Source organism: Balaenoptera ricei, chromosome 12 (assembly GCF_028023285.1).
Source record: "Balaenoptera ricei isolate mBalRic1 chromosome 12, mBalRic1.hap2, whole genome shotgun sequence".
Lineage (NCBI taxonomy): Eukaryota > Metazoa > Chordata > Mammalia > Artiodactyla > Balaenopteridae > Balaenoptera > Balaenoptera ricei.
Genome location: NC_082650.1, coordinates 41,944,853 through 42,016,941, shown reverse-complemented (window position 1 = coordinate 42,016,941; position 72,089 = coordinate 41,944,853).

Here is a 72,089-nt window from a genome sequence, read left to right as displayed (position 1 = left end):
GGATTTGGGATGAGTTTGAATATGCTAAAAATTAATCTAAAATTTCACATTTGATTAAATTATGATCCACATATGAAGACATGGATAAGAATTCATTTTTTAAAAATGAACCAATTACTAAAAAGAGATATGTATTAGAAAGCTGATAAGCAAGCCAGATTATATTCAATAGCTTTATAGTTACATCTTTAAGGCCAGTATCTCTTTAAGAGATAACTTCACCAGTATTTAGTTAACTTACATTTATATATTACATTTCTCTCAAGTAGCATTTCTGAATTTAATTCAGGTAACATAAGTTTTTCTTTTACTCTTTGACTTTTTATAAATCTTTGCAAATAATCTTTTAATTTGGGGAGGGAATGGGGATAAATATCAAGAACGTGAATTTTGCCTGTTCAGCTGCCTTTTTCTGTCTTTAGGCTTTGAGTAATTTTTGAATGTTTGAAGGAAGACAAGAGCTTGAAGTTTACAAGTTTGCTTCATCTATACCCTAAACTCTGTCAACTGCTTAATATCCATTGAGAAGGAGTGCTGTATATCTAGAGATTTTTCTAAGTTGATCTCTTTGAAACATAATAATAGCCTGATAGATGAGCAAATACATGTCAGGAAATGGTAGGCCCTCTTACAGGTGTAATAAATTGTTTCTTCTTCTGGTTTAATAATCCCTCATAATCAATTAATACAGAATGGCAAATTGGAAAGTATTCTGGTCATGGCATAGAAATTCCTGGGTTTTATTTCTGGTAATTCAATTTATTTAACACTGAAGTCTTGTGCAAGTCACTTAAATTTTTTGAATCTCAGTTTCCTCATCTGTGAAATGGAAGTTCCAACAAGCTCCCTGTGGTGGTATGGCTGATTGGTCTGTTCTCAGCATCCATTTCTTTTTTTTAAATTTTTATTTATTTTTTGGCTGTGTCAGGTCTTTGTTGCTACACACGGGCTTTCTCTAGTTCTGGTGAGTGAGGGCTACTCTTTGTTGCAGTGCGTGGGCTTCTCATTGTGGTGGCTTCTTTTGTTGCGGAGCACAGGCTCCAGGCACGTGGGCTTCAGTAGTTGCAGCACACATGCTCAGTAGTTGTGGCTCGCGGGCTCTAGAATGCAAGCTCAGTAGTTGTGGCTCACGGGCTTAGTTGCTCCGCAACATGTGGGATCTTCCCGGACCAGGGCACAAACCCGTGTCCCCTGCATTGGCAGGCGGATTCGTAACCACTGCGCTACCAGGGAAGTCCCAGCATCCATTTCTAACTCCTTCTGCTTAGCCTTCTTGGCCTGTAGAAGCTGGAAAGCTAAAAATCCATATTTCCCAGGCTCCCTCGCTGCTAAGATTTGGAAGCAAATTTGATTCTATCATTTAGAAGTATTGATTCAAGATTTATAAGGTGGGAGTAATAAGGGAGCCATCTTCCTGCAGCTTTGTTTGATTTTTTCTTTCAGAAAACAGGTTGCAAATATGTGGGGCTTTTCTTCAGCAGTGTTCCAGTGTACAGCTTTACGTAGTAGCTAAGGTGACAACAGCAGTTGCTTTCTCATTTCCAGGTCACAGCCATAGCATAATGTCTTTTTTTATGTTTTGTTTTATTTTACTTAAAAATTAAAAAAATAAATTTGTATACAATTTTTTAAGGTTACTTTCCATTTACAGTTATTATAAAATGTTGGTTATATTCCCCGTGTGGTACAGTACATCCTTGAGCCTACTTTATACCCAGTAGTTTGTACCTCTCACTCCCCAACTCCTACATTGCCCGAACCCTGCTACCCCCGCCACTGGTAACCACTAGTTTGGCCTCTATTATCTGAGTCCATAACAGAATGTTCTTGACTTAATAGTTCCAGTAGTGGCCTCTTGAGTTTTACCTCTGACTGTGGCAGAATCAGTAGCCCTCCTGGTGTTTTGGTTATGCAGTGTTTGGGGGTTATTCCTGGAGGCCCAGTCTAGAGCCCATTCCTTCCAAACTTCTAGTTATTTTGTAAGCATCTTATTTCTTGAATTAAACCCATTTCTCTTAAAACATCTAAAGTGTTTCTATTTATTATATTGAGCTCTGATACTTGGCCTAAAGTCTTGTGAATATCATGTGGAATTAATCATGTATTTTAAGGTGCTTAGACGTAGAAATTATTACAATTAACACACACAGAAGATTTGCCATGTTATTTGACTAGTGGAATTTAACTAAAACATACCCTATGATATGCTCCCTGAGGCTTTAAGGAATTAGATCAAAGTGGGTAACTCTTCACATAGGGAAAGGAATAACTGTGTAATCAAGTTACATTAAGTTTTCTGATTACGCCTTGGTAATGGGGTCAGGGCTGAGTGAGTTGAGGGTGCAGGAGGATGGCCTAATATTTCTTGAGTAACTTGGGGTCTGGCAGTGCAGGAGCACTTGGTCCTGAGTGATTAACTTGCTTCCATGCTCTATTCCTGATCTCCACTGCCTTTGACTAGAATTTTCTGCAGCACTTGTGAATTTGAAGTTTCTGAAAGTCTGAGTACTGGACTATTTCTTGTTTTCCTCTTTTTTCTTGTAAGTAATGTTCCTTGGGACACTTAAGGGTAAAAGGTTTAAAATTGTAAAGGATTGAGCCAATTCCTAACATCACTGGTTATTCCAAGATGCAATCCTAGTATATTTCCTGCAAGAAATCAAATTATTCAGTTAGAAAATATGATGATTCTTGAAACATAACAGGAAAGGTACACCTGCTAAATCAGCACTCTGGGTCTCAAGATTTCTGAGTTATGATTAGCTGTCTCAGTGTTACTATTCACTTAATGTAGTTACCTTTAGCATTTGTGGCTTTGGATTTGTGGTTAGTATGATGAGTCAATCATAATCTTTTTCCTCATCCTTGGGGAAAATAAGATTTATAATCAGTGGACTGCTCTGATCAAACACAATCAATTTTAAAGGAAAGATATTCCTAATACTATTCTGAATCGATAAGGACTTATTAAAAAATGTTAGTTTAACACTGAATAATGTATAAATACTTTATGTTACCATATATCAAAATGATGCTGAAGAGGTTTTTGATTGCAGCACGTGGTAGGAATTAGAAAGATAATACCTGGTAACCCTGCTTAACTGCCCAGTGGCTTTAATATCTGAAAAGTAAAGCAGGATTTTACTTTATGGATTCTTCCTACTTTGCCTAATGAAATACATAATTGTACAAATTCTGATGTAGTCTGTTTTTCGTCTAGAAAGAGATTTTCAAGTCAAGGCTTAAGCCACACCCGTAAATGAGGCTGCATGATTCAGTGGCTTTCTCGACACTTTTGAAACATAATTGTTACCCAGGTAAATTAGAATATTGCCTGAACAGCTGTGAATTTAGAAAATCACATTTTTAAAATGTTTTTAGTATTTATCTATAAATATAATAAATGTTGGGCAAGTGTGAAACACTTCTAAACCTCTATGAATATTTAGATATGTATCATCTGCAGGCTAATTTCTATCAATCTCTTTCTCTCTGTATATCTATATCTACATCTATATCTCCACATCTACATCTATATCAACAATATTTATAAATACGTGTATATATACAGATATATATGTAAAAAATGGAACATGAAATAATAATAATGCCTTATAATTACTTGCAATATCAAAGAACATTTACTTCTCTCTTCTGATCCTCATGACCATCTCCAATTTAGATCACGAGTTCTTATAGAACAGGGAGGGCTGCGGAGACCAAACACATCTGCTGAGGTAAAGAGCTGAGGGACCTCAGCTCTTTTTACTCCCCTTTACATAATAAAGTACTTTGAACCACGTTGAGCGTAGAGAGGAATCGAGTTTTAGATGAAGAAGAGAGAGGAAAAACTGGCCTGGTGTTGTTTTATTCCTTAACTCCTTGTGCTGAATATCAAACGGAAAAGCAGGACACAAATATTAGAAGCCCCCAGGGAGTATGCAGAAACTTGAGAAAAGGAGATGCACACACTGTCTTCTGGCTGCAGATTAAATGTGGCAGCCAGGCAGATGTGCACCGCACCATCCTGCACTGGTAAAGCAAGGGAGATGGCCACATGGTTCATTTATATATGAGAGGGGCCTCCAACCACCCCCTGCCCTCCACTGAGTCTCCAGGGTATTACATGGTCCAAGAGTGACGTGTCAGGGAGTTGCTCATAACAGTGAGTTGAACATGGATGGACCTCACAACTTACCCGGGAGGGGCAGCTCATGTGCCGGCTGAGGAGAGAAGAGCAGAGCTGCTGCATCTCTGAGATGTCACCCTTCCAGTTTGCTGCCAGCAACCAAATGTGACCCCTTCCAGCACCCCTCCTGATGTGGTTCAGAGACAAGAGACTACACTGACAGAAGCAGTGGAATACCGCACAGGAGGTAGATTTTGTCACTCTTCTTCACGACCTCTCCCCACTACAGAGAGGCAGCCAGCTGCTGCCCGTGGAAGGCAGGTGCTTTATACCCTGGAACACTGACAGCTCGATGAGGTGAGAAAGAAATGTCTAGGAGGCACTAGAGAACCACCCTGTAACCGGTTTACACAGTCTAAGTGGACTATTAAATCACTGGATGGGGCAGAACTAGAATGCAAGAACTAAATTAAATTGCCTGATATAAGGCTGGTGAGTTGGCGATCCAGATTTAGAAAATAAATTCACTTCAAGACAAAAAAGCATTATGTTTTTAAACATCCAACTTTGTGAGTGTATTACATAGTCATGTTATTCAAACATATAATTACTGATTTTTTTCCAAAATGAGATCATGCTATAAATGCACATCATCCTTGCTTGCGTATATATTAACACTAATTTTCAATAGGTCTCTAAAACAAACGTTTTAAATTTATGTGAGGTCAAATATATTTATTTTTTATGATTATTAAATTTTATGTCATGTTTATATTGTTGCATTTATAATGTAATATAATATAAAATTATATAATGCATTATACCAGACATATAAATATCATCTCTATATGCTTATAGCACTTTATGATTTGCTTTTAAATTTAATCTTTATTTCCAGCCAATTTTAGGGTAAGGATGAAGCAGGAATCTACCTGATTTTTTTTTCCCATATTACTCAACCATTGTCCCAATTCCATTTATTAAATTATTTATCTTTCCTGTGTCAACTTGAAAAGCCATCTTTATCTACCAATTTTTATATATTTGTGTTATTGTTTATTTCAAAAATACCACACTCAATTATGACAAATTTAGGCTACATTTTAGGTTCTGAAAGGGCAAGTCCTCTCTCATTCTTCTTTTTCATAATGTTCCTGGCTATCCAGCGAACTTTAGGATAATTTTTATCAATTCACTGAAAGAATGTTCAGTATTCTGACTGAAACTGAAATAAATCTATAGCTTAATTTGGAGAAGAATTTCTATTTTTCTTTAGAAGTTCCTTTCTATCTCATAATCTGTATGTTTTCCACATATTCATTTTGCTCCTATGCTTCTGACTAAAATTTTATAATTTTATTCAAGTAAGTGATCTAACGTCTTGTGAAGTTAACTTCTTCTGTAGTTCTTTTTCATTTCTTGTTACTATTTTATGTGAAATGTTTTTTCTTTGCATTTTTAAATTTTGGAAACATTAATTTTTTAGCTTAGTTGTCCATTTTACTGAATTTACTTTCTATTTCTAATGGCTTCTTAGTTGATTCATTTATTTTTTTTTCTAGGTAGACAAATATATTTAAGTGTTTTCCTCTATTTCAGTACTTTTCACTTATATTTCATTTTCTTATTTAATTGCATTGACTGGCTGATTCAGAGTAATCATATGTGCATTATTTGTAGAGAGAATGATTATTATTTGGGGCATACTAATACTATTATCTGGCATTAATGGGCAAGCATGCAATGCTCAAGTATGAGGCTGGCTGGAAAAACTGTGATTGATTTTAATATACATCTTTCTATTCATGTTTTTAAGAGATCTTTCCTTTAAGAGTGGATGGTAAATTTTATCAAATGCCTTCTTTCAATGTACTATAAATTGAGTTGTTTTTTTCTTAGTTGATCTGTTTATGTTATGAACTTTATTAATACATACCTATATGTAACCTATATATTCCTGGAATAAACACAAAGAATATTAATTTTAAATATACAGCTGGATTTGATGGGTTAATACTATATTTTATTTAAGATTTTGATGCATTATATTCACCATTCACATTAAGGTAGGACCCAGTTTTTCATGGTTTCAGAGTTGGATATGGTTTCAAAGATATTGGGAGAACTTGACTGTGTACGCTGGAGGTTTTGGAGGCACAGAGGCAGGTACCAGACTTTAGCCTGAAAGAGTCTATAGAGTAGAAGCTGGTTAGAATTGCCTGCTGTGGTAGAGTCAAGGGCACGTGACTTTTGTGGGGCAAAAACAGAGCTGTTGCTAGCCCATTGTGTGAATAAGGAAAAAACACTCCTTGCTACAGGCACGCACAACCCCATTCCAGGATGCACCGTTTGAGGTCAAGAATGAGGGTTCCTCCTTTGTGTACATCACTGTGTGTGGAGCACAGTGCACAGTGTTCCGTGGCCACGTTGGGCAGACATGCCAAGGGTTTATCAGGGCTAAAGAGACATTGTAGAAGAGAACCAAGTTAGAGACATTTTGAAATCCATTAAATAGGACTATCTATAAAGGGTGAGACAATCCCAGCGGAAGAGGAATGCTGGTTTGATAGGGAAAGACTAAAAAAAAAAAAAAGGGATTCTTTGATTCTTACTGATTCTTACTGATTCAAAATATTGTTTGATTCTTACTGATACAAACAGTATTTCTCCATGGCCTACAGAGATGATTATGCAAGTTACATATGGAACGGCCAGTCAGTAGTTATAGAAAAGAAAACGAACTCTCCACTTGGAATAAAATGAAAGCAAATACATGGCGCAATTTGGGACGGGAGTCTTGTGGGAACAGATACGACATAGAATTGGCAGATCTTGCTAAATGGCCAGGGATTGAATGTGCTTCTGCTTGTCCTCTAAGGGTGCCCCACTTCCTGCCAATAGTAGTATTTTCTTGAATCAGCCATTAACTTAGTTTTTATTCCTGGGAGAAAAAAAAAATAGTCTCCTAGTTTTTAGGTTAGTGTATGATTTACAGCTGGCCTCCATGTGTTCAAATGAAAAAATAGCGCAGAATATTACGTGGAAACTTGGGAAGTCAACGCTCCGAATTTGTTCCAGAGTGTCTGATTTATGATAAAAGCCCGTGGCACACTGATGTTGCCTGACCCTATGTGAAGCTGCATTTGATATTTGGACTGTGAGTAGAATTTCCTTCATTTATAATAACATGAAACTCAGCAGTAAATCTTCACAAGATTATTGTAACTCAGACCAACTGGAAGCTATCCTTAGGGTTTACTGAGTGGCGTAATGGCAAAAATTTCAAATTTTAGTTGATAAATAACAAAAGAAAACTCCCCCTATTTCCCTTCCTCAAAAATTCTATACAAATGGAATGATGCTTCTTGCCCTAGTGTCTAGTCTTTGGATCTTTATAAAACCATCAAGAAATAACTCTTTATTACTTGTCTAGAGCCTTGAATTTAAGCAGCTAGAATATTAGTAAAAACAGATTAGTGCACATTCCTTAGGTGCAATACTTTACATCAGAGATAAAAGGGAAGCAGAAATCCCTAAACTGTTGTAACTTGAAAAATGAAACAAATTTAACCTACTGCAAATGGGCCATGTGGATGTAAGAAAGGACATATTAATCAAACCTTACCAATTAAGGAGCAGATACTTCACTATTAAACTCTAAGATGAATTTCAAGAACCTGGCTTGATGGAATGGATATTTATGTTATTAAGATATCATGGCAACCAATCTTTATCTATTCTGAGTGCTACATAGAGGTCAAGTTGAAAGTTCTCAGCTGATTACTATCGTGACAATGAATAAAGATGATGTAGCTTGTCTGTTCTAACTTCTTTGAAAACATGAGAATCTAGAGGTAGGAGAGTCTTTTATGCTAAACAGTAATGTCTTCTGCTAAATAAGTGAGAGATAAATGAATTGAATCATTGTTAATCATTCAACAAATAACTTTAAACCAATTTTAATTAATGTTAGAGCTCTTAGAATTTGTGAAATTTGAAGCTAAAGTCCTGCAGTAGTCTGAAATGATTTTCAATTATGCGTTCTAAAGATGATTTTTCTTGGGATGTTATTTTCTCCTTGTTCCTGCTCTGATTACTACTGCTACTTTTAAAAATGCTACAGATTTGGAATTTGAAGTTATGTACTTATTATCACTTACATAAACAGCTTGCAATGGTATTAATTTGTACTTTTTTGTTTTTTAATTACCGAATTAGCATTTGTGGAGCATCTGTTCTTGGGAGCCCTATTCTAGGCTTCTCCCCTAGTCTTCCACATCTCATAACTGCATCACTATTCACCTCTTTTCAGACTAATAACCTAGAAGGCATCCTCAATTCTTATTTCCTCACAATTAACATGAAAACCATTAGAAAGTCTTGTCTTCCATCTCTACTTTCAAAGTATGTTCAAAATGTGATCACTTCTTATTACCTCCAGGTAGTGCCAATCCAGGGCACTACCACGTCTTGCCTGGCCAATTGCAATACCTCCCAACTGGTCTAGCTCCCATTTTTGCAACCCTATAGCCTATTTGTCACAGAGCAGCTAGAGTAATATTAAAAGACAAATCAGATTATGTCACTCCTTTGCTCAAAACCTACCATAAGCCTCTCATTGCATAAATATAAAATCTAAACTGCTTACCATAGCCTATGCTGGCCTTGCATGATCTGGCTCATTCTACCCCCGTCTTATACCCCTCTGCCCCTCTCTCACTCAACTCCAGCCACACCATCTTTCTGATGTTCTTGGAACACACAGGGCTCATTACCACCTCAGAGCTTTTGTACTTTTTGTTCTCTCTGCCTAAAACATTCTTCTACCCAGATCTTTCAGTGCTTTCCTCAATACATTAAGGTTTTTGCTTAATTGTTCCTTGGCCATTTCATCTTAAATAACCCTCATACTTACCAGTTCCTAACCCTTTATCCTGTTATATAAGTTTTTATGGCACTTTTTCTAGCTAACGTATTTCATATTTGTTTGTTTACTTGTTTAATCTTTGCTCCACCCCACCTCCCACATACACATTCAATATAGCTTCACGGGAGTGGGGACTTTATCTTGTTCTCTATATCATGGGTCTAGCAGAGTAACTGACACATAGCAGACATTCAATAAATATTTGATGAGTGAATGTATGAGCTGATACAGTAAGAAAGAAGGACAAATGATGACAAAAAGGAGTTAACCAAAAGTCAAGGTGTTTGTAGCCAAGGAAATTCAGGTCTAATCAGAGGAAAAAACCCACACCTATGCAAAAGAATATAAAGCATTACAGATTGAATGCATAATATCTAAGTAAGGCAGAGCAAAGGAGGACATTTTATTATGTATATTACATGGAGCCATCTGTCTCCCTCCTGTTACTTTTGCATTTCTACATATTGCCTAATATGGTCTCTGCACATAAAGGTTGACTATGACTAATTGATTATTTTTTTAAATATGCAAATATGAATAGAAAGTAATACTGAAGGCAAAACTAAAGTGAAGGTTTGAATTACTCTGAATTACCCGTGATTTAATTTTTCCATGCTTGATAATAAACATAGATAAATATGTATTGACTTTTGTTTAGCTGCTGGACATACATCAAAGCAATTTTTTATGGCATGGTACAATATTTTCAAGGTACCACTAGTCAAAAATAAATTGTATTTAAAAATCTAAATTCTCAATGTTTTCTTCTACTCTTCCATGTCTCTGATCCTTATAAATTTTGGGAAATTAGGTTATACACTTTCCTTGAGAATCAAGTTTGTTATAACTTGACTATATTTGTAGAGTTATAAATGAATAACACACAATTTACTGAGTTCATCATTGAGTCAAAAAATTGCTGCTCACTGACTTGGATAGACTGGGCATAGTAATTTGAATAAGATATGGTTCCAACTTTCAAGAAGCTACTATGCATTTATTTATTCACGTGATGTTTTCAGACAGTTGAGAACTAACAGATTTCAGGCACTGTCCCAGGCATTAGGGATGCAATTGTGAACAGGATTGTTTAGGTCCCTACACTCACAGAATTTAAGGTTCCAGGAAATAGAAACAGTACAATGCTGACATGTGATTTTATATAAAGGAAGAGAACACAACAGAATGGGAGCGTATAACAGAGAAAACCAACTTTTAGCCTTCAGGGAAGGTCAGCCTGAGGAGTCACATTAATAGACCCCAAGAAGAAATCTAAGGGCGAAGGCAGGGCCAGACGTGCATATAGATTACCGTAGGGCAGTGTAATCAGTCAGGGCTTTAGCAGAAGTAAGGAAGTGAGTACAGAATCTGCTGGTTGCATTGAAAAAGGGAAGATAAACAGAGCCTTGTGGCATCAACAAAGGCTTGCCCTGGAGGATATGCTTGGGCTTCAGGAGTATGGATTTTCCAGATGGATAAGGGGGTAGGATTCAGCTTGTACAACATTTGAAGATTGTAACATCGTATGAGAAAGTAAGCAAGTGATGTAAGCCTCAAGCAAAGTGCACCAGTAGTGTGAACTGGTCTAGGGAGCTTGGCTGGTGGGGTCCTGCCTTTCTGTCCACATGTCAGGCACCGTGACCTTTAGAAAGGTGATTAATACTTGAGAAAGGGTACAAGGCAATGTTCTGGGCTGATCTGGCTCCAGAGCTGCCTGTGGCTAACTCCTGGCGTGACAAAGTGCCGTCGTTGCAGACCAGCCATTAGCACTTGCCTGTTTGCCTTGCTGGCTGAAAAATGGGCACAGTTACAGGAGAGAGAATGGACTTTGTTAGTCTAGACAGCACAGCACTTGGTCCTGGACATGAAAACAGAGAAGTAGAGCTAAAAACTTTTCACAATATTTGGGAAGTACCTAAATGAACAAATTGTGTTACATAAATGTAGATTATGCTGGTATTTTATAAGTGTAGATTAGGGTTTCTTTTATTTTAAACATGAGAAATAAACAGGGACCATTAATTTTCCCTTTAAGGAAGGTAGTTAAGAAAATGGTTAATAATCTGTCTACTAAAAATAGTAGACAATCCTCAAGAGATATTTTTTCACAAACAACAAAATATACATCTAGTATTGACATCCATTTTTATGAACAAATACAGAGTATATTAGGAGGAGAGAGATTCATGAAAACAACTTGAATTTTCTAAGGCAGATGTTTAAAAAGGATTTTATCTGCTTTAGAGAGAGTTGTTATTTCATAAGACTGATTTTCTCCATGGTGCCCCGTTTTGAGAACATGGATTTACTTGGCTGCTATATGCAATTGCTTGCCTTCTGTGGTTCTCTAGTACCGGCATTTTTCATATACGCAAAAAACGAGGCAAGTGGGTTTGTGAAATGGTGTCTTGTTTAGCTGTATGAGAGCTGCCTTGTCGCGAGAATTACTGTAATAATTATTTCACAGAACTTAGTGATATCTTTTAGGCAATGCTACTATTTAAGGCTTTGCTTGTGTCCTAGCCAAACAGATGTGTTTATTTACATGTCTGATCTAAACAGGAAGACAATGGGGACTCTGCCCGCAGCCTTGAACTTCCTCTAATACAGATAGAAGCGGAGGAGAGATGCAAGCAGTTGGGGCTCATGGAAATGAGAGCGGGAATGAAGAAAAGCCTGTAGGTGTGGGTCAAACGGAGGCAGCTGTGCTTTCCCTCTCAGCACTGTAACAGCTGTGTGCGGTCTGAAAAGAAGCAGAGGGAGGGCTAGCTGCTGGCTCTGGTTTGGGGCGGGTGGTCTCCTCGCTTTGTGTGCCTGAGAGGGAATAGACGTATAATCGTCGTCTCTGTGCAACGATGCTACTGCCAGGGCACTTCTGAATCCATGTCAGTTCAGGTGCCGTCAGGCACATGGACATATGCTGTTGCAAACTGTAACTGCACACGGACTGAGGGACGTGAAGAGGCTGCTTCTCTCCAAACGTGGATTAAATGCTATCAACAGTGGGAAAAGCTTTGCAAGTAGAGGACCTGCAAATCTAGAGTAGGCAGAATAAAGAAGTCAGATTGCATAATGAAGTGGTCTCTTAGGGAATGAACTGAGGGTTGGGGGACAGGGATCAGGGGAAGGTCCTTGTCCTGGGGAGCAGCAGGCTGGGGACAGGGGGCTTGAGCCGTATGTGCCAGTGGAGAAATGAAGAGAGTGCTACTCTCATTTGAGGGATTGAGATTTTCATCTTCTGTCACTTCTTAATTCTTTTCTTCATACTTAATAACATTATACAATAATGGAAACCTTAACAGAAAGCAAAATCGAACAATTACAGTACCAACAATGGCTTTGGAATCGTGTCCCGTTTCTACTCAGTGAAGGAAATGGAGTTACCATTTGTAATTATTCCTTGAAAAGCATATTTAGTTACTGTTCTTTTAGTCATAGGTTAGAAAAACAGGTACAGAACTGCATGTATACACACACACACACACACATACAACCACAGAAAGATGTACCTGTAACTTTGTAGGTGAAACTTATCATTTGACTCTGACTAGTTTTGGGCTCTTTATCAAATTTTGTTCCCTAAAACTTTTCTCATAAGAAATAAGGAAATAGCTTTACTAAAGAGAATTAACAGCACTCATTTTAGTGTGATATTGCTCCCCTATGGGTTGAAAATGGCACCAGAAGTCATCTCTGAACTGTAGGATTAGAGTCAGCTGAGGTTTCTTGATTTTTGTTTTTAATTGGTTTGTTTGCTTGCTCACTTAGGGCTGGGGATTCTCTAGTTTCATTCTAAATATTTAGTACTCACTGTGGGCAGTAAGGAAGGGGGGAGTCCTCTGTGCCTCATCTGTCACGTTTGTGATGACACAGGGTCAAAAGCTCAAATGTAAATATAATCTTTGCTTATCATAACTGTTTCCAAATGTGAACATACCTTGACAGGCCAAATACATGGTTGTACGTGGATTTGAATTGATCCAAGTATGTGCTGTGGATATCTAAGGTTCCCTGAAAATTGTGTATACATTTTCGGTGTGTGTGTATGAGTGTGCGCGTGTGTGTTTAATTGTGGCCATGTTGAAAACTGAAATGGAGACTTGTTTTATTTATAAGAGGATCCCAAATACAGATTTGGGGAGCGTGGTGTGAAACGGTGTATTCATAAAACTCGATTTCCATCAGTAAAGAAAAATATTACTCTTATTTTGACTTTTCCTTACTTGGTCTTTAGAAAAGAAAGGAGCCAAAGAAGGACTAGGAGGAGGCAACAGGGTTGGGCTGTGTTAGCCTTTATATTTTTCTGATGGTGAGGCCACCAGTGCCTACCATTACAGTTCTGCCAAGTGCTTGCTTGCAGCAATATGAATCTGTTTGGATGCTTAGTGGAAATAGTGTTCTTCTTCAGAGGAACTGTAGTTAAAATATGCACTGCCTTCGGTTGCACTGTGTTTGTTTTTGTGTAAAGGTTCTTGCAAATATAGTAGGTGCCTTCTTGGTAAGCAAAGCATTCTAACACGTGAACTGCCTGATCTTTGGCTAGCTGTCCTGTTTACTAGCTGTGCAGGTGGTTAGTGTGCCAGGAGCTGCAAATAAATCAAAGCTGTGACTGGTCTCCAGTGATGGGAGCACCAGCGCTCTGCCTAAGTGTTCATTTTTACAGCACAACTCTTATCCCTTAGTTTAGTTATATCTACTGATTCTTAGGCATAAGGATAAGTCACCAGTCAATGCTCCAAACTGAAAACGGGAAGGGATGAAGCAGCAGAGGAAAGAAAGTAATTTTCCTGTTTTGAGAACCTCCTGCATACTGCCCCGTGGTCGTTTCAAATGTTTGCTTTTGTGCAGAGAGTAAAGTAGTCTTTCTCTCCTGAAATATAAAAACATGTTCAGGTAGAAGAATAAACAGTGGGTTGCACTAGGGTCTATTTTAATTTCCAAATTAAAACTAAATTGGTTTTATGACATATAAGAGCGCTTTGCATTTTACATTTTAAATCAAGTATTTTGACTGATCTAAGTACAAACCAGATAGCTTGTCAAGAGAGTAATAAGCTGATAAACATGGTTTAAACAAAATAGACTCCTGGGAATAGTCAGATATGAAGATAACATTGCCTCCGTATTTCTTACCTCACCTTAGATGATGTATTCAGTGTGTGTTCAGTAGAAAGGTTTAGAGTGTAGAATTTCCTGGGCTGTCTATGAACTCGTTGATGTGATGTACTGGAAATGATAATTTAGCTCTTCATCTCAGTTCTGAACTTTTTCTATTTAGCTCAGCAAGCTGGTTCCATTTCGTTTTCTTCCCCTACTCAGCTGAGAAAATAGATTTAGAAATTAACTAGGGGCTCTGGGCTATTTCAAAGACCAAGAAAGACAATTTTTGTTTTCATTTCTCATAAGTGATACATAAAGTCTGGAAAGTAAGAGAATGATACCTGAATATGGTCAGAACTAATTAAAATATTATATTCAGGACTGAGATTGAAAGGCAGCTAAGGAGAAAAATCCTACAGATGCTCAAAATCTGTGAGACTTCTGAATTAGCTGAATCCCCAGTGAATCTTCATTATTGACTAGAGGAAATTGTAGAGTATTTTCCTTCTTTGCAAGGCTTGACAATTTATTGAATTGCTACCAAAAGCTTGCAGAAGGTAAGGGGAACTTCCCAGAGGCAATTATGCTGCATTTTGCCAGTGAAATTTTCTAAGTTTCTCCCTTGTGTGACAGGGTTTTAAATGAAACTAAGGAAAACAAAAATGTTAAAATAGACCAGCATGGTCTTGCCTAGAATTAGTGTGTATTCACAGAGTTTGAGAATGGTGGTTCAATATAGATGTCTCAGAATATGGCTTATCTGCCAAATGACAGATGGTCCAAAGCCAGAAGAGAAAGGCTCAAGAAGATGTAGTCAAGGGTAAGGCTGATTCTGGGAAGGGCTGAGCAGCTGTTTAGTGGTTGTGTTAACACTGATCATTAGTACAGACTCTTTTTCATTCTGTCACATTAATTTGTTATTGTTTTCACTTTTGTGATGACTCAACTAGGCTCTTTATTAGATGGAGTGATATCTGCAAAAAGGTTCACTGAAAATATTCTGAAATAATTAGACTGAACTAAATATTTTTTTAGATAGGGCACTAATGCTCTGTATTACACATTAGTGAAAAAAATTTGAAAATTGATTTTTAGTCCTTCGTAATGCTGTTGAGACATGCCAATGTGTTTTGCTATTAGAATTCAATTAAAAGGGGCTCCAGAGAGGTAAATAAGCCAAAGAAACTTCATCATGTGTATGTAGCTCGTGCATTGTCGATTATGACATTTTAAAACACTAAGTACTTATCTACATATTTGTTTGCTTGTTTTAAGTCAATTTTATTGACTTAATAAAATGCACCCCTTTTAAGTGTACATTAATGGAATTTTGACACATTTAAACCCCTGCGTAAACACCATCACAGTCAGGATATAGAACATATCTATCACCTTCCAAAGGTCTCTTATGTTCCTTCCCACTCGATTCATTCCACCTTGGACCACGTAACCACTGATATGTTTTCCTACATATTAGATTTGCCATTTTTAGGATTTCATATTAAATGGACTCATACAGCATGTACGCTTTTGTTTGTAGCTCCCTTGGCTTAGCTAAGTGCTTTTCACATGCATTTAACTTATCTGTTTCAATAGTTCACTCCTTTCTATTGATGACTAGTCTTTCATTGCATGCATATGCCACAAATTACCTATTGTAGGACACTGAGTTGGTTTGGCAAGTTCTGAATAAAGCTGTTTGAACATTTGTTTACAGATCTTTGTGTGGGCATATGTTTTCATTTCTCTTGGGTTAACACCTAGAAGTGGAATATGATAACTGCATATTTAGCTTTATTAGAAAGTGCCAAACTATTTCCCAAAGAAACTGTACCATTTCTTATAGCAATATGTGAGATTTCCAGTTGTTCTTTACCCTCTCCAAGACTTGGCATTGTCAGTTTCTTTTAAAAATTTACCCTTGTAATGGGCATGTAGTGTTATCTTATTGTGGCACCATTCTTCTTGGAGGCCTTACTTCATTCCCAGGCTGAATTATGTTACTCTGACTGTGTTGTCCATTCAATGGGGACCATAAATGGACAGGTAATGATATTTCAAGAGTAGGATTAGTGCTATGGGAAGGACCTCATAAAAGGAGCACTTTCAGTTGAGGAGTATATTTTATACTTCAAATACATCCTTTACAATGTGAAACTTTATAATCATACTTGTGTACACTCCATACAATGCACTCCATGTACTAAAATCAGAACAGGTATTCTTAATGGTTTTGAATGGCTGTGAATCAAGGCCAGGGGGTAAAGTGAGCAGAGGCCCTTAGGGGGCAGCAGAGGACCACATACCAAGAGAGTCATGGGCTGGGGAATAGGGTGTCTGTCTAAGTAAAGGGGCCTCTGTCTGTCACTAGCTAATAGGTTAAACTGTTTGCCCTTCTATTCCTCAATAGTAAATAAGGATAAAAGATAAAGGAGTTGGGGCGTAAAAACTCACAAACTCAAAAGCATGCAGGGGTATGACAAGAAATATACTTCTGAGAATGTGACCAGTGTTAAGACAAGGGGTGTTTAAAGGTTTGTGGTCAAATTGAGCGTACAGTGCCTCACCAGGAGGCATGAAAATTCATCAAATAAACGAAGTGAGCTTTGCTAGCTAATCATCTTGCAGCACTTTTGCACACGTGCTGCAAATCTGTGACCCTAGGATGTCACCTGAAGAGGATTAAGAACGGTGGACCACACCGAGACACATAGGGAACTCCACTGAAGATGGGAAAGGAGGCAGGAAGTATCAGCAAGGGAGAGCTAGAACCAGGGCCAGAACAAAGATGGAAATGAGGACTGAGCCGAGGTGTGTTATAAGGGAGGGTGTGAGGATTGTGGCTGATGGTGACATGAACGAATTCATACTTACTGGGCACCTACTATGTGTATAAAGAAATGTATACACACTTTATGTTAGTTTTCAAAATAACCCTTGAAAGTAAGAGTTACTATCCTCATTTATACATGGACAAACTGAGTCACCTTGTGCAAGTTTATAGAGAACTCAGGCTTATGTAACTCTAACTTCAAATCTCTAAAGTAGATGAGAGAATTGGTAAACTGAGACTTGAGAATCGAAACAGATTGAAGATGAGGTGCTATCAGGGTTGCAGGCCAATGACTCTTAAGAATTAATATGCCTCTGAATCCCCTGAGTATCATGTTAAGACACAAATTCCGATGCAGAGGGCCTGGGTTGAAGCCCGAGACTCTGCATTTCTAACAAGCTCCCAGGTAACGTCCGTGTTGCTGCTCTGCAGACTATGTGTTCAGAAGTTTGCAGCCACGCTCACCTGAACCTTACATTGCAACAATAAGTTTTATTCTGCTCTCTCTAACTTGAAAAGCCAGCATGTATTGAGGAATACCACTTCTGTGGGGGTGGGGGAGGCTTAATTGCACACAGGCTAGTTTCTAAACTGTGAGATCTGCTTGTTTTCTGTCATAAGACTTGGATTTTAATCCGTACTCCACTAATTCCTGCCTGAGTGACCTCGCACAGTCCTCTTGAAGAATTAGTTTCCTCATCTACAAAATGGGAATAATAATAATCTACTACTGCATAAATCATAATGCCCTTTTTCATTGTTAATATTTCACACTGTAAAATAACTTGACAGATGAGGACCTTGACACGATGTCTGGCACATGGAAGATGATCATTAAATGTTTGCTGAAGACTGAATGAATATGTATATGTTGTATATGTTGATGAAAACTGACATAGCACCTAATATAAATATTAAATTAACACTTAATTTGGTCCATATTTTAAACTATGGAGTTATAGGTTGTAACCAGAGTGCAAAATACTGTAAAGTAAAAATTTTGTTTCATCTTTCTCTTTAAGCAAAGAAAATACATATAAAACTAATCTGTTCAGTGCATCTGAATTACAGTATTAGAATATTCACAACATTTTTAACTGGTTACTTACACTGGATCAGGCACTGCAATGGGTGCCTTATATATTTTTTTCAATTTAATTCTCAGAAAAAGCATAGTGATGATGTTCCCCATTTAGCCAACAGGGAAATGGAGGTTTAGAAAGGTGAAGTGATTTGCTCAAAGTCAGGGCTACCCTCACAGAGTGTATATGTGTGTGTGTTTGGGGGGGCAAACATTGTTTGCTGGGCCCCTGTCTATGCAAACAATTTGAGGTATCTCAAATTACTCGGAATCAACCCACTAGTCTTCTACAACCAGGCCGGCCATGCAGCCCCAGGAGGAAACAATAGGCATGAGTACTGGAGCTTCTTAGGGCATCTGGTTCACCCAGCATGTGGGAGATGGGATGGGGGTGTAGGTAGAGGATTGGAAAGCTCCTTGAAGGAGAAAAACAGGTTAGAGGTGCATGAGTGGGTGGGGAACTTTGAGGTAGGAGCTCCCAGTGAATAGGACCCATGTAGGCACCCTTTCTGGAAGGCTCTAGTTCCAGGCACTCTGCAGGGGTCTTAGACAATTTTAAGGGCAGTGCTGCAAAATGTAGGGCCTCCTATGCATGGGCCCAGGGCAGGTTCCCTGCTTCCTGGGTTCAAGGGCGACATTGCCCAAAGTTACCCAGTAAGGATTAGCATAATCCAAGTCTTTCTGCCTCCTGCACCCATGATCTTTACACAGAAGAACGTCATTCACAAGCTGGAGTTAGATCAAACTTCAGAGAAAGTACAAATCACATTTACTGTGCTTTTATTTTGTCTTCTACCCTGGTCAGGACATTAGTAGGATCTGTGTAGTCTAACCAAATTTTCATCATCATCATTATCATTATTACTTTAAAGTTACAATATGTTGAGGATGGACACTTTTGTGAAATACAATAAAAATGTCCCAGCAATATCAAATTTCTATAAAAAGTTATAGGCATTAACGCTCACTTTCTAAACTTTCTTTACATGGACCACACAGGTCCACAGCTCCCACTTTAAGTAGTTCTGGTCTAACCTAATGTCTGGAGCTCTCCCATTTACTCAGGACTCCTGACTGCCATGTTTCCATAATTTGCTATTGAAATAAATCAATATATAATGTGACTTGCAAAGAATTCACAATGACAACTCATTAATCCATATTCAAATAGGTAAAAACTAGAGAAGCCATGTCTTTGGCTGGAAATGTCTTCACTTTTTTCATCTCTTGTACCATTTAACTGAGACATTTTAGAGACAATGGCTCAATATTTATGGTCGAAGCTATTTCCATCTGAGGAGTAAAGTGTTGGAGATTGATGGGTCCCTGTGGTTGATATCTTTAAAGTCTGACTTCTTAACCTCCCACAAATCTCCAAATGCGGGTGGTTAACTTCATCACATACATATTAGGATATTTTTGTAATTTGCGTTTGAATGACTTCTCCTGGATGAACCTGGTTGGAGGGGTATGAAATACTGTTTATGGAAAAAGAAAATTAATGTTGTGGTGGCTATGTCTGCCAGACTTTTACATCTCCCCATCCATGTAATCATTTATATGAAACTTCCTTTAGTGGGCAACAACTCACAGTTGAGGGAATTTGTCTATAATAAACCACTTGGCTTATGTTGCATCAGATTAGATCAGATCAATTTCCTTCATTCTTAATTCCTTCCACATCATATCAGAATGCTTCTTAAACGAGATGCCTGTAACCAGATCTGGGTCCTTAAGGGAGATGAAAAGATATGAACATAAATGTCAAACTGCTTTTTGGGAAAGGAGACTTTTCCTTTTGTGAATGATCAGTTGAAGAGTGGTAGAATGAAGAGCTAGGTTTAAGGAGATATTTGAGGTGGAAAATAAAGATCCAAGATATAATATTTGTATTTTTTGCTAAGTAAATGTATATATATATATATATAGAGAGAGACAGAGAGAGAGAGAGTCAAAACCTAAGTCCTTAACTTTTAAGGAAAGGGTGTTGCTGCTTCATAGAAAGTATAGAAAAATCATGTTTTACTTACAAAAGAAATGAGCCTACATGAAGCATTACAATGTTGGAAGGCCTCCTGTGGGTATACCACTTTATAACACTGATTTCCTGTAAGCATACATCAGTTCACATTAATGCTCATATAGTTAGGTGTGCCATCTGTTGTAGCTTTAGATGCCAGATAACATTTCTATGGGTTTTCTTAAATCATACTAACTCATAGAGTGTCTATGATACTTGATTAAACTTGCTGACCAAACAAGCTAAGAAGAGATTGAGTTTGCCTCCTAGCAAACATAAGATTTTTTTCCTTTTCAAACATTACTTGAGATCTTGCTGTCCTTGAAATCTCTATAGGATTTATTGCCTTACTTCTCATTTGGAATTTCATTATATTTCCATTCATCCTAATGATCTTTCTTGTATATTTGTGTTCTTTCTCCATATGACTATCAGACAATAAAAACCAAGTGATGACTCTGGGGGTTGAACTGCTGGACCTATTTTTCTCTGGTCAGAGAAATGAATGTTATAATCTAGGTAATAAAGTCTGAGAGAGACCAGTTTATTTCAACTAATTTCCACCAACGTAAAATTGTATGATGAAACTTTATATTGTGGTTGGATGCGTAGAGTACCAAGTGACTGAGTAGTAATGATAACTTAAAATTATCAGATGTTGCCATATATTTGATATGGTAAAAGGAGAAAGACAATGAAACACTTGTAGCTCAGTAACCCATGAAATCCTTAGACTAGCGGACTTGTTAAGACATGTTAAATACTAAATATCTTCTAAATAATTTTTTCAGATAACTCAATGATCAACTCAGCAAGAGGAGCAAACATCAAAATTCTATGGCTGGGCTTCCCTAGTGGTGCAGTGGTTGAGAATCTGCCTGCCAATGCAGGGGACACGGGTTCGAGCCCTGGTCTGGGAAGATCCCACATGCCGCGGAGCAGCTGGGCCCGTGAGCCACCATTACTGAGCCTGTGCGTCTGGTGCCTGTGTTCCGCAGCAGGAGAGGCCGCGATAGTGAGAGGCCCGCGCCCCGTGATGAGGAGTGGCCCCCGCTTGCCACAACTGGAGAAAGCCCTTGCACAGAAACGAAGACCCAACACAGCCATAAAAAAAAAAAAAAAAAAAATTCTATGGCTTTGTATATGTACAACTGAATCACTTTGCTGTACACCTGAAACTAACACAACACTGTTAATCAACTGTACTCCAATATAAAATAAAAATTAAAAAAAAATTCTATGGCTTAGGACATATCTCACATCCTGGGAGCACTGTGTACAAGCTTTCAGTCACCAGAAAATCAGCAAGAAGGGAAATGAAGTCTTGTGGTATGTTTGAATCAACTGATGTCTTATTTTAAGCACAGTTTTCTTTTTCCTTTTTTAAAAAAACCAGGTGAATATATTAATGTTGATATTCATGCACAGAAATGGGTCAGCTGATATTTTTGGAACTCTGTTTTGTTCTGCTTTGTTTCTAAGGTCATTGAGGAGACACTGGACAGGTAGTGTACTAGACTCTAAATATCTCCAAGGGCAGTTTTTTATTTGTTCCATGTGGAAATGCATGAGAAGACCCTGAGCCTGATAGAGTGCTTAGCATATGATAGAAGTTGAGTTAATATTTGGTAATGATGATGGATTTTAGGCCAAGTATATTTTGAGAGCTGGAGTCTTTTTGTGAACAAGAGTAATAAAAACGATGAACCTTTATTAAGCACTTATTTCAGGCAAGATGCTAAGCATTCCACATAGATTTTTAAAAATTCATTGTTAGACCAACCTTAAGAGACAGATATTATTATCCCTCTTCCAGAGATTAAAGCAAAAAATAAAAATTAAAAAACAAAGAAGCGGGGGCTTCCCTGGTGGCGCAGTGGTTGAGAATCTGCCTGCCAATGCAGGGGACACGGGTTCGAGCCCTGGTCTGGGAAGATCCCACATGCCACGGAGCAACTGGGCCCATGAGCCACAATTACTGAGCCTGCGCGTCTGGAGCCTGTGCCCCGCAACAAGAGAGGCCGCGATGGTGAGAGGCCCGCGCACCGCGATGAAGAGTGGTCCCCACTTGCCGCAACTAGAGAAAGCCCTCGCACAGAAACGAAGACTCAACACAGTCATAAATAAATAAAAGAACGTGAATTTCTTTAAAAAAAAAAAAAAAGAAGCTGAGAGTTAGAGGTATTGAACAGTATTGCAGCTCTAAATTGGAATGCTTGAGCCCTGATTTGAACCGAGGCATTCTTAACTCCGGAGCTCACTCTTAACCAACAAGTGCGCTATTCTGCCTTGCCACACGATGTTCCAAAGTTGTGGTAATAGCCATCAAAAAGGTAATTTAAGGAAAGGCCTGACTTCAAGAAAGACAATCAAAGAAAATACACATTGGTGGGACATTTTGCCATGACAGCTGGATGTCTTCATTTTACAGAAGATGGCTTGTTAGATAACCAGTTTAATTAGCCAACTGCCTCTTGGGTCTCCATGTAGTTGCTAACTCCCTTGACCATGGAAATGACCCTGAAAATTGTGTCTGTGTCTGGTAGCTGGCAATGTGCCCTAACAAAATATCTATGTAGTAGGTAAGTTGCTTCCTAAATGTTTCATGCCATTTTCAAAAGCCATTTTCTGACCACAGAAATGAATGGAGTATGCTTAGAAGTGACAAGTGGTATGAGAGGGCAGATGATTCCACTTAGCCATAACCTAAGTGACATGCACAATATTAAAATGTATAAATTTATATGCTTAGACTCATTTTCTTTCACAGACTTTCTCTCCTCTTTATAAAACTGAGTGTGACTAGTTCTTAGCAGCCTATTAGAGAGCATGGAGATTCTAACCTAAAAATGGTTTATCATGGCGCTTATTTCAAGGTGCAGCAGAAGCTCACCCTGTTGTTTGCCTGGAGCAGGGAGTAGATTGTCCATTAGTGTGACTTACCTATCCTGCTGTTCTCTCATGTACTTTTCTTCAGCAGAGGGATTATAGGACTTCCAGAAGCTAAGGACCATGTTTGTCAGACAGGGTGTATATATCTTATATCATTTCTTATAGGTAAAACTATTTCTTGTAGGCTAAAATATTTAGAGCTGCTATGTAAATGAATATAGAATAATGTCATCTTCCTCACAGAAAAGTTTGGGAAAGTAAATATCAGAATTCTTTATTTTTAAAAAACAAAGTGCGCTATTTTATTTTTAATTTGTTTCTAGCCATTGTCAAGCAGGGATTTAGCTCTTTATTTTAGAATACCTCAATAAGTATCCCAAACTTATATGACATTTCTGATTTTACAATCTAGGAATACTCTAGCAGATTGGACATTCACGGAGATTCTTCTCTTCTTTTGGTTTTTTTCACCTGATTTATGTATTTTGCTATATTTTCACTCTGCACTATTACATCTCCCTAAATTGCATGCATCTTGCCTTCACTCTCTTATTTTTACTATTGTAGTTTACAAATTAGTTGTATGATGTGTTGACAGTTTAATTATGATTATTGTGCCTTAAAGTTTGGGTTAAACCCAAAAGGTCAGAATATTCACTATTATTATTATTATTATTATCATTCTGAGCTTCTTGTTATCTTGTTTGCTGTGTCAAATTGTGCATTGATGCAGAACTAGAGTAGGATCAAAATCAACCATGTCTTGCATAACAGTTTCAGCTTTTGTGCTGTTTTAAATTTACTATTTTTTATGCCATAATAACATCTAATGTTTTCTTTAGAAAACAAAAAAAAGGATATTTTTCTCTTTGACAGTAGCTGCCTTCCAGACCTCTTTTTTGATCAAGTTGGTAGCATAGGTGTCAATGTAAATTGTTTTTTTACCTCAAAACTCTAGTGCTCTGTATATTAGAGGTAACCTCCATGCCATATAAGCTATTTACTTCAGTGACTTCTTCTGACAAGCATCTACCTCTTTACCACTTAGTGCCCACTGGTGAATTTTACTTGGTTTTGGATGAAGAGCTGGGAAAACCAATTATCTCAGTCTTGCACATTTCCCTGATCAGGGATCAGTCATGTGCTTTAATCTTAGTGTCATGTAATGCCCAAACTGTTTCTTGCTTTGCAGTGAGTTGCTGCAACTGTCCATCTTACTTTGATTACTCTTGAAAACATATCCACATCTGTCTGTGCCTAATTCATGGGCATAAACTGCGTGTTGGTGACAGCGTAGTATGATGAAGGGAACATTAAAACTTTAGTGTCAGAAAGTCTGACTTCAGTGGTGGCTCTGCCAATTATTAGACATTTGATGTTGGGCATGTTGCTGATCCTCTCTGTGCTTCAGCAGCTTCAATGATAAAGTGCAGTTTATTAAAACAATAATTTTAAGGATGTTTATATCATATATGTTGTATGTAATATATAATATTATACAGTTATATACAGTTATATATAAATATAATTTTAATTACGTGTTATGAATTAGATATTACATATTACACAATACATATTAAGTGTTGTACATATTTTGTGTGTGATATATTATTTTGTTATATATATTTTGTTTCTCCTTTTAGTTTCATTTCAAAGTTGATGTGATTTATCCCACATGAGTCAGTGTATTCACCCCTTTGTCTTTTTTAGTCTTGGAAATCATTCTTTTTGTTTTTGCTATCAAAACACAGGCAAGGGGCTTCCCTGGTGGCGCGGTGGTTGAGAATCTGCCTGCCAATGCAGGGGACACGGGTTCGAGCCCTGGTCTGGGAAGATCCCACATGCCGCGGAGCAACTGGGCCCGTGAGCCACAACTACTGAGCCTCCGCGTCTGGAGCCTGTGCTCCGCAACAAGAGAGGCCGCGACAGTGAGAGGCCCGTGCACCGCGATGAAGAGTGGCCCCCGCTCGCCTCAACTAGAGAAAGCCGTCGCACAGAAACGAAGACCCAACACAGCCAAAAATAAAAATAATTAATTAATTAATTAATTAAAACAAACAAAAAAAAGAACATGGCTTTTACCAAAAAAAAAAAAAAAAAAAAAGGCAAGGACCTTAACCCTCCCTTGTTTGAATTGTCACTGACCCTGAGTTACCAGTTGGCCTTAGAGAACTTATCCATGCTATGTGTACCACTCCTCAGGAGCAGTAAGTTCCCCAGACCTAGGAGGTTTTCACTTCAAATTTAAAATATCCCAAGGATAGTCTCTGAACACGGGATTAATATCTTGTGTTCTAGGTCTAAATGTCATACTGGTGGGATGACTAAAATATCTTGGCATCCCCAGGAAGATAAAATTAATTATGTCTGGTCCATCAGCAAGGGCTCCAAATTATAGCTAGCTTTACTAGGTATGTAGGATTATGTCAGTCACAGCTGGAGTAAAAGTAAATTCTAAGAAGAGAGGATAGTATAAGAAAATATACAGAGATTAGAATTTTCTATGGAGTTTTTGATGTAGGAAATGGTGAAAAGTCCATTGCAATAAGCGCATAGCGTTCTTTCTGTATTGAGGAAAAACATAAATTATCTGGGAGATATCTGCTTGCTTTGATTTTGAAAGCTTAATATTATGATGATATTTAGTTTTGTTTATTAACTGTGCTAACCAACAAGGATGAGTTTTTGATATATAAACACAAATATTAGCAAAATTATGATGGAGTATTAAAATGGGAGAACTAGTCACTATACATTTGAACATAAAATTTCTTAAAAATACATTTATAAAAAGACTGGTAGTAGAGTTTACTGGTAGTGGGGAAATTTTAGACATATCAACAGCCTCATAAAATATTTATATTTAGTCCCTCTGTGCTTTCTGCCATACTTAAGATGAATATTTTTGATTTAGATGTAATGTGATGATTTCGATTCCTATTCCCCTCCTCCACAACAAACACACTGTCTTTGGTCCTTGGAACAGAATCTGTACTCATTTGTACTCAGCAATTGGACTGCTGGATTTTATAGTTTGAGAAGTCTGAGATGAAGTGAGTAGTTTTTAAATCTTATTGGTATCATGTAAAGGGAAGTCTTCTTTATACAGTCCATGATTAGAAAAAAATTCGAGGTACCAATGTAAATTGTTTGCAAAGAAGCAAGGAGAATTGATTGAGGAACAGAGACTTGAGTTAAGAGGACAAGTTAGATGTTCACTGAAGTAATTCAAGTAAAGGATGTTGAAGGACTGACCTAGGGCAATGAGAATTGAAGAAAAATTTTAGATTTAGAATGTATAAGACTTGAGAACAGATTGTTAGGGGTTGAGGAGTTGGAGATGATGAGGAAAACTCTGAAGTGCCTAGCTTGGGTGACTGGTTAATGGTAATACTGGTAACTTGGGTAGGGAAAAATGACTGAGCTGAAACCATCTGTTGGAAAATGAAGTGGGTTAGAGTGAATTAAGGGGTTGAGGAAAGTGGAAAAGGTTTGGAATAGTAAAAGAAATGGTAGCAAAAAGGATGAATAAAAATCATATTTAGCCTCCATGAGGTCACAGCTAAGGTTGGAAAACAGGAATTGATATTGACATTCAAGTTTTCAATGGCTCCTCACTGCTTGCCACAGCAGCCTTCAATATTTTCCTAATCTGAAATACAGGAGGGGCAATATCCACATCTTAAATATTATCTTATTAGGCTTTGGCATAGACAAAACTGGCTAGAATTGTAAAATTGCCTATTAGCTAGCTGTAAATCCACCCCTTTCTCCTAAGTATCTAAGTGAATGAGTGGGGTATTATAAAGGGATAACCTTACACGAGCTCTATTTTATTTTTGTAAAAAATGTATTTCAGTTTTGATAGTTTAAACTATTATTTGAATAAATTACTTATAACATACTTCTTAACTAGTCTGAACACTGAAATTTAGAACTTGTCTAAACAAAAAAGTTTTTGAACTTGTTGGCCCAGCAAATGGGCCACAGGTCTCCACAGTCAGACACTGTCTCAGATTTTATCTTCCAAAGGTGGTTGCAAGAGGTATCTATTACTCCATATGGATTTCTAGAACCTTTCCACTATAACTAGAGTCTAATTCTAAGACTGGAATCTGGAATCTAAGTGTATTTGCGATTTGCTTGCAACCGAAGGAATGCAGTAGAAATGACAACGCATGACTTCTGAGGCTACATCAAAAAAACACAATGCAAATGGCAAGATTTCATTCTTTCTTAGTGCTGGGTAATATCCCATTGTATATATATTTACCACTTTATGACGTAGCTAAGGGTGTTTCCAGGCATAGTTCTGAAAGTGCCACCTACCTTCTTCTAGCTACCAATAATAAAATGAGAGAGGTGAGAGATGTATTGAAGAAAAAATTATTCAGTTTTAAAGTGGAATTCAGAAGAAATGTAGATTCCAGAGGGTTTTTTTTCAGACAACCAAGTGTTTTCAAGGTAAGAAAGGACCTCGACATAAAGATCAAATCCAGGGTGGAATTATACAAACTTTTGTTAAGACCTTAGAATTGATTTAAGATAGAGCTACATTAGAAACCGTCAGACAGACACAATGACCTCTAAGTAGCTTAAGGGCATGCTGCACAGATCCTTCTAATTAAACAATAGGGCTTCTAAGATTCTTCAGAATACTGTCCAAGGGGACAGTAGAAAATGTATTGTCTTGAAGAGATTATTGATACAACTTGGATGCTAGTAGCTCTCTTTGCAGACTTGACCTCTTTTTCCCTCTAACACTGCCTCTACATTACTCTGAAAGTGTACTTGCTTTGACAACAAGGTGCCTTGGGAGTCAACCTGCTACATAGATTGAATCAATTATTCTCCAAGAAGACGTGGCTCCTTTTAGTGGAGAGAGCCATAGGATTGAATCTGGATGCGACTAATTGAATACTGGATGCATTTCTTTACAGGAGCATGTGAGATAGGACAGGATGACACAGAAGCAACTAGATTCATTTTTCTTTGGCCAGAATATAACCTTTTTTTAAAAAAATAAATGTAAGTTTGAATTGATATTTTGAATTAAACTCTTTATTTATTTTTTAAAGTGTTGATAGAATTGCCTTTATTGAGAATTTATTACTTGCCTGTTAAATGTTTTTTTTTTTTAACATCTTTATTGGAGTATAATTGCTTTACATTGTTGTGTTAGTTTCTGCTGTATAACAAAGTGAATCAGCTACACGTACACATATATCCCCATATCCCCTCCCGCTCACGTCTCCCTCCTACCCATACTGCTAAGATGACCTTTCTTTTTCCAAAGCTATATTACATTATCATATTAAGAAGGTGTCCAATTACAGTGTTATCCCTAAATTTAGAAGTCCACTCCCACCTTCCTGGCATTTTCATCTTTTACTCAAGGGTCTTGGAGTTGGCTTCAAAGAGGACATCCTTGTCAGGATGACCTGAGCACCAAATGAGCGATGAGACAAAGATATCTCCATTTCCAGCTAAAGGAACATTGGAAGTCATAGAAACTTAGTGTCACAGCATAGTATTAAGGAACAGCAGTAGAGACAAATAAAGACTTTAGATTTTGACTAAAATGCTCTTTAAAAAAAAAAGACTTTATTTTTTATAGCAGTTTTAGGTTCACAGCAAAATTGAGAGGAAGGTACACAGATTTCTCATTTAACCCCCTAAACCTACACATGCATAGCCTCCCCCTGTTATCAACATCACCCATCAGAGTGGTACCTTTGTTACAATTGATGAACCTACACTGACACGTTTTTTTCCTTTCTTAGGATATAAGTTATACTTCTCTTTTTACTTCTTTAAGTGGTTGCCCTAGAGTTTTCAATATACAGTTACAACTAATCCAAATTTACTTTTAAATAACAGTATAGCACTTCCTAGGTAGTGTAAGTACTTATAATAACAGAATCTTAATTCCTCCCTCCCATCCCTTATATTATTGTACCATTTATTTCACTTATATATAAGCATACATAAACATATGAATTTATGCTTATTATGTATGTTTATATACATCAAAAACATTGTTTCTATTATTATTTTGAACAAATTAGTGTCTGTTGGATCAGTTAAGAATAAGAAAATTAAAAATAAAAGTCTTTATTTTACTGCCAGTATTCCTTATTCCTTCCTCAGTGCTCTTCTTTTCTTTATGTAGATCCAAGTTTCTGATGTATGTTATTTTTCTTTTTTTCTAAAGAACTTCTTTTAACATTTCTTACAAGGCAAGTCTACTGGCAACAAGTTCTCTCAATTTTGTTAGTCTGAGAAAGTCTTTATTTCTCCTTCTCTTTTGAAGAATAATTTTGCAGGGTGCAGAATTCTAGCTTGCTGCTTTTCCCCCCAACACTTTAAATATGCACTCTACTCTCTTCTTGCCTGCATGGTTGTTGAAGAGAAATTGGATGTTATTCTTATCTTTGTTCCTCTGTAGGTAAGGTATTTATTTCCTCTGGCTTCTTTCAGGATTTTTTCTTTATCTTTGATTTTCTGTAGTTTGAAATGATATGCCATGGTTTAGTTTTTCTGGTATTTATCCTGCTTTTATGAGCTTTCTGGATCTATGGTTTGGTGTTTGACATTAACTGGGGGGAAATTCTCAGTCACTGTTGTTTCAAATATTTTTGTTCCTTTCTTTGTTCTCCTAGAATTCTCATAACATTTATGTTACACTTTCGTAGTTGTTCCATAGTCCTTGGATATTCTGTCTCTTTTTTTTAGCCTTTGTTCTCTTTGCTTTTCAGTTTTGGAGGGTTTTATTGATATATCCTTTAAGTCAGAGATTCTTTCCTCAGCTGTGTCCAGTCTAATAATAAGCCCATCAAAGGTATTCTTCATTTATGTTGCAATCTTTTTGATCTCTAGCATTTCTTTTTGGTCCTTTCTTATAATTTCCATCTCTCTGTTTACATCACCCGTCTGTTCTTGCATGCTGTCTACTTCATCCATTAGAGCCCTTAACATATTAATCATAGTTGTTTTAAATTCCTGGTCTGATAATTCCAACATCCCACATCCGGTTCTGATGCTTGCTCTGTCTCTTCAGATTGTGTTTTTGTTTTTTAGTATGCCTTGCAATTTTTCCTGATAGCTAGGCATGATGTACCAGGTAAAAGGAACTGCTATAAATAGCATTTGGTAATGTGATGGTAAGGTATGGGGGAAGAGGAAGAGCTCTGTTGTCCTGTGATTATGTCTCAGTCTTTTAATGAGCCTATGCCTCTGGACTGTGAACTTCACAAACGTTTCTCAGTGTTTTTCTCCCCCATTAGGTGAGACATCATAAGCAGAATAGGCTGGTGTTGGGTTTTCCCTTCTTCCATGTGTAAGGCTGGAGTGGAGTGGAGTTAGTTGGATATTTCCCTTCTCCCAGGTCAGTTAAACTCTGATAATACCCCAGCAGGTTAGGCTCTAGTTAACTAGTTTCTCCTGAAGGCAGTCCTTGCTATGAAGATCATAGCAATCTGGTTTATTTCAAAACGGTTCCTTTTCCTTCCTTCTGCTAGAAGTACAAGGAGATTTTTCTTGATATTTATTGTGAGAACCTCCTTGAGTCCCTGAAGGTAAATCTCACAAAATTGTAACCCTCTACTTCCCAATGACTGGGGTCCCATGGAGTTTCTGACTCTCAGAGTTGTCCACACTGAACCTCCAGCAACTCATCAATTACAATTTAGGATTTCCACTCTGGCACTTGTTCCTGCAATAGTTTCCACTCATGTGTCTTTGTTTTAGTAATCTCTGACTCCTTGTATTCACCTGTCTCTCTCCAAACTTGAGGGTAGTGATTTTTCCTGTGTCTTTTCCTTTCTTACGGATCCAAGAAGAGTTTGTTGGCTTTTCAGTCTATTCAGCTTTTCACTTGTTGTTAGGATGGAATGGCAACTTCCATGCTCCTTATATGTGGAACCAGAAACAGGAAAATAGGAATTTTCTCTTTCTTTCTTTCCCTTTCTTTCTCTCTCTCTCTCTCTCCCTCCCTCCCTTTCTTTGTTTTTCTTTCTTTCTTAGAAGTTTTGAATATTTTTAAATCTCATTTTCTTTAATCTATTCTATAATTTGATTTTCTTTCCTTATTGTAGTGACTTTTGGAGGATATCTATACTAGTCAAAAAACACCTTTCTGACCTTTGTTTGCCTCTTTTCTCTATGGAGCAACAGGCAATTGTGTTCATAAGCAAGCTGCTTGAGTATGTTGTGGATTTATAAGGACAAATAGAAAGATTAGCATTTAAAAGAAATATCTGTAAATTTTTAACCAATCTAGACAGTTGGTGAAGATTAATTTACCTCACTGCTACCTAGAAAAACATAAGACAGGGCTGTCTGCACTAAGACCTCTTAATGTATTTCAAATTTCTTTAGTAAATTAGCCTTCATTTTTAAAGACAGCATTGGACTTACATTCATTCAGTTAGAAATGTGTTACATGGGCAAACGCTGACCAGATTTTCCATTGACATCAATTATATTCAATCCAGGGTACATGTCTATTAATTAAGATCTCCCTTAAATAGTACTATGAGGATGTTACTAGAAAAATAAGTTCAGAGAGAGACCATCTTGAGGCAGATGGTTTCCTGCTTTACAGTCTTCAAAGATAAAGAGAATTGTACCTTTAGGGCCCTCTATCCATTATAAATATAGGAATAAAATTACTACTTTGTTTTAATTTGTGATTTTAAATATTATGTGTTTTGAGAGTGTGAAAGGTGAAGTGGGGAAATGAAAGATACCAAGCTATGAGTCCCCTTATTTCAGGGAGGATCACTACAGCTGTTACCACCCCTCCCTAGTCAGTGCCCAGCAAGGGTCCTTCTGCCCGGTGTCATTTGAGCCAATAGAACGAGACCGAGTTTGATTTAGAAGCAAAAGAAAGCTTTAGTCTTTGATCAGAGTTGAGAGGTGCAAACTGGCGCTTTAGAGTGCATGCTCCCCCCGCAGGGCTGTGGGCGGGGCTGCTTTATAAGGTTCTCATCAACACGGGGGCAGCAGCGGCGTTCTCACAAATCTGGTGCAGCTGTGCTGCTCACGCCTCTAGATCGCAGTCCCGGCGCAGCGTCTGCGCACAGCCCACCGCCGCCATCTTGAATAGTGGTGGTGTGCGCAGCGCTTCTGCGCACGGCTCGCCAAGCTGTGTCAGCGCAGCTTTTCCGCGCAAGGAGCTCAGGGTGGAAAGGCCAGGCCAAGGCCTCTGCGAAACTAGACTGGGCACGAAGGAAAAGAAAAAAAGGTTAGACTTTATTTTATTACCCAGATTCTGTTTTTATTTCCTGGGAATTTGTTAATGGATTTTGCCGGTGACGCAACTAGAGTGAAATCTTTGAAGATAGGAGAGTGTTTTGAAAACAGCTGTGTGTGTACGTGTGTGAAGGGCCGCATAGTATGCACTCACTAATTTTTTTCCCAATATATTATAATTTGTCAGACTGTTCATTTGCCCAAACATATTTTGTATTTCCCAGAAAAAAAAAGTTATGTTTTCTTTACATTTCAGAAATGTAGGCGTTATAAAGAGAAAGAATGTTTACGAGGTGCTCTTAGATATTTTGTGACAGCGAGGAGGAAAAAGCAGGCAGCAAAACAAGTAGCTTTGCTTGGGTGAGCAAGCACGCCATGACTATGTATGGCTTCCTTCTGTGCCTTTCCTGTGTGTTCTCGTTGATAAATTGCAAGCAATTGTTTGCCTGTGTTGATGAGGAAGAGATGGAAAAAAATAAAAACATGCTCCCTGATTCTGTTAAAAAAAAAAAAATCAATGATGAGTTTGTAAACATTTAAAGGTAACACTTGAGTTAATTTCATTTCAGTGAGTTTGACTACCATTTATCTCCCTGCTCTCAATGATAGGTTTTCTGTTGTCATTTTCCTGACGTTTGAAAGCGAGGTTTGCTGACTGCTGAGGACTGGTCTCCCATTAGCATTAGTCAGACATGGCTCCCGTGGTTCTGTCATGGCGCCCTGGAGTTTCCCTGACACTCCCTGTCCTTGATGTACGTTTCCCTTTTGGGTCTCAGGCTGTGCAGAGTGGGGCAGCACCTGTCAGAGATCTGATTGAGCTGCCTGGTGCTGTCTTATTTCCCGGCTGCCCTGGCCGGGGAGGCAGATGTAGAAGGAAGTGCACCCACTGGGACTTTGATGTGTTGTCAAGTTGGTTGGTAAACATGCATTATCAGAGGAGATTTAGAGTGCATGGTCTGCCCGCAGGGCTGTGAGCGGGGCTGCTTTATAAGGTTCTCATCAACACGGGGGCGGGAGCGGCGTTCTCACAAATCTGGTGCAGCTGTGCTGCTCACGCCTCTAGATCGCAGTCCCGGCGCAGCGTCTGCGCACAGCCCACCGCCGCCATCTTGAATAGTGGTGGTGTGCGCAGCGCTTCTGCGCACGGCTCGCCAAGCTGTGTCAGCGCAGCTTTTCCGCGCAAGGAGCTCAGGGTGGAAAGGCCAGGCCAAGGCCTCTGCGAAACTAGACTGGGCACGAAGGAAAAGAAAAAAAGGTTAGACTTTATTTTATTACCCAGATTCTGTTTTTATTTCCTGGGAATTTGTTAATGGATTTTGCCGGTGACGCAACTAGAGTGAAATCTTTGAAGATAGGAGAGTGTTTTGAAAACAGCTGTGTGTGTACGTGTGTGAAGGGCCGCATAGTATGCACTCACTAATTTTTTTCCCAATATATTATAATTTGTCAGACTGTTCATTTGCCCAAACATGTTTTGTATTTCCCAGAAAAAAAAATAGTTATGCTTTTTTTACATTTCAGAAATGTAGGCGTTATAAAGAGAAAGAATGTTTACGAGGTGCTCTTAGATATTTAAATCTTTTGTGACAGCGAAGAGGAAAAAGCAGGCAGCAAAACAAGTAGCTTTGCTTGGGTGAGCAAGCACGCCATGACTATGTATGGCTTCCTTCTGTGCCTTTCCTGTGTGTTCTCGTTGATAAATTGCAAGCAGTTTTTTGCCTGTGTTGATGAGGAAGGGATGGAAGAAAATAAAAACATGCCCCCTGATTCTGTTAAAATCAATGATGAGTTTGTAAACATTTAAAGGTAACACGAGTTAATTTCATTTCAGTGAGTTTGACTACCATTTATCTCCCTGCTCTCAATGATAGGTTTTCTGTTGTCATTTTCCTGATGTTTGAAAGCAAGTTTTGCTGACTGCTGAAGACTGGTCTCCCATTAGCATTAGTCAGACATGGCTCCCGTGGTTCTGTCATGGCGCCCTGGAGTTTCCCTGACACTCCCTGTCCTTGATGTACGTTTCCCTTTTGGGTCTCAGGCTGTGCAGAGTGGGGCAGTACCTGTCAGAGATCTGATTGAGCTGCCTGGTGCTGTCACATTTCCTGGCTGCCCTGGCCGGGGAGGCAGATGTAGAAGGAAGTGCACCCACTGGGACTTTGATGTGTTGTCAAGTTGGTTGGTAAACATGCATTATCAGAGGAGATTTAGGGCAATAGGGACAGAAAGAAACAGAAAATAAATACCTCTTTTATCCTATTAGCTAAAAAGCATTTATGGGGATGTATTAATTAGTAATTGGCAAATCATTTCTTGAACACCTGATATGCCCAAGATAAAGTTCTAGGTCTAACGAAAGGCATGAAAAGAATAAGGCAGGAAACCATCCTCTCAAGAAACTTATAATCTTATAGTGGAAATAAGAATTATGTAATTGACCATATTTTAAGGTGTCAGTTGCCACCAAGAAGCCTATGGGAGCTCAGAGAGAAAAACATCAGGGGCATTAAGAAAGTCGTTTTGGGGAAGGGGCGTTTAGGTGATTTATCAACCTTGGAAAAATATATTCCTTTTGAAACTAGGTTTGTAAAATTTTATTGCATGTTTCCATGATTACAGAATGCCTCAAGCCATCAGTGATATTACATGATAGCTTGTGTGACACTGGAGGGGTCTCTGTTAGCTGTACAAAAATCATTTGTCACAGGAGACAGACATTTGGGAAGATGAAGGAAAGAGGTACTGAAGAATAAAGAATGAAGAAAAAGGAACATAAAAAGGCTCCCATCACTCTGCCATATTTTATGCCTCAGAACTGAGTCATTAAATGCAGTACACACTTAAATGGAAGGGTTTACACAAAAGTATGAATACCAAGAGGCAGAATAATTGGAGGACATATTAGAGGCTCTTTGCTGCAATTCACCCTCTGACACCTAAAATTCATAACACTTTCATAGGCAAAGTACTCTCATCTCCTCCCAAGGTCCCTCAAATTCTCATCTCACTAAAGAAATAGCTCACAATTCCAGAATTTCATCCTCCAGATCAGGTCCAGGTAGATGAAGTTCTGGTGCAATTCCTTATGCAAATTATGGAATCGCTAGAATCATTCCATTTCAAAAAAAAAGAAAGAAAGAGAAAGGAATATAAAGGATTCACATTTCAGAAATGGTGTAAGGCTATAATGGTATAAAGGGAGCAGGTTGGTATAAGGAGGAAGGGTGAAGCCATTGCCATAAGGAGTTCAGGGTGTCAGGGAGATGGGTTTATAAAGGAACTGGAGTAGAGGTTCATGGATAGCCTCCCTTTAGCCTTAAGGCTCATTTCTCCTGCTGCATTGAATGAGGAATGGGTGTCGAAATCGAACTTGGTTAAGCAAGCTGCCCCTTTCCTCTAACACTAAAGCATCACTGCACAGGGTGGCCCAGGAACTTTATTTCTAGGCCTTGTGCATAGGACCCTGCACAACTCAAACAACTGCAGTGCTGAAAGGTCCCACTTCCTGTCATATCCGTCTGCATAGTGCATTTCACTCTGCCTATTAACATTTCTCCCTTGTTCAGAGCAATGATGCTGCATAACACTGAGTTATTATGTAAAAGCTGTATGCTGCTGTGCTGATTATTGGAAACTTCCAACTTTATGTGGCCCAGTGGAACAAAGGAAGCCTTCTGGCTTTAGTGGTGTAATGCGTTTGTTTTAGAAGAAAGGGACATTTAAATTGCGTTTGGGTGCTTGCTTACAGGTTTGACTGTTAAGGTTCTTACGTGATGTGTTAACTGTGTAGAGGCTAACTCCAACCTGGAAATTACAGGGCCAACTCTAGGAACTAAATAGTATAAGATAATGTAACACATGATTTTTAGAAATGAGCTTCTATATAAAGCATTATACAGAGTCTGTCAGAGAGTTTTAAAAATGTGTAAGACAATTCCTGCTTTTAAAGAGATTATATTTGTTAATGGGAATAACAGATAAGCAGATGCCCATATTACAAGGCAGACTATAATGAGTATAAAAAGAGAGATATAAGCAAATAAGAAAAATGTCATAGAACCTCTTAGAAAAGCAATGAATCAGGAAAAGCTTCATGTAGGAGGGTGTTATTTAAACTAGGCATTGAGAAGCAGTGATCTGAAAAGAAACTTACTGTTCTAGTCTGATAATAATAGAAGACCTGGGTGTAGGACATTGCAGAGTAGTCTTGGAGAATAAGAAATAGTTTACTTGTTCTAGAGTTGGGAATATCATACATATGATATGACATGTGTAATATATATATATATATATATATATATATATATATATATATATTATATATGTTTCTGAACTCTACCTACAACTTACTAATATAGAATGTCTGAAGATAAAACAAAACAATCTGTCTCACCTTCACCTCTTCTGGTTTGGAATCAACTTGAGTGTAGGTTACATATGAGAGAATATCAGGAGATAAGATTGGAATTTAAGTAGATGGGAGACCTATGGTATTGTCTCAATAAACTATTAATTTTTTTCAATAAACTTTTTTCAATAAACTATTAATAAGTAACTGCTGAAATTTCCTGATCTGGATTGTAATATACTTGCACATTATGATAATCTTGCACATAAGGGGATTCAAAGGTAAATAAGATAGAATTCGTATACTCTAAAGACTCATAATCTTGTAAGGGAAATAAAAACAGACAAAATGACAATTTAAGACAGTGTGATATATGGGAATATCAGAGAGAAATTCCCACTGTATTTCAGATATGAATCAAACATTTTCTTATTTTCACTCATTTGAGCCTATCCAGCCCCTGGGTAATTGAATGATCACATAAACTACTTTGACAGCTGAGGAGCACTATAAAAATTTGTCCCAAAATAAGAGAAACTGTAGGACTAGGACCAATTAAGAGGTTAGTTATTGCAAAAGTCTGGGTGAGATGCTTAAATTTTGTTTCAAGTAGTATCTCTCAATGAAAAATTCTAACAAAAAATCAGGAAAAGGTTATCTTTGCAGTGTAAATGGGATTGTATTGAATTGATGTCATTGATGATTTAATTGAATTTCTGATGAAGTATACAATCTGAGTCTCATGGATCCAGAGTAAATACTGGCTGACCTTGCTCAGGAAAAGGAAAAAGAGCAAAGTTTTTGGTCTGGGATCTGGGCATACTGAATTCAACAGACTGATTACATAGTAGCAACCTAGAGAAATGAGGTTTCAGCTTCAATCTCTTTACATGTTTTTTATCCTTGATTGGTTCCATGCATAAAGACTGATTCCTGGGGATAGGCACCTATCTTTAACGTGGATTGCAACAGTAATAAGAGAACATGAAAGGATCAGCACATATCTTTCTACACTCTGGGAAAAATAATTCCAAGTCCATGGACCAGTTATGCCAATTTCCAGAGGACAGCCCAGCCCAATGACCAGTACTCTCAGAATAAAAACTACATCTTCATCTCATATTGGAACTCAAGACACAGATGATGAGTATGAATTTTTATTGTGCTCATTAATTTTGAAAATACTTCCCTATATGTTGTCCTTCAGTTACCATGGACTAAGGAGCTGGGCAGACTTAAATGAATGAAGGCAAGAACAAATTTTTTCATACCTGAAGTAAAGTAGGAATTTCTCTGATATTTCATATATCACACTACTTTTATTATGATTATTTATGTGTTTATTTCTCTCAGCAGCCTGAGTCCTCAGAGTGCAGAGATTCTATCCTATTTAATTTTACATCCCCAGAAATATCTAGCATTGTATTTTTCAGAATGGTGATTTTTAATAAATGTTTGTCGACATAATTAGAATTAAATATACAAATTATTTAGTCATTGGTGAAATTTGGGGAAGATGCCCAGAGAATGGTTCTCCATATAGAATAGTTCTCCATATATGCCTAGAGAATGGTTCTCCATATAGTTCTTAATATGATCAGTATGTTCTAAGAAGTTTTAATGTGTTGTATCATTTAATAACAATGATTTTATTAGATAAGACATTATCATTATTCCCATTATACCAGTATAGAAAGTAAGGTCCAAAGAAACTAAGCAGCTTTCCTAAGGATACACAGGTAAGAAATAACATAGCCATAATGTATAATTAGCATATCACCAGGGTCTGAGCTCTTAACCACTTTGCTGTTGTTCATGTTAATTCTGTCAGCGTAATTTTTGTAACTGTAATTTACAAATTTTTGTACCCCCTATATTTGTGAGGTGGTTACTACAGCACAGGAGGCTCTGTATGTTACCTAACTGTCATCACAAAACAACTGTGGAAGGCCAGCAGGGCAAGTGTTACCTTTATATTACAGGTGAAGAAACTAAAGCTCTGAGAGGCTGTGATTTCCCCCAGAACCACAGAGCTCATAACTGGAAGAGCTTGCAGTAGATCATGCTCTTATGATTCCAGTTGAACTTGGTTTCCTCATTTGTGTTATGGAGTTCCTACACTGCAGTGTTTTGTGAGTAAAGTAAAGTACCTTACTACAAAATATGCATCCAATAAATGTTTTCTTCTCAACCATTATTATTATGCTAACTTTATATCACATGATGACTAATATTGATAACACCTCTCAAAACAAAAGCAGATTTCTCTTTCAAGATTGGGTTTAGAATTCTGTATTACTTCCATGTGGGTAAAGCTTTATTTTCTTGATCATTCACCTATTTTTTTCTTTCCCTATGGTCAAGCTTGACTATTAATGATTCTACTTGATCATTGTTTACATTGGGAATATACATATAAATTATGAAAATTATACTTCTGATTCCCTATTCATATCCTGTCTCTATGATGTTCTGAAATTAACATTTGTAGTATCTGGTGTACCTTCCATAATTAATTTTGTTGGCGTAGTTCTCAGACTCTTTGTTTCCATTTTTATGCTTTGTCATCAAGTTACCAAATTGTTGAAAACTTCACTTTATTCTAGCTTTTTCATGTTTATGTGTGAAATTTCACCAGCCTTAGGTAGAGTGTCATCTTTGAGTATTTGGCAAATACTGGAGTCAAATTCTTAAAGATTCGATTGACTATATGTACTGGCTGAATGTTTTTGAGATTGTTGACCATGTTACCAGCACCAGAAGTGAGTGAATTTTGTCCTAAAAGGGCAAAATAATATGGGCAAATATTGTGTTCTCTGAGCATCATTGTAAAGAGGAGATAGTGTCATTAATTTTGTTAATGTATAATTGTTCAAATTTTTCTTGGCCCTGATCGCTTGTAAAATAGAGTTGCATTCATTTATTCATTTTTTAATGGAGCAAAGATAGTCATTTAAGCAGATGATGCTGGAACAACTGGATACCTATATGTAAATAAATGAATCAAGACACAGACCTTAGACCTTTCAAAAAAATTAACTCAAAATGGTTTATAGACCTAAATGTAAAATGCAAAAATATGAAACTCCTACAAGATAAGATAGGAGAAAACCTAGATGACATTATGCTTAAACCTAAACATAACTATAAAACAAAACAACTTTGAAAACCAAATGCAAACAGTATCAATGCCAGTAACAAACCAATAAAAATTAACATAATTTTAATATGATGAAGCCTGAAATTATCACTCTGCTGAAACCACTGTTGTGGTTGTAGAAGAGACTGGCATGGTGCAGGTTTTGTTAAGCTCCGTGTAACCAGGCTCTCCCATTTTGTGCTGTGACATCTCATGGTTCAAATGCTTCCTTTTTTATTAAGTTCATCCTTTTCTCTTGTCCTTCAACCCAAATTGTGCTTTTTGTTGCCATTTGAATTGTAAATACAGGCACAAATGAGAGCACACATATTACCCAGCAGCAGAATCCAGATGACTTAAACATGTTTATTTTAATTATTTTAGGTTACCATAAATAAGAAACTCAAATTAGAAAAAAAGTCTCAGAGTACTCTCAGGATTTTGAAAATATATTTTTTTCTCCAGACAAATGATATAGTGATTGATAGGGAATTATTACATTTTTCTTAGGTTTCCATACATCAATTCATTTTTTATTATTTTGTTTGAATCTAAATTCCTTTAATTACTTTCCAAAAGCTGTTAGGGTAATTCAAATAGGAGCTTTGATTTTTTTCATGACTTCTAAGAAAAGTTTTTATAAGTTGTATATTGGATATTGGAAATTCATCATAAACTTATTCCTCCATCAATGTATCTATAGTATAGAAAATGTAGCCTAATCAAGTAATAATGTGGCAGAAGTAGTCATTAAATATTTTGAGGTCTAGTTTGCCTATGGTTTTAAATTGAAATAAAAATTGGCATATTACCTAATGTCCCTTTTTCTACCATTTTGTATAGTTGCAGATTAGTATCATAATGACACGAGCTAAATGTGATTATTTCTAACCTTGTCTATTACTCTGAATATAATAAGTTTGTATAATGAACAAAAAGCCATTTGAGTCATTGATTTATTATTTAAGTTTATTATTGCGGGTTTTGCCTTTGCTCATATCACCGTAGTAACCTCTTAATGTCAGCCTATTGATTATTTTGTATTATCTTACCATTTGAACTTCTAAGTAGTAAGAAATATACAAATATTCCTGATTATTTATGTTAAAGATAGTACGTATTCTCTATGATTTTGCACATAGCAATGGGAATTATTTCCTACTTTTGCTCTTATATTTTTGATAAATGGTAACATGCTTTTTATTTCACATTAAGCAATTTTACAACTAGACAGCTGTAGTCTATGGCATTATACATTTGCATTTATTTCTGTAGGGAGTTAACTTAGGTGGATAAGTTGGCAAATGTGAACAAAATAAATATTGTGAGTTTAATAAATGTACAGGTTTTGCCTCAAAATCTTGGCCAGGTCCAGTTTCATAGGTCATCCAGGACCTGACATGGATCAAACTGATTTGTTACCTCTGGAAAGTAAACTGAATCTTCGCGGTGAACCTGTTCTGTATAGATGAGGAGCAGATTCTGTATATGGGTATTCTTATAGATATTTCAGTCTGCAGATTTGTACATTTATAGAGAGTCATAGACATTATTTTCCCCCTTTAATGGGATTTCCTATGCTGACAATCAACAAACATACATAGTCATTACTAAAAAGAGAATCTTGATTTGTTTATAATAATACAAGTTCCTAGTAGGGGCCAAAATACTATTATTTTCCCACTTTTAATAGCAACTGCCATATCTAGAGATAGACTTTTTCCTCCCCCCCTCCTCACCATTTTTCTTTCCTGAATTCTGTTTTGAGGCTCTCAACAGCTTTTTTTTTTTTTTCAAGTGAGATGTTTTCACATGCAACAAGAAACAACCACCAAGTAAGAACATAATGTCCTTGTGGTTACATGATTCCACATACAGCATTTCTGGTCAACTGGAAAGTTATCTCTGGTAACTTTACATTTTGAAAAATGAACATTAGGATTATTTTGAGATATATTTTTATGTTTTATTAGCTATATTTTAATTTTCCTTTTTTTTGCCTTCTTTTTTTGGTCATGATGTCTCTCAAGGCTTCTTCCTGTGTTTATACAAGGTAGCTCTTGCTCTTTATAAAACAGCCCCAGTGTGTGTGTGTGTTTGCATTCCTATATGTCTGCATTTTTATAGATAGTGAGTTTTTGCTTGTCAAGGAATTCTGTGTTAACAGCTCCTTCCTGAGCCAAAAGGAAGTTAGAGTTGGATATAAGCCTTGTAATCAGAGCAAAGAGCCTACGAGCTCCCCCAGCTGACTTGGATTCTATTGTCTTAACCTTTGTAAGAATTCCTGGAGAAAGTGAGGAGATACTGCAGTGCCTTTCAGTCTCAAGGAATTGAAAGCCCCAAATGGGAATAAGGAACTGCAGAGATATAAGGCACACATTTCCTGGGCATCTAAGTGGACAGTTTTCATGTCATCGTAATATATCACTCAGTACACTGTGCTACCAAACTCCACATTTCTTGGTCTCTCTTCAGAGTCTTTTTGATTGGCCATCAATAAGCAAAGGGAATGAGAAAGGCTCCCTTGAATTTCCATAGGTAGGCCAACCCTCTTTAGAGTTCTGACATTGTCTTTGAAAACAAAATAATGAATTCAAACATTGCAACATCTTGAATCCCAAACATTCCTGTAAATTTCCTTCCTTGCTCTGTTCAAAGCGCCCATATTTTGTGTCTATTGTTGTGCTACATTAAGGAGTCTTGATTCATTTTCCCTCTGTATTTCCTTGTCTGCAGTAGCTCTTCTTATGTTTCATCTTCTTTTGTTAATGTTTGTTTTATTTCTGAGATTGAATTCTCAGCCTTATAAAGAGGAGGTGGCCTCACTTATTTTCCTTTATTCTCTTTCAAGAGTGGTCACAGCATGCATTTTAGCTGTGTTATTCTTGGCAACTGAGTTCTGAATGGCAGATGAGTTGTTGTTTTCTAATTGCATCCTATCATGTAGCTATGTAGTTTTGTCTTCAGTAAGAGACTTCAAAAACTATGCTTTTGCAAGTAAATTCAAGTCTCTTTATTTTGAGTTAGGTTGCCCTTTGCTGTAGTATTTACTGAAATGTAGATTAAGTTCACTTGGCATATTTTATTGTACCTTTAATTATACACATTTAGTATTAAAGAACTGAAGCATATGACCCGAATTCTTGCCTAAAAGGAATCTCTCCGTCTAGTTGGGTGAAAAAAGTAAGGACTTTGAAAAAACTAATAACACCAATGCAAGTATATTTTAAAAGAGTCATGACACAGGAGAGCTCTCACATGTACCAAATATAGTGTGTAAGAGTAGCTCTGCCCTTACAATCATGTGATAAGTGAGATTATAGTTAAGCTATTTTGAGCTTATAAAACTGTAATGATTATAAATTCCAGTTGACCTGTGGGAGGAGAAAGAGCAATAACTAAGAATTCAAAGTCAGAAAAAGCTTGGGACCAGAACTGACCCCAGAGACTAGAATGGCTGTAGAGCTGAAGAATACCAGAAGAGACAAAGGTAGAGATGGGGAGGGTGGAATGAGGGTGGAGATTCTACAAGAGAAGATTCGATAGTATATCCTGGATGGGTCTCATAACCCTGGGAATAGATCCAAACCAAATTCAAGGCCGGCTTGCTCAGTGTAATTTAAGTGCTGCATTGGAAAGAGAATATGCCTTGGCAATAGAGACCTGAGTTTTTGTCATGGCTCAGCCACTTCTCAGCTGTGTGACCCTGACCCGTTTTTCTCAGTTGTGAAACTGGGATGATAACTATGCAGTAATGCTATAAGGATTAGGTCTCCTGATAGGATTCCAGGCACATAGAAGATATTCACTGAATGGTGGCTATAGTTCTTGTTGTAGTTCAGGTAAAAGGAACAGGATCCTGTGTATTCTAGAGTTGTCATTGCAAGGCAGTCTTGAGTTAAACTTTCTGTGTTTTAATATTTTGCATTTTGACATTTTTAATTTTTAATATTTTGTCTTTTTTGCATTGCTCCCACTTTTCTAATAAGGGTACGATGAGAAAAAAAAATGAGTCCATTCTTAGTGGAAACTAAGGAGAAAAATAATTTGCTATCAGAACCAGAGTGAAGTGATTTTAGAGGACATTTTTCAGGCAGATCAGCTATCTGGCTGAAAAATGGGTAAATGGAGGGGACAAAAGACAACAATGGTACAGAGAGTGGTAAAGTCAGGTGAAGTGTGACTGCCAACCCTCTCCGATAGAGCTATTTATTTCCTTAGTTTTCGTTTTTGTTTTTTTTCTTTTCTCTCTCTTTTTTTTTTTTTTTAATTAATTAATTTATTTATTTATTTATGGCTGTGTTGGGTCTTCGTTTATGTGCGAGGGCTTTCTTTAGTTGCGGCGAGCGGGGGCCACTCTTCATCCCCGTGCGCGGGCCTCTCACTATCGCGGCCTCTCACTATCGCGGCCTCTCTTGTTGTGGAGCACAGGCTCCAGACGCGCAGGCTCAGTAGTTGTGGCTCACGGGCCTAGTTGCTCTGCGGCATGTGGGATCTTCCCAGACCAGGGCTCGAACCCGTGTCCCCTGCATTGGCAGGCAGATTCTCAACCACTGCGCCACCAGGGAAGCCCTCTTTTCTCTCTTTGATACTCTTTGTTATCTGGGAAGGTTAAAATGGGGCAAGTTGGTCTTGCTCTTTGAGGTTCTAGAAGAATTTACCCTTGCCCAGTGCATTGGATGTTAGACACACTCAAGGGAAATGTTAAGTATTGTGAGGGCAAACTAGGGTAGATTTGGGGACAAGTCATGTGTAGGGCATGATAGGGAGGAAAGAAAAGCCAGAAAAGCAGTGGTTCTTAAACCCTGCTTACAGTCATTTATAGTCCTTTGAAAAAACACTGAGGCTTGGGCCACATATTCAGAGATTTTGATATAATAGGACTGGATGGGACCTGGGCTTTGGTATTTCTTAAAAACCTCCCAGCTTGTTCTAAACCCCAGCAGGGACTAAGAACCATCAGTTTAAACTAAGGATGAAGGTTTAGGACAGATGCTTTTCGTATGTGATGCAAAACTCAGGTTAATAGAAGCAGGGAATAAGAGTAGGTACTGAATGCTAATATACAGGCATGTATGCACATGTATGCACACCTACACATGCAGACTGCAGGTAAAAATCTAATCCTGCTCTTGCTCCAGATCTTTGTAGCGTGATGGATTAGCGGGCAAGCTATGTTTAAAGAACATTCAACATTTCTCCTGTTACTTCTTCTTCCCTACCTAACCCCCCCACACCCTGACTCCAGTTTCCAGCGGTTTACTCATGGTCTGAATTATGCATTGTGCATTACCTTTCCCTTGTCTTAGTTTTCTGGAACTTGACATATCATCTCCTACTGGTCCCAGTTTAATGTCACACAACTACATGTTAGTGCGGGGAGTATTTGATGCTGCGTGTCTGACTGAAGCAGTATCTTTACTGTAAAGCTACTGATGGTAAAACTTCATAGATCTTTAAGTGAGGTCTTGCAAGTAACTTCAGTACAACTCGTGACACAAAAGGAATTGATATTGTGTGTGTGTTTTAGTGTCATTACCATAAAATATGTTTTAGCGGTAATACTACATGTTTTTATTTCCTTAAGTCTTGCCAGGAAATAATTCCAAACTCACAATATTTATCTGAGAAGAAATTACTTTTCTATACCCTGGGTTTCTTTGATGGGATAATGGGAAATAATAATAAACACAAATTATTATAACTAATATTTATTTAGAACTTACCACATGTCAGGCATGGTTCTAAGTGCCTGACAAGTTTTACCTGATTTAATTCACATGATGTGACATATGAAGCATATACTGTTTAAGATAAGTAATGTTCCTGAGGCTATATAGCTAGTAAGTAGAACAATGAGGTAGGATACCAAAGGCAGTGAAACACTGCCTCAGCATACATTCAAGATTTTACAAATTAAAAAAACCTCTTGATTTCCTGAGTGAATCTACGTTTAATTAAAATCTCTTTGGCTTGATACCTTCAAATTTGTCTCCATTTTTATTCTAAATTTAAAATAATTCTTAATTTAAAAACATTAAAAATTCAATATAATCTGTGTTGTATGCAAACGTTTATGGTATAAACTCTCTACTTACTACTTACGATATAGAGATTTGATTTAGAAATCTACACCAAAACATAAACTGTTGTTTTAGGAAAATATTTCTAATCTAGAATGTAATGTTGTATATATACTGTAAGTCCCCTACATATGAACGAGTTCCCTCCCACAGAGCACATTCGTTAAGTCCAATTTGTTCGTAAGTCCAACATAGTTAGCCTAGGTACCCAACTAACACAATCGGCCATATAGTACTGTACTGTAATAGGTTTATAATACTTTTCACACAAATAATACATAAAAAACAAACAAACAAAAAATACAGAAAACATTTTTAATCTTACAGTACAGTACCTTGAGAAGTGCAGTAGTACAGTACAACAGCTGGCCCTTCTTAACAGTAGCAGCTACATCACTGCTGCTTTTATATTTGCTTCCAGACATCCTGGGCTTGAAATAAAGATACTGTATTACTGTACTCTATACAGTACTGTACAGTAAAGTACAGAAAAGCACAACCACTTGTAGAGGATGCACACACGTGACAATGTATGTCAGACACAGGAACTAACTTTTTTTCTCATACATATTGAGAAATAGGTATTTTGCATGATTGCATACCCTGTATATGTACTCTCAATAGAGACACATATTTGAGAATTTTCAGTGTCTCAGGATTCCAGCAAGAGTGTCTGAGATTTATCCAAAGGCTATATAGTTTTTTTAAGGTGACTGTTCTTGAAAAGAGAGTCATATTTCCTTCAGTGTTTGAAAGTTGTTTTTGTTTTGTTTCAGGTTTTTTTAGCAATTAGGATTTTATTTAGAGTTTACAAGAGTCTTGTGAGCAGTAGTTTCTACATGATTATTAAAACACACAGGAACTTCCCGGGTGGTCCAGTGGTTAAGACTTCGCATTCCAATACAGGGGGTGAGGGTTTGATCCCTGGTCGGGGAGCTAAGATCCCATATGCCTCACGGCCAAAAACCCAAAACATAAAACAGAAGCAATATTGTAACAAATTCAATAAAGACTTTAAAAATGGTCCACATCAAAAAAAAATACATGAGAGATGTCTGAATACCACCATCTTACATGCTATCATCCCTCATTTATTAAAAAAAACAAAACACAATAATTCACAGTGGTCAAATGACAGAATGCAAAATCAAAGAATAAAAGGGATAGTAGCAATAAACAAATGATGTTTACAGATAGTATGGGCATTTTTGAGTGTCACTGAGAAATAAAAAGCTGTTGGATCCATATCAGTTAAATAACCAAAAATTTAGTAAGACTTGAAACAAGATGGTAGACTGAGTGCATTTATCTGCCTCTACTCTTGCCCCAGATTCCTTGAGCTGAAAATAAAATACTAATACTTCATTATGCTGCTAAAAAAAATTGATTCCTTTATTATAGCAGATATTCTTAGTAATTTTTGAAAGGCAGAAATTAGCCTGAATTAGAGCAAAGGAGAATAAAATGGCTAAAGGTACTTGTAGGAGGAAACTGCACCAAAGGAGGGATTGCCGTCAGGGGAACAACCTTCTCAGTGTAAGTATGAGGTGCAGAAGTGGATGTGCGAAGAATCTTTATGATGAATAACTGTGGAATTGCGTTTGGAGCAGTTGTGTTGATTCTTTCTTTCGATTGTGTATATGATCACCCTGGAAAAAGTATCAATAGAAAAAAAAAAAAAAGACACCAATTCTTAATGTGAATTTCTAGCAAAGTAGGACTAAACCTGATACGTCCTTAGTCTGATAAAAGATGGCCTTAGTGTAAGTATACCCATCAGAAACCTACAGAAAATATGATCGTGAGAGGTTGGAAACACTTCCTTTAAAGTCAAGAACAAGACAAAGATGCCATTTATTATAATTAGTATTCAACATACATTGGGCTTAGCTAATGGTATGACTACGAAATGAACTAAAAAATTTAGTTACCTAAAAAAAAAATTAGTTACCTTTCTGTACTTTCTGCTCATTTTTTTCTGTAAATGTAAAACTACTCTAAAAAAATAAGTGGTTTGGAGAGGACCTTCAAGATGGCAGAGGAGTAAGACATGGAGGTCACCTTCCTCCCCACAAATACATCAAGAATACATCTACACGTGGAATAATTCCTACAGAACACATACTGAATGCTGGCAGAAGACCTCAGACTTCCCAAAAGCTGACAGGGTCTTGGTGCTCTGGCCGGGTGTCAGGCCTGAGCCTCTGAGGTGGGAGAGCCGAGTTCAGGGTATTGGTCAAACAGAAACCTCCCGGCCCCTCATAATATCAATTGGTGAGAGCTCTCCTAGAGATCTCCATCTCAATGCAAAGATCCAGCTCCACTCAATGACCAGCAAGCTCCAGTGCTGGACATCCCATGCCAAAAAATTAGCAAGACAGGAACACAACCCCACCCATTAGCAGAGAGGCTGCCTAATATCATAATAACTTCACAGACACCCCAAAACACATCTCCGGACACGATCCTGCCCGCAAGAAAGACAATATCCCGGCTCATCCACCAGAACACAGGCACCAGTCCTCTCCACCAGAAAGCCTACATGACCCACTGAACCAACCTTACCCACTGAGGGCAGACACCAAAAACAACGGGAACTACAAACCTGCAGGCTGCGAAAAGGAGACCCCAAACACAGTAAGTCAAGCAAAATGTGAGGACAGAGAAACACACAGCAGATGAAGGAGCAAGGTAAAAACCCAGCAGACCAAACAAATGAAGAGGAAATAGGCAGTCTACCTGAAAAAGAATTCACAGTAATGATAGTAAAGATGATCCAAAATCTTGGAAATAAAATGGAGAAAATACAAGAAACGTTTAACAAGGACCTAGAAGAACTAAAGAACAAGCAAATGATGAACAACACAATAAATGAAGTTAAAAATTCTCTAGAAGGAATCAATAGCAGTATTACTGTGGCAGAAGAATGGAAAAGTGACCTGGAAGATAAAATAATGGAAATAACTACAGCAGAGCAAAATAAAGAAAAAAGAAAGAAGACAATTGAGGACAGTCTCAGAGACCTTGGGGACAACATTAAACACACCAACACTCAAATCATAGGGGTTCCAGAAGAAGAAGAGTAAAAGAAAGGGACTGCGAAAATATTTGAAGAGATTATAGTTGAAAACTTCCCTAATATTGGAAAGAAAAGAGTCAGTCAAGTCCAGGAAGCACAGAGAGTCCCGTACAGGATAAAATGAAGCAGAAACACGCCAAGACACATATTAATCAAGCTATCAAAAATTAAATACAAAGAAAAAATATTAAAAGCAGCAAGGGAAAAGCAACAAATAACATACAAGGGAATCCCCGTAAGTTTAACAGCTGATCTTTCAGCAGAAACTCTGCAAGCCAGAAGGGTGTGGCAGCACATATTTAAAGTGATGAAAGGGAAACACCTACAACCAAGATTACTCTACCCATCAAGGACCTCGTTCAGATTCCACGGAGAAATTAAAACGTTCACAGACAAGCAAAAGCTAAGAGAATTCAGCACCACAAAACCAGCTTTACAACAAATGCTAAGGAACTTCTCTAGGCAGGAAACTCAAGAGAAGGAAAAGACCTACAATAACAAAGCCAAAACAATTAAGAAAATGGTAATAGGAACATACATATCGATAACTACCTTAAATGTAAATGGATTAAATGCTCCAACTGAAAGACATAGACTGGCTGAATGGATCCAAAAACAAGACCTGTATATATGCTATCTACAAGAGACCCACTTCAGACCTAGGGACACATACAGACTGAAAGTGAGGGGATGGGAAAAGATATTCCATGCAAATGGAAATCAAAAGAAAGTTGGAGTAGCAATTCTCATATCAGACAAAGTAGACTTTAAAATAAAGACTAGTACAAGTGACAAGGACACTAGATAATGATCAAGGGATCAATCCAAGAAGAAGATATAACAATTGTAAATATTTATGCACCCAACATAGGAGCACCTCAATGCATAAGGCAAATGCTAACAGCCATTCAAGGGGAAATCGACAGCGACACAAAATAGTAGGGGACTTTAACACCCCACTTTCACCAATGAACAGATCAACAAAAATGAAAATAAATAAGGAAACGCAAGCTTTAAATGACACATTAAACAAGATGGACTTAATTGATATTTATAGGACATTCCATCCAAAAACAACGGAATACACTTTCTTCTCAACTGCTCATGGAACATTCTCCAGGATAGATCATATCTTGGGTCACAAATAAAGCCTTGGTAAATTTAAGAAAATGGAAATCATATCAAGTGTCTTTTCCAACCAGGGTCAAAAAGGATCTTGCTGTGATTTATGTCATAGAGTGTTCTGCCTATGTTTTCCTCTAACAGTTTTATAGTGTCTGGCCTTACATTTAGGTCTTTAATCCATTATGAGTTTACTTTTGTGTATGGTGTTAGGGAGTGTTCTAACTTCAGTCTTTTACATGTAGCTGTCCAGTTTTCCCAGCACCACTTACTGAAGAGGCTGTCTTTTCTCCATTGTATATTCTTGCACCCTTTATCAAAGATAAGGTGACCATATGTGTGTGGGTTTATCTCTGGGCTTTCTATCCTGTTCCATTGATCTATATTTCTGTTTTTGTGCCAGTACCATACTGTCTTGATTACTGTAGTTTTGTAGTATAGTCTGAAGTCTGGGAGCCTGATGCCTCCAGCTCCATTTCTCTTTCTCAGGATTGCTTTGGCTATTCGGGATCTTTTGTGTTTCCATATACACTGTGAAATTTTTTGCTCTACTTCTGTGAAAAATGCCATTGGTAGTTTGATAGGGATTGCCTTGAATCTGTAGATTGCTTTGGGTAGTATAGTCATTTTCACAATATTGATTCTTCCAATCTAAGAACATGGTATATCTCTCCATCTGTTTCTATCTTTAATTTCTTTTATCAGTGTCTTATAGTTTTCTGCATATAGGTCTTTTGTCTCCTTAGGTAAGTTTATTCCTAGGTATTTTATTCTTTTTGTTGCAATGGTAAATGGGAGTGTTTCCTTAATTTCTCTTTCAGATTTTTCATCATTAGTGTATAGAAATGCAAGAGATTTCTGTGCATTAATTTTGTATCCTGCTACTTTACCAAATTCATTGATTAGCTCTAGTAGTTTTCTGGTAACATCTTTAGGATTCTCTATGTATAGTATCATGTCATCTGCAGACAGGGACAGTTTTACTTCTTTTTTTCCGATTTGGATTCCTTTTATTTCCAATAAAGATGTTTTTAAAAAAAAGTGGTTTTCAAAGTGTTTTTTTAAATTTAAACTTCCATTATGGATTATTATTGTTTCCATTTCTTCAAACCATTAACAATATTTGGTATTGTCAATCTGTATAAATTTGGCCAGTTTGGTTTGTGTAGTGTTATCCCATTGTGGTTTTGATTTGCATTTCCCTGACCATCCATGAGTTATAGTGCCTTTCAGTATATCTATTCACAGTTTGAATGTCCTTTTCATGATATACTTATTCAAGTACTTTGCCTACCTTACAAATTTGCATTATCTTTATTTTCCTTATTAATTTATGTAAGTTCTTTATAATATTCTGGATATAAACTTTTTATTGATTATGGACGTTGCAGATATCTTGCCTACCCTAATGCTTGTCTTCTTACTCTCTTAATGTTATCATTTCAGGAAGAGGAGTTCATTTAAATTTTAATATAGACCAAAGTGCCAATCTTTCCTTTTATAATTAGTACATTTATGTCCTGTTTAAGAAATATTTATCTATTGCAAAGTCATAAAAATGTCCTCCAACTTTATCATTTAGAACTATCACTATATTACATGTCACATTTACACTTACAAGCCATCCAGAATTAATTTTTGTGTATGGTAGAAGGAAGTGTCAAATTTCTTTTTTATATATAAATCCAGCAAACCCAACACTGTTTACTGAAAAGACCAGTCTTAGCACACAGCACTGAGGGGTCATCTTTTCCATGAATGAGGGGTTTACATCTACATTGGAGAGGTTCCAGACTGGATAATGCCTATGCCTTCTTTTCTATTTAATCAGTCTGTTTATCTTTCTTTACTCCAACACCAAAGATATGAATTGCTGAAGATTTTAAATTTTCTTGATAACTACTAGGGTAAATTCATGTTGTATTTCCATATCCATTTTATAGTCCATTCATTTCCCATAGCAAAGCTCTTGATATTTTAATTGGATTATGTTAAATTTATAGATCCATTTGGGGAAATCTGACGTTTATGACATTGAGTTACCTAATAAAGAACATGTATGTTACTACTTTAGGTATTTCATTTCTACTGATAAACTTACATTTTGTGGATTTTTCGGTGTGTTTTATTACTTGTAATTTGATATTTTTTATGCAATGAAATGGTGTCTTTTTGACAAATTTAATTTTTCTATTTGCTGATGTGTGTGGAAAATATAAATGTAATGCATTATATGTAGTTATAAAATGTGTGTTTTGTAGCTCTTGATCCAATTATTAATAATTTTTGAAGAAATGCTGGCCATGGTATATATTAATTTGAGTGTTCAGATGATTTTAAAAACAGCATTTACAGAGCTTTGTTCTTATATTTAAAATTTATTTACTCATTTATTTTGCAATTATATCTATGCTTTTTATTTTTTATACAATTTTTAAAGGTTATACTCCATTTACAGTTGTTGCAAAATATTGGTTATATTCCCTGTGATGTACAATATATCCTTGTAGCCTATCTTACACCCAATAGCTTGTACTTCCCACTCCCCACCCCTATGTTGCCCCTTTCCTCCTCCCCACTGGTAACCACTAATTTGTTCTCTCTATGTGTGAGTCTCCTTCTTTTTCTGTTACATCCACTAGTTTGTTGTATTTTTTAGATTCCACATATAAGTGATATCCTATACTATTTGTCTTTCTCTGCCTGACTTATTTCATTTAGCATAATGCCCTCCAAGTCCATCCATGTTGCTGCAAATGGCAAAATTTGTTCTTTTTTATGACTGAGTAATATTCCAATGTGTGTGTGTTTGTGTGTGTGTGTTTGTGTGTGTGTGTGTATCACATCTTTTTTATCCATTCATCTGTTAATGGACACTTAGGTTGCTACTATATCTTGGCAATTGTAAATAATGCTGCTATGAACATTGGGGTGCCTGTATCTTTTCGAATTAGTGTTTTTGGTGTTTTTTTCTGGATATATACTGAGGAGTGGAATTGCTGGGTCATATGGTAGTTCTAGTTTTAGTTTTTTGAGAAACCGCCACACTGTTTTCCAAAGTGGCAGCACAAACTTACATTCCCACCAACAGTGTATGAGGGTTTCCTTTTCTCCACATCCTTTCCAACGTTTGCTATTTGTGGTCTTTTTGATGATAACCATTCTGACAGGTGTGAGGTGATATCTCATTGTGGTTTTGATTTGTATTTCCCCAAAACAGTATCGTACTGGCACAAAAAAGACACATAGATCAATGGAACAGGATAGAGAAACCAGAAATAAACCCATGCACTTAATGGTCAGTTAATCTATGACAAAGGAGACAAGAATGTACAATGGAGAAAAGACCGTCTCTTCAAGTAGTGCTGGCAAAACTGGATAGCTGCATGTAAAAGAATGAAATTGGAACATTCTCTAACACCATATACAAAAGTGAACTCAAAATGGGTTAAAGACCTAAACATAAGAGCAGCTTCTATAAAACTCGTAGAGGAAAACATAGGCAGCAATATTTTTTTTTGGATCTGTCTCCTAAAGTAAAGGAAATAAAAGCAAAAATAAACAAATGGGACCTAAATAAACTTAAAAGCTTTTTACAGCAAAGGAAACCATTGACAAAACAAAAACACAACCTACTGAATGGGAGAAAATATTTGCAAATGATATAACCGATCAGGGATTAATATCCAACATATGTAAAGAGCTCACACAATTATACATCAGATAAACAAACAACCTGATTAAAAAATGGGCAGAACTGAATAGACCTTTTTCAAAGAGGAAATGTAGATGGTCATCAGGAATATAAAAAGATATCTATTCTATTTCTTGCTTTGTAGAGCCTAAAATCATATTCTGTCCCTGCATGGGCATTGAAACTCAGCTCTAGTGAATTGTGCATGTATAAGTTTCCAGGCAGCCAGTGGATCACTGTGGGGCCTGTTCACACTTGTAGGCTCTTGGTTTAAATTTCCTTTTAATTTATGGCACATTTGTGTTGTCCTTTATTTCTTGTCTTGGCTATGTATTAACATTTTTTGTTATATTGTATCCAGCATACTTTTTAAGTAGGATATAGAATTGCATCCACTCAGTCTACCATATTGCCAACAAGCTTCTGCAGTCACATTTTTGACGTATGCTGTAACTTCCTCTTTCTCTTTTTAAAAGTCTAGGTAACACTATTTTCTCAGGAGCGAAAAAAAATCATAAAGATTATAATTTATTGCTTCTGATCTATGTCAAGTTCACTAAACTGCATTTTTTGTCAACAACTTTTATTAAAGATAAGTGTTATTTTCTTTTAGATATTCTAGGCATGTAATTTAAACTATCTCAGAAAATCAATGACAAAGTGGTGGCGTTTTCCATAGTATAAATAATATTCATGCTGCATAGTTTTCTTTTCATGTATTCATAAAATATTATCAGAAAAGAGGAAACTGAACAAATTCTTTAGGTCCATGGTTTATTTAGTCCACTACTTTTTATTTTATAGGTATAATAATTGGGGGGGGCAGAGATTGATTTTTTCCTCAATTTCAACTTCAGAAAAGTTAGGATTACATACCCAACGTTCTAGTTTCTTTAATAATCTATTATGAATTTATCATCTAAAAATTTATAGGAAGCTGTGTTTTTGGCTTATTCCACCTGTTGGGTGGGAATAAGTTTCATGAGTTTACTGCCTGCTGTATAAATTAGTACTTTACTTTTGTTGTTTTATAACTTCAGCTTTTAGGCTACCTAGGGTGCCTTTTAGTTCTGCTATTATGGAATTTGGTGAACGAGGTTGTAGTGGATGAACATGATTTTTTAGACTTTGACTGTGAGGAAACTGCCATATAACTGTTTCAAAAATATTACTATATTGCATTGAAGTCTGTATTTAAACTGTTGAAAAAAAGTATGACTACTTTGAAGTTTGTATTTTCTGCCAGAAAATATCCACTTTTCTAACCAAAAGCAAATTAGGCTGATGGCTATGGAAGAAGCAGAGCCGTTTCAACTGTGAAATGCATGTAACTGAACTCAATGCTTGAGAGAAGCAGGATCAAAGAGAGGAGAGCTGGAAGAGGTGACTATGACATACAGTTGGAAGAAAGAGACACTATCCTGTTCTCTATCAAGGAATTAAGTTATCAAAAATAGTAATGAGAGAAAGAATAGTGCTAATCATTTATATTTACTTAATGTTTGTTGTCTCATCACACCCGCACTACAAATCTTCAACATTTTATCAAATTGACCTATTTATTCCAATATCTCTAACGTTGAACACTTCTTGAGAAAATGCCCCATTTTGAGTATTTTTGCCACCTTAAACTGATGACCTCCAACCTTGGTTGGGCCCTCAGTGCTACCCGACTGCTTTTCTACCATCTACAATCAGCTCTGCTCCCATTTCTCTCTGCAATCTTGCTACCTCACTACCCCCATTCTCAGAAAATTGCTTTCTAAGTCAGGACCAGGAACTTCAGCTCTGCTGCTTAAGATTTTGTCTCCACTTTCCTTCTATTCTTTTCTCCTTCAGTCTGAACTTTGTGTAATCTACATTCCTTTTCCAATTCAAAATATCATCTCTTGAAATGATGCTGCATGCAAATTCTATTTACACGGAATCATCACCTCCCTCTTGCTCTCATTTCCTTCCATATTCAGTTTAGTTTCTGTATTTCATTTTTATGATTACCTCCTTATGGATACTCACAACAACTTTTCCCCTCTCTCTTCCTATCATATGCACTTGTAAAAATTCTAACTTTATTTGTTCCGATCATCTATCTTTTCCATGCCCATATGAGAACAACGGAAACTTCTGGGGAAAAAAATCACCCACCTTGAATAACTGGTTTTACTTTAGTTACTACAAACCTGAACTACACTTAGTAATGCCTAGTAATGCCTTTAGGTTTCCCTGGTAAATTTGCTTTACTCTTCTTTGAAAGAACTATTTTAAAATATTTCCTTTTCCCTTAACCTTCCTGCACATTATATACTCCCCACATTCTAAGCTGATAGCTTACCTTATACCTCATTAAACAAATAAAAGCAGACTGCAAATGCTTTGTTCTCCCATCACCAAGTCAACAAACTTATCTTCATCTTTACCCATCCTCTTTTGTTTTTTCTCCTTTTGTAATTGAAGAGATATCCTTGCCTCTGTTCGAGGTCCATTTCCTTCACTTGTATTTTCATGCCCTAATATTTCCCATTTTAATTTCAAAACCCCTCCTTTGATCTCACGTCCTTTCTTAGCTGACATTCTATTTCTCTGCTGTTTTTCAAGGCAAAACTGTATACCTGACTTGTGTTTACTCTTCATCCCACTCCAATTTGGCTTCTTTTCATACTGGCAACATTTTCCATCTCTTTAATTGTGTCCTCCTCCGCTTACCCCTACCACTAAATGTTTGAGCGCTCCACTTTTGGGCCCAATTTTCTTCCTGTGTTCTCCTTAAGTGAACTAAACCAGTTTCATAGTTTGAATACAAATCTCTAAACTGATAACTTTCACATTTGTATCTTAAACCTTGGTTTCTGACCTGACCTGCAGACTCAAATATTCAACCACCAACTTGACATTTTCCCTTGGATGTCTAATAGGCATCCCAAACTTATCAGAAATGTTACTTCATGTCTGCCCCACCCCTAAAATTATTTCTCTATGATGTTCACAGCAATAATTACAGGCAATACCTTTTGTACAGTATTTCAAACAGAAACATGTGATACTTCTTTGATCTCACTGCCTAGTGTATCCTCTTTATCCAGTTCGTCAGCAATTCTTATTGATGGAAAAATATAGCACTTTTGTATTTACAACATCAGTGGTGTCCTTTTAGATGTGGCACCCTTGTGTAGTTTACAACCTGCATAATCACGCACGCATGATGGTCCTTATTCTACTCACCAAATTATATCTAAAAATATATTTCTCTCTTACTTTTATTGCCACCATACCAGAGAAAACCACCATGATTTTACGCTTGGACTACTGCCTGCAGCTTCCCAGCTGGTCCTACTATGTTTTGCTTCACTTGATTTTATATGCAATTGTCAGTATAATATTTTTAAAATATCAATTTCATCATGTTGCTTCCTTGATTAAATGCTTTAATTTAATTTAAAAACTTCTTGCAAATTTCCATATGATTTGGCTCCTGTCTACCGATCAGACTTCATCTTGGCCACTGCCTCCTTGCTGGTCTCTTTCCAAGTTCCTTCCTACTTTTGACCTTCTGTACTCTTTGCTTAAAATATTATTTCCCTCTCAACATTCCTGGATACCTCTTCTCCTTCAGCTGTAAGCCTGAAAAACACTTCCCCCGAGAGGCATTTCCGTCCAACCAATCTAAAAGAGAACTCTTCCTCTCCACAGATTGCTATAGAACAGTGACTATTCCCTTCATGGCTTTTATCACAATCTCTTATTAATATAAACATCATGGATTTTTTGTTTGTTTACGTGTATGTCTTCTGTCACTAGGTAAGATCCATGAGGGTAGGGGCATTATCTTGTTTACATTATATTTTTAACTCCTAGGATAGCATCTAGGACAGCTCTTCACCGAATATTTAAATATTTGTTGAGTGCATAAGTGACACTGTTAAACAGTCACAAAAGTTTTATTTGTATCTATTTAAAAATTTAGGCTTAGTGAAATTAGATCACTTACCCAAGGATATATAACTGGGCCATGATTGACCCAGATTTCCAGGAGTCAAGGCTATTTCTATTGAACTGTGTTGGATGATACAATTCCCAGAATAGTTCAGGGAAATCGTGTTAAGACCTTGCAGGACCATCCAGTAGTTGTTTTGCACAGGAAGATGATTAGGGAAAAGATCAGAAAAATTGTTCCTTTGGACACATGGAATAATGAAGAAAAATATAATCCCTTTTTGGATGAGGCGTGGAGGGTTATGCTTGGTACTTAGAAACAGCTTGTTTATCTTCCAGCAATGGCACGCTCTGTAGGAAACAATAAGGGGATCGATAGGGGATAGATTGATAACTGCATCAAGATAAGTGACAATCAGGTATGTTATGAGGTTGTGAGAATAGAAATAGGAAAGACAAGGCCATTACTCTCATCCTTGGCCAGGACTGAGTAAAGTGAACTTAAGAGAACCTGTCAGGTACTCAAGAGCCAAAAATGATTATAAGCAGGGACAATCCAGAAACTTATAAATCCAAGCAGTAAATCAGAGTTTAGAATCAAGATGTTCCCGAAGCTCTGGAGAAAGAAAGCTCTGGTACCCCAATAGCTGAATTAGAAAATTAAGTGAACCAAATAATTTCAAATATGAATTTAGGTTATGTAAATTAAGTGAATATAATAAAGTTGGTAATAGAAAATAGAGCTGTCTTACCTACCATATTCCTCTGCCTCCCCTTGTAGATGGAGAGCATTTGGAGATGCAGTGGGAGAAGCTGGGATCCTGAGTGTGAGCAGAGGCATAGTGGAGGACAAACCTGGAGATATTTAAGGGCTAGTGATGAGGCCTTGAATCATTACCTGAGGCATACAAGAGTGAAACTGGCTTAATGTCAGGTACAAAGAAAGATTTTAGCCTTTACACCTCTTTGGGCATTATGGTATCTCCCATTCCAGACTCAGAAAACTGCCTATGTATCTGTCCTTGATCCCCATTCCACACTTGTCCCCATCCAGGAAGGAAAATCATGTCCTTCCCACCCACAGCAATCTAATCTTCACAACACCTCATGTTGAAGCCCCTCGGCCAAGGGCATCACCAAAAATCTTAGTGAGATTTCTGAACATCTCCATCCCTATTTCTATTCTTTCTTCCTCCAATAAATATATATTAGCAGGCCTGTCCTGTGTGATAGGCATAAGAAGATGAATAAGATCTGATCTCTGCCTCAGAGGTATACATAGTCTGGTAGAGGTACACACAGTTCTACTGTAGTATGACAGGAAAGTTTCTTTTTAACATAGGAAAATTTAAGCGTATTTGTAACAATAATTCCCAAAGCTTTAAGAGCTTTATGCTTTTACTGAATTCTCAAATATCTATGAGGATGACATTTGCCCCATTTTACAGATGAGTAAACAGATTCACAGAGATGAAGTCACTTGTCCAAGGTCATATAGCTAGTAACATTGAGGGGGGTTGGTTAGGGAGCTGGCACTGTGACCGATTCTTCCTGGATCCACAGGTCACACTTTTAACCTATAGGTAATGTTGGTTTGTATGTTGATAGGAAGGAAAGAAAGGAGAAAAAAATTGAGGTTGGCAGAGACATTTCCCCCACGTTTCCTGACCTTTTCAAGCACTATTTATAAAAGCTCTGGCTCAATGGTGCATATGGTGATCCCTGAATCTTTAGATGAGTCATGGTGATCCAACATGATTTCATAATGATTCATGTTGGTGGTCGATTGCAACCCATTATTGGTGGTTCTGTGGTGATCCATGGTTATCCTTGATCCTTTGGAATCTATGGTGTTTTATGCTGATCTGATTGAAGGTGCTCCATGACAGCAATGAAAACGCCATTTTATACCTTTGCATTTTATTCTGGGGCAGGTGCAATTTTCATGATGTCAGTCACATGATGTGACAGTAAAAAGATATAATGCACTGTGCCTACTTTCAATAAGATGAACATTTCTCATGCTTAAAAAAAAAAAAGAAAATAGAGCTGTGACCTCGTATCCTTTGGCAGAGGGATTTTGCCTGTTTTGAAAACCCTGGTTTGCCTGAGATGGCAGATAGAGTCCCAGGTATCAAAAGATCCTGATAGATTATAACGGATACAAAATTATTCCTTTCATCCACAGCTATTAGGAGAAAACAACACTGTGGTCTTGAGAATATCAATATATTCATTCTACTTTAAGTGAATACCATCTTTGCAGCAAATTTTCTTAAGAATGTTTCTTATTTATTCTGTTGTTTTAGTAGTTACTTTTGTGTAGCAAAAGCAAAACTGATTGGGAGTCATTGATTCTAATCTCATCATCAATCAGTGTTTTAGGGTATCTTTCCTAGCTGATACATTTCTCATATAGTAGCAAGTTCCTAAAATTACAGATGTAAAGTTCTGCAAAATCATAGGAACGAACACAAAACCACTTTACCTTTTCAAAGTTTCCCTTCCCCTTTTGTTTGTCTTCATAAAGTAGACCGTTAACTATTTTTGCTGCCTGTATTGGTTTTCTGTGTCAGCTTGGTGGAGCTATGGTGCCCAGTTGTTTAGTTAAATGCTAGTCTAGATGTTGCTGTGAAAGTAGTTTGGAGATGTGATTATCATTTACAGTTAGTTGACTTTAAAAATTGCCCTCCAAAATGTGAGCAGGCTTCATCCAATCAGTTGAAGGCCTCAAGAGCAAAAACAGGTTTCCCAGAGAAGAAGGAATTCTGCCTTAAGACTGTAACAGCTTGAGTTTCCAGCCTGCCAGACTGCCCTGCAGATTTCAGACTTGCTAGCCCCTACAATTGCATGAGTTGATTCCTTAAAATAAATGTGTGTGTGTGTGCATGTGTGTGTGTGTGTATATGTGTGTATCTTACTGCCTCTGTTTCCCTGGAGAACTCTGACATACTACCCTTGTGTGGATCTCACCAGGCATCTGTGTCAGCTTGGACTTTTGTTTTCAGGGATGGACACATGTAGATTTTTATAAGGGTGAATGTTTTCTCTGTTGGTTTTTAATAAATTTAGTGAGGATAACTTACATTTTTGGACCTTTTGGTGATAACACTACATTGAGTCATCCTCTTTGAGGAACAGTCTATAGTAAATTTTTAGTAACTTTCTAAGGGTATAATTGATGATAACATTGTCCAAGCTGTGCCTAGCAGTTGGTGCTTTTTTTTTTTTTTTTTTCTTACTGACTAATTATCCTCAGTGGCCCACATTGAAGTATTTTAAAGAACAATAAAGTTCTCCAACAGTCCTAAGATAGGTACAGTGCAACAAATCATGTGTTTAATGGACACTGGATCATAATGGATAACTCACAAATTTTCACTGTGTGTGGTTTATATGATTTTCACTTATATTGAAGCTCATCTGCCACTTTATTTATTTCACAGGCACAAAGCAGAATATTTTTGTACCTTTTCTGCATTGGGTTAGCATTTTACTATCCCCAAAAGCCCATCTTCTGCAAACTTTAGGAATTTACTGTATGTTGTTTCATCCTGGTTATTTATGAAATTCTGATCCCTATGGACCCAATGGTTTGTACTTTACTCTGAAGGAGCCACTGTTTTTCTCCACATTACTATCTCTTTACAACTCAGTACTTTGTCTATGACAAAAACAACCATATTTACATTTCTGATGTACATTTTTATTGGTGTGGTCATTCAATTTTACAGTCATCTTTTGAGCACCCAACCAATGCTGATTATTGAGGTACCCATTGAGTATACAGGGATAAATAGAAATAATAAAATCAAAGTCAAGTGTTAAAGAAGTTTTGGAACTAAATAAATCACATCTACTTGATTTCAACTTCCTTATTTTTATGTCTCAGAGTAGTCAGACCTGATTTCTGGCCAAGTTTCTTTTCCTGTAGAGATCATGCCTGCTTCAGCATACATTGAATTAACATGTATTTGAATCCAACCAGCTTTTCTAGTATGAAAGTGAGATTCATTGGTTTGTACTTCCTCAGAAGTTTCTGAAATTCTTATAGGTAGAGGTATCATTAGTGTTTCAACAAGCTTTTTGCATAACCATTTGGCTGATTTAGGAAGTGAGTAAACTGATGATTTTTCAAAGGCATAAAAAAAGACACCTTGTTTTCCAAATCTAGAAAAGTTATTAGTTCAGACAAATATTTTCTTCTAGTGTTACTATAAAAGTCATACAGAGCATATTTTGAGTGGCTTTTAAATATTAAAGGAAAAATTTTAAGGAAATATTAAGTAACACTAAGGCATATAATGCTATGTAATATTATATACTAAGTACAATAAATGCGTATGTGTAGAATTATACATATGTAATATGCATGTAATTTATTTATAAAGCAGAATTCACCAGTACTGGCTGGTGATTTTTACTTGAAAATTAGAATAATGAGGTAAGGTAGGAAAATGATCTATCTTGAACAGGTTTTTCTACACTAATAAAAAAAAAAAGGAACATAAGCAAGGAAGAGTAATGGAGAAAATACATTGTACTTTAATGCACATAACTGAAATGTAGTGGGATGATTCTTACAATAAATGTCAAAATTAATAGATGCGGTCTGTGTGGGAGAGAATAAAAGGAAAGAAGGGTGGCAGTTTGTGCCAGAAACATTTATGAAGCAGTTGAGAGTCTTTTTGAAATATGCAAAAGGAGAAAATAGATTGAATAAGCCCTGTAAGCAAAGAAAAGTAAGTTCTATTCAGGTATTCCTATATTGAGTTGAATTCTTGTATTGGTTTTGTGGACTGTTTTTCCCGACAGGTGTTTTTTTTGTTTGTTTTCCCCTGCTTTACTGCTACTTCTTGGAGCTTGGGAAAGGACTGGCTATAGCAGTAAGAGGCTGTCTATTATTTTCGCTATTTGAAGAAAAGAGAGGTCTGTGCAAAAATAGAAGGATTCTGAGCCTATTTTGCCATCCTATGTAGTTTCCAGTATGTGCCTACCTTTGGCTGTATTAATTAGGGTGGGAGTGAGCTGTTTCAGGCCTTTGTCACGTATCTCTCAAATACTTAAATATATCCCTCCAGTAGATTGGTCTCTTCAAATTCTCTGATTTACCTCATTGATCAGACTGTCTGCCTATGTTAGCTTGGCACTGTTGTATGTCTGAGGTATCTTTAGCTTTTAATTGCAGCTTTTAAAACCCTATTCACCCTGCAAACACCCACTATCTGTATCTATATCTTCCCTTGAGAACCTCCCTTTACCACTACCTCCATACTGACTTCCCTCTCTTTTCTCTGATCTCATAAAATTTAATGTCTGGATTACTCATCAGTTGTTAATCTGGGTCTTAAGAAGCATCAGGCTAAGGAAGAAGGTTGCAGACTAAGACCAGAAACTGAGTGTCCATAAAATATGGAGGGAAGACTGGATAAGCAAACAAATCCCTCCCTCCCTCCCTCTCTCTCTCTCTCTCTCACACACACACACACACGAAGAAAACCAAGGCAGTAATTTCAAAGTATATGTAAAGAACCATAAGATCAGTAGGATTTGAAGGAGGATGTCAGTGTAGCTGTCAAAAGTCCAAGGAGAGATTGTCTAAGACAGCCTCAGCTTTTAATATTTCTCTCTAAAGCTAATTTTTAGTGAATTTTAGGTCACAGTTTTGGCTGCCACGAACCACCCAGCACCCAGCAGTTTACTTAGTAGGCATTCAATAAATATTCTTTGAATAAATAAAGGAACAGATTAAGTGATTCTTTCTATATGTTTACAAAAGTGCTTATCATTCAGAATAACTAAGTGCAGGACCAATTCAGTTATCCTTGGGGCTCTCAGCTTTCTGATTGGCTCATTTGGGGGGACAATTTTCATAGACTCATGAATATTAGAGCTTGAATAAAATCTGATTTCTCATTCAACCTTTTCATTCTGCGAATAAAGAATCTTTTAGAGCTACTGATGATGGATACATAAAAGTATACATAACAAGCCCCAACCTTGAGTATGCTCTTAATGGAAAGATCTTTCAATAAAATTCTTTCTTTTTAATACAAATCAACAAATAGTACTTTTTTGTGTATATAAAAGGCACTCTGCTAGGTGCTGGGATATACATAAGACATACAAGAAAACTACTGCAAGAAATCAAATAGATTATATTCTAATTCCCAAAGAAAATGATGAGGCTTTATGTTTGTTTTCATAACATATTTTCATTGAATTTCTGTTGAGTTAATACTTTTTTTTTTTTAATCAGTCATCAATTTTATACACGTCACTTTATACATGTCAATCCCCATCGCCCAATTCAGCACACCACCATCCCCACCCCACCGCAGTTTTCCCCCCTTGGGGTCCATACATTTCTTCTCTACATCTGTGTCTCAACTTCTGCCCTGCAAACCGGTTCATCTGTACCATTTTTCTAGGTTCCACATACATGCATTAATATACGATATTTGTTTTTCTCTTTCTGACTTCACTCTGTATGACAGTTTCTAGATCCATCCACATCTCAACAAATGACTCAATTTCTTTCTTTTTTATGGCTGAGTAATATTCCATTGTATATATGTACCACAACTTCTTTATCCATTCGTCTGTTGATGGGCATTTAGGTTGCTTCCATGACCTGGCTATTGTAAATAGTGCTGCAATGAATATTCGGGTGCATGTGTCTTTTTGAATTACGGTTTTCTCTGGGTATATGCCCAGTAGTGGGATTGCTGGGTCATATGGTAATTCTATTTTTAGTTTTTTAAGGAACCTCCATATTGTTCTCCATAGTGGCTGTATCAATTTACATTCCCACCAATAGTGCAAGAGGGTTCCCTTTTCTCCACACCCTCTCCAGCATTTGTTGTTCGTAGATTTTCTGATGATGCCCATTCTTACTGGTGTGAGGTGATACCTCATTGTAGTTTTGATTTGCATTTCTCTAATAATTAGTGATGTTGAGCATCTTTTCATGTGCTTCGTGGCCGTCTGTATGTCTTCTTTGGAGAAATGTCTATTTAGGTCTTCTGCCCATTTTTGGATTGGGGTGTTTGTTTCTTCAATATTGAGCTGAATGAGCTGTTTATATATTTTAGAGATTAATCCTTTGTCCGTTGATTCATTTGCAAATATTTTCTCCCATTCTGAGGGTTGTCTTTTCATCTTGTTTATGGTTTCCTTTGCTATGCAAAAGCTTTGAAGTTTCATTAGGTCCCATTTGTTTATTTTTGTTTTTATTTCCCTTACTCTAGGAGGTGGATCAAAAAAGATCTTGCTGTGATTTATGTCAAAGAGTGTTCTTCCTATGTTTTCCTCTAAGAGTTTTATAGTGTCCAGTCTTACATTTAGGTCTCTAATCCATTTTGAGTTTATTTTTGTGTATGGTGTTAGGGAGTATTCTAATTTCATTCTTTTACATGTAGCTGTCCAGTTTTCCCAGCACCACTTATTGAAGAGACTGTCTTTTCTACATTGTATATCTTTGCCTCCTTTGTCATAGATTAGTTGACCATAGGTGCGTGGGTTAATCTCTGGGCTTTCCATCTTGTTCCATTGATCTATGTTTCTGCTTTTGTGCCAGTACCATATTGTCTTGATTACTGTAGCTTTGTAGTATAGTCTGAAGTCAGGGAGTCTGATTCCTCCAGCTCCATTTTTTTCCCTCAAGACTGCTTTGGCTATTCGGGGTCTTTTGTGTCTCCATACAAATTTTAAGATGATTTGTTCTAGTTCCGTAAAAAATGCCATTGGTAATTTGATAGGGATTGCGTTGAACCTGTAGATTGCTTTGGGTAGTATAGTCATTTTCACAATGTTGATTCTTCCAATCCAAGAACATGGTATATTTCTCCATCTGTTGGTATCATCTTTAATTTCTTTCATCAGTGTCTTATAGTTTTCTGCATACAGGTCTTTTGTCTCCCTAGGTAGGTTTATTCCTAGGTATTTTATTCTTTTTGTTGCAATGGTAAATGGGAGTGTTTCCATAATTTCTCTTTCAGATTTTTCATCATTAGTGTATAGGAATGCAAGAGATTTCTGTGCATTAATTTTGTATCCTGCAGCTTTACCAAATTCATTAATTAGCTCTAGCAGTTTTCTGGTGGCAGTTTTAGGATTCTCTATTATAGTATCATGTCATCTGCAAACAGTGACAGTTTTACTACTTCTTTTCCAATTTGTATTCCTTTTATTTCTTTTTCTTCTCTGATTGCCGTGGCTAGGACTTCCAGAACTATGTTGAATAATAGTGGTGAGAGTGGACATCCTTGTCTCGTTCCTGATCTTAGAGGAAATGCTTTCAGTTTTTCACCATTGAGAATGATGTTTGCTGTGGGTTTGTCATATATGGCCTTGATTATGTTGAGGTAGGTTCCCTCTATGCCCACTTTCTGGAGAGTTTTTATCAGAAATGGGTGTTGAATTTTGTCAAAAGCTTTTTCTGCATCTATTGAGATGATCATACGGTTTTTATTCTTCAATTTGTTAATATGGTGTATCACATTGATTGATTTGCATATATTGAAGAATCCTTGCGTCCCTGGGATAAATCCCACTTGATCATGGTGTATGATCCTTTTAATGTGTTGTTGGATTCTGTTTGCTAGTATTTTGTTGAGGATTTTTGCATCTGTATTCATCAGTGATATTGGTCTGTAATTTTCTTTTTTTGTAGTGTCTTTGTCTGGTTTTGGTATCAGGGTGATGGTGGCCTCATAGAATGAGTTTGGGAGTGTTCCTTCCTCTGCAATTTTTTGGAAGAGTTTGAGAAGGATAGGTGTTAGCTCTTCTCTAAATGTTTGATAGAATTCACCTGTGAAGCCATCTGGTCCTGGACTTTTGTTTGTTGGAAGATTTTTAATCACAGTTTCAATTTCAGTGCTTGTGATTGGTCTGTTCATATTTTCCATTTCTTCCTGGTTCAGTCTTGAAAGGTTATACGTTTCTAAGAATTTGCCCATTTCTTCCAGGTTGTCCATTTTATTGGCATAGAGTTGCTTGTAGTAGTCTCTTAGGATGCTTTGTCTTTCTGTGGTGTCTGTTGTAACTTTTTCATTTCTGATTTTCCTTTTTCATTTCTGATTTTATTGATTTGAGTCTTCTCCCTCTTTTTCTTGATGAGTCTGGCTAATGGCTTATCAATTTTGTTTATCTTCTCAAAGAACCAGCTTTAATTTTATTGATCTTTAATCCATTCAAGTTTAAGGTAATTATCGATATGTATGTTCCTAGGACCATTTTCTTAATTGTTCTGAGTTTGTTTTTGTAGGTCCTTTTCTCCTCTTGTGTTTCCCACTTAGAGAAGTTCCTTTAGCACTTGTTGTAGAGCTGGTTTGGTGGTGCTGAATTCTCTTAGCTTTTGCTTGTTTGTAAAGCTTTTGATTTCTCCATCAAATCTAAATGAGATCCTTGCTGGGTAGAGTAATCTTGGTTGTAGGTTCTTCCCTTTCATCACTTTAAGTATATCATGCCACTCCCTTCTGGCTTGTAGAGTTTCTGCTGAGAAATCAGCTGTTAACCTTATGGGAGTTCCCTTGTATGTTATTTGTCGTTTCTCCCTTGCTGCTTTCAGTAATTTTTCTTTGTCTTTCATTTTTGCCACTTTGATTACTATGTGTCTTGGCGTGTTTCTCCTTGGGTTTATCCTGTATGGGACTCTCTGCGCTTCCTGGACTTGGGTGGCTATTTCCTTTCCCATGTTAGGGAAGTTTTTGACTGTAATCTCTTCAGATATTTTCTCTGGTCCTTTCTCTCTCTCTTCTCCTTCTGGGACCCCTATAATGCGAATGTTGTTGCGTTTAATGTTGTCCCAGAGGTCTCTTAGGCTGTCTTCATTTCTTTTCATTCTTTTTTCTTTAGTCTGTTCCGCAGCAGTGAATTCCACCATTCTGTCTTCCAGGTCACTTATCCGTTCTTCTGCCTCAGTTATTCTGCTATTGATTCCTTCTAGTGTAGTTCTCATTTCAGTTATTGTATTGTTCATCTCTGTTTGTTTGTTCTTTAATTCTTCTAGGTCTTTGTTAATCATTTCTTGCATCTTCTCGATCTTTGCCTCCATTCTTATTCCGAGGTCCTGGATCATCTTCACTATCATTATTCTGAATTCTTTTTCTGGAAGGTTGCCTATCTCCACTTCATTTAGTTGTTTTTCTGGGGTTTTTTTCTTGTTCCTTCATCTGGTATATAGCTCTCTGCCTTTTCATCTTGTCTATCTTTCTGTAAATGTGGTTTTTGTTCCACAGGCTGCAGGATTGTAGTTTTTCTTGCTTCTGCTGTCTGCCCTCTGGTGGTTGAGGCTATCTAAGAGGCTTGATGGGAGGCTCTGGTGGTGGGTAGAGCTGACTGTTGCTGTGGTGGTCAGAGCTCCATAAAACTTTAATCCACTTGACTGTTGATGGGTGGGGCTGGGTTCCCTCCCTGTTGGTTGTTTTGCCTGAGGCAACCCAACACTGGAGCCTACCTGGGCTCTTTGGTGGGGCTAATGGCAGACTCTGGAAGGGCTCATGCCAAGGAGTACTTCCCAGAACCTCCGCTGCCAGTGTCCTTGTCCCCACGGTGAAACAGAGCCAGCCCCCACCTCTGCAGGAGACCCTCCAACACTAGCAGGTAGGTCTGGTTCAGTCTCCCCCAGTGTCACTGCTCCTTCCCCCGGGTCTCAATGCGCACACTATTCCGTGTGCGCCCTCCAAGAGTGGGGTCTCTGTTTCCCCCAGTCCTGTTGAAGTCCTGAATCAATTCCCACTAGGATTCAAAGTCTGATTCTCTATGAATTCTTTCTCCCGTTGCCGGACCCCCAGGTTGGGAAGCCTGACGTGGGGCTCAGAACCTTCCCTCCAGTGGGTGGACTTCTGTGGTATAAGTGTTCTCCAGTCTGTGAGTCGCCCACCCAGCAGTTATGGGATTTGATTTTACTCTGATTGTGCTCCTCCTACCATCTCACTGTGGTTTCTCCTCTGTCCTTGGACGTGAGGTATCCTCCTTGGTGAAGTCCAGTGTCTTCCTGTCGATGATTGTCCAGCAGCCGGTTGTGATTCTGGTGCTCTCGCAAGAGGGAGTGAGAGCACGTCCTTGTACTCCGCCATCTTGGTTGATCTCGAGTTAATACTTTTTATCAATCTTATTACCTTCAACAGGGGCAGTTAACTAAATTTTGGATGACCTAAAACATGGAGCCTTCTAATTTATATCACAGTGAAAGTGTATCAAGAAAGGATAAGGAGTTTAATTCTGCCTCTCTGGATATCATTTTGCATGATCCAGATATGTGCTTCTTATATTCTTTTCTTAAACAAAGTGCACCTGGGCTCCCATTTGTTTTATTTGATTGTTTGTGTTTCACACATGCCTGCAGATCTTCTGCTTGATTCCATGTACTGTGATAAGAGTGTCTACTCCTTGGGATTCTGTCCTTCATCATATCATTTTTTAAAAAAAATATGAAATATTTCAAACATACAAAATATTTTAAATTGATATAATCATCAACTGCCAACTTATGAATTAAAACATTAAAAATACATTAGAATCTTCCTACTTGTTTGCTACAGGAAACTAATTGACAAAACAGCAGGAGAACAAGCACTAAAAGTCAATCCATTCTTAAAAGCCATTGTAGTAAAAAGCATCAAATATTACTGAGACCTAAGTTTGTCTTCTGCACTGGGGATGTAAAAGAATTGGTATATGCTCTCTGGCCTCTTTTAATTTATTGGTGGGATATACCTGTAGAAGTTCTATTAAAAATTCAAGTATGTGAAATACGTTTCACGCCATGCTTCAACACTGATTGGTTGATCATAGTTGTCTGCAGAGCTGTGTTAAGAAGACTCCACCCAATGCCTTAGCCAGAAAGAGTACGAAGAATGACTAGTGAGATCTGTCATGAGCACAACAGAAAGGTATGAAGCACTAGTACTGTGTTTGGAGTGTCTGTCATTGTCTAAGAGCCTAGTAAGTGGTACAGGCACAGAAGTACAAAGTGACAAACTCAAATGAGTAGTCATCATAGAAGAGGTAATATTGAGCTGGCCCTTGGAAAAAGAAGCCCGAAAATTAACTGAAATTGCTTTTAGTGAGTACAAAATGGGTAAGCAAAGTTGAGAAGATGGCAATGAGCATGACATTTTGGGGGTTTTAAGCAGATTATTAGGCTAGGGTACAAAATATAATGTGATGAACTGTTTAAAATAGGTCAAATAGTCTTTCATCTAAATTTCTGCTTAGGCCCAGAGACTGAGAACAAAATATTACATGACAGGTATTCCCATATCCCAAATTAAGGTACCTGAGAACTAGTTTTGAGAACCTTAGCTCTCCTTTCACACACAGTCTTTAAAAGAGCTTAGAGAGGCTAAGAGTTGGAGAGAATTGTTGAGGTGCTCTTAATCTCACCCTTGCCCTCATGGGGATGAGGAAGCATGCTGCTTTCTCTTCTCTTCCCGTTACAGGGCTTCAGTCAACCAGAGAGCTGGATATGAGGTTAGGCCTACCTTAGATGCTATCATTCAAGCTGTGTAGCATTCAGACAAGATTCTTTATCCCTCTCAGAGATTCTGTGAGCTGATTGGGGGCCACAGAGGACAGGTGTTATAAACACTTGAGAAATAAAAGGTGAGAGGCGAATTCTGGAGTTTCTTTCTCTGACAATAGGACAAAATTTGGTGACTATATTTGTTTAACCTGAACTCCCACAATTTGATAGTTATGAAATTTATGTATTTACTAAGGACCAAAAATGAGCTAGATTTCCAACCTGGCATTCCCTTAGATCCTTTCCAAGAAGCCCACATGGGTAGGTGAAGAGACCTCAGCAGAAGCAGGTGGACTTTGTACTGACAAGTTCCCAGGAGCTAAGGGAAGACTGAAACAGTTATTCTGAGGAGCTGCATTCACTTCATAAACAGAAATTCAGTTGTGAAATTCCAGCGATGATGGAGAGGGAGGTCTCTGAAGAATACTCATAGCTCCATATATTTGTCAGAATTCTTCATTTCAGGAATAAGCAAACAAGAATTTATTACAGGTTATTTTCATAACCTACACAATCTTGGGAGTTCCAGGAAACCAGTTTTAAAAATATAAAACTAGGAATATCAGTAGCCGGAAGAAATAACCAACCTCATCACAGAACTGGCTTTTGAATCAGGAAAATTACAGCTGCTGCTTCACACAGACAGAAACTTAGAATATCAGACCAAATGCTAGAACCTCTGCTAGAGTTATCCTGAAGAATCAAAGGCCTCTGCTTACAAGAAGAGTCCATCTCCTCATCCATGGCTGCTGCCTCCTGTTACTCTCTTTCTCTGGCTGACATAGAAATTAGGGCCTGTCTAGGACCCTAACCATAAGTTAATGGTAATACAGCTGTTGGTGTTCTAACCTGGTAAGTATAGGAAGTATACTCAAAAAAGATGGTTGGTGCAAGTGCTAAACTAGTGGAACTCCAGTATCTACCACATACTTCAAGAAAGACAGCTTTAGATCCTTTAACAACCAGAGGAAGCCAATGACATATCACAATATGCATGTGTAGTAAGCCCAGCAAGACTTTTCTGTTACTGATTTCTAACTTAATTACATTTGGGCCACAGAATATACTCTGTGTGGTTTCAATCCATTTACATTTTTTCATCCTTGTTTTATGACTCTCTATTTTATTTGGAATGTTGAAATCTTTTATATTTAATGTAAGTGGTTGGGTTTAAATCTGCTGTGTTGCTATTTTTTTTTTTTAATTCTGTTTTTTTTCTCTTTTTCCTGTTGTCCTGAACTCTCTTCTGGATTAATTTAGTATTTTTTTTTTAGTATTCCATCTTATCTCTACTATTGGCTTATAGCTATTGCTTTTTGTTTTATTTATTTATATTGTTTTAGAAATTGCTCAGTGGTTTACAATATGCATTTTAATTTATCACAGTCTACTTTCAAATAATGTTACGTCATTTACATCTAATGTAAGAATCTTACAACAGCACAGATCCATTTCATGCTCCAATTCTTTATTTTATTGTTGTCAAATAATTTACTTCTACATGTTAAACCCCAAAATACATTGTCATTTTTTTTTTTTTTTTGGTCTCTTACGGATGGCTTTTTTTTTAAAAAAATTTTTGGCTGCATTGGGTCTTTGTTGCTGCGCGCAGGCTTTCTCTAGTTGCAGTGAGCAGGGGCTACTCTTCATTGTGGTGCATGGGCTTCTCATTGTGGTGGCTTCTCTTGTTGTGGAGCATGGGCTCTAGACATGTGGGTTTCAGTAGTTGTGTTGCGTGAGCTCAGTAGTTGTGGCTCGCAGGCTCTAGAGAGCAGGCTCAGTAGTTGTGGCACATGGGCTTAGTTGCTCCACGGCATGTGGGATCTTCCCGGCCCAGGGGTCGAACCTGTGTCCCCTGCATTGACAGGCGGATTCTTAACCACTGCACCACCAGTGAAGTCCCACATTGTCATTATTTTTGCTTTAAAGAG